Source organism: Anastrepha obliqua, chromosome 1, assembly GCF_027943255.1.
Source record: "Anastrepha obliqua isolate idAnaObli1 chromosome 1, idAnaObli1_1.0, whole genome shotgun sequence".
NCBI classification, from domain to species: Eukaryota; Metazoa; Arthropoda; class Insecta; order Diptera; family Tephritidae; genus Anastrepha; species Anastrepha obliqua.
This window is the reverse complement of record NC_072892.1, coordinates 112358371-112430459: the sequence shown is the minus strand read 5'-3', so window position 1 is coordinate 112430459 and position 72089 is coordinate 112358371. Positions and strand designations below refer to the sequence as shown.

Below are 72089 nucleotides of genomic sequence, written 5' to 3'. Positions count from 1 at the left end.
TTAGAAGCTGGCTATTAACAGATGGATTAACACCGATACAAAACATGCATGTATATGACAATTCGATCTAAGAGTATCGCGACTTAAGTACATAGGATGTTGTCTTAACGAAATATGGATAAATGACAAATTGCTGTCAGATAGAATTATTTCTATCTTTCTTTCTTTCTTTCAAAGTTCTTTCCATTAAAAGTTCAACATGAAATTACGTCTTCGCTACCTTAAATGTTACGTTTGGTCTGTTTTGCTGTATAGTGTGGAGGCATGTAGAGGGTACGAGTATGAATAAATTAGAGGCGTTTGAGATGTGGTGATATCGGTGGATAATGAAAATATCGTGGGCAGATAAAGTTAGTAGGAAAAAAGTCTTAACAAAACTCAGAAAGGATAGAGAGCTGTCACTAACGATAAAGCGCTTCAAAACGACATATTTTGGTCATATTATGCGTGGTTCTAAATATGAGTTGTTAAAGGAAATGGCTTGGCTACGTAACGGAAGAGATTGAACAAGATCAAGGACTATTGGGCAGTTGGTTGAACAGCTCGAAGCAGAGACAATTACCACAATATCACTTATATATCTAATAACACATGGGCTGAAAATCTGGGCGTAACACCTAGAAGGTATTAGTTTTGTTGCATTCACCACTTTTTCAGTTAGTACGAGTCTTAAAAAGACAGCTGTTAAAGTTTCTATACTTTATTTCTATTATGTAGGTATTCCATTCACTAGTTCGTTAGTTATTGGGAAAGAGTGGCGCTACTTTCTTTAGTTTCAAACAATGGGTAGAAAAGAATTTCGTGGCTTAATTCTACACTTCTTAATGGAAAAAATATACCGTTCAAGCAGAAACGTGGTCGTAGAGATAAAGATGATGCACAACGCAGTGGACGTCCAAATGAGGCGTTAACACCAGAAAACATAAAAAAAAATTCACAAAATCGTATGAAGGATCGAAAAGTGCAGTTGCGTGCGGTAGCTGACTTCGTTAAGATATCAAAAGAATTTATTGGTTTTATATTGCATGAGCTTTTGACTGTGAGAAAGCTCTTTTTAAGGGGGAACACCACTGTGAACGCGTGAAAATGAAGTGATTTTCATTCATTTTTTTTATAAGTAGAGATAATTATTTGAGGATCGGACTAACTATATTTTATTTAACATATATTCAACTATACTGACACAAAATTTTATTAAAAAATATTAAAAATTACAATTGTTATCAATATTAGTGCAATGACGTCATAAAAAACTGATGCACCCTGGTAACCACGATACAGCGGTGAAAAATCAGGCGAAGGCAAGAAACCAAACAAATTCTTAATCGATACATCAACGGCTATCGTCTTACGTGGATTAAAAAAATTTTTTTTTTTTGAGAGAATGGTGTAGGTTTGAAAAATGAGTTTGTGTTTATACCTTTTTTTTGTTTTCGAAAGGCTTGAAAAATATTAATTTTTGGAATCTTTGAAATGGCTATGTACGACTGTAGCCAATAAATGTACAAAAATTAAAATTAGTTCATAAGTCTTCGAGAAATCAAAGCCACTGTGTTCAGAAAAGCAGTTTCGAGAAAAACGCGTTTAAACGCCGTTGTAACTCACTACCTGCACTTATTGTATTGGCTATAACTTCGCCAATTTTCAAGATTTTAAGTTAACATTTTTTTACATATTTATGAATATATCTACTTTAAGAAAATACAAAAAAAATAGACTTTTTTTTGAAAAATCACAGTGGTGTTCCCCCTTAAAGTGGGTGCCGCATTTACTCACGGTTGACTGTTCTGTTGTCTTGAACGTGTCACAAGTCAATCAAAACAATGGCAGAACTTCATGAATTGAACTTCGAATTGCTCCCACATCCACCGTATTCGCCAGATTTGGCTCCCATCGATTACTGGCTGCTCACAGACTTAAAAAAATGCTCGCCGGTAAGAAATTAGGTCGGTGATTTCGTTGTTCTTGATGGAAATTAGGCCCGGGACTTTTCAGCCCATGTGTGATTTCATAATTTTTTAATTGTAGAAAAGAATAAAGAATTATATGCTGTATTAAGAATTTGCAAATAATATAGAAGTTATCGCTACGCTCAATGTCGCAAAAGGGGTGAAGACCTGTTTACAAACACCGCAATTGGAAGTCTTACCTCAACTCTCTTGACGTTTCTCCTTTCGACTATTAGTTGCTTCGATTAATGGCAATTGCTCTGGAGTCGCAGTATTTACACTTTTATGATAAAGTACAAAAATTGGACGGATTATGGATCATCTCAAAGGGTAAAGAGTTTTTCTTGGTAGGAATTCGTGCGCAACTCGAAATATAGGGCGAAAAAAGAGTTTGAAAGTGCTTTGAAATGTAATCACTTTTTAATATAGCGGCTTAAGCTTTGGTGAAAAACGGCAGATGAAAAGTGTTACGTTTAGTACAGGGTGGGCCAAATAAGACCTATTAATGTTAAGCACAAATAACTTTTTTATTTCTGGACATATTTATTTTTCTCTTTTTGTAGGTTATAATTGAATTGTTGGAAATTTATTATGGAACGAGGCATAGCAACGGAAAGTACAACGCAACGCGTTAAAATTATCGAGTTTTTCTATTCTTGTCAACGATCGAATTGTTTTAAAGCAGCGTAAATATCGGTGATGTCGAATGAAGCGCATTTCCATTTAAATGATTATGTCAACAAACAAAACTGTAGTTTGTGGGGCTCTAAAAATCCAAGGGCAACATACCAGCATCAGTTGCACCCATTTAAATGTGCTGTTTGGTGCGGTGTTGCGTCCACTAGAGTTATCGGTCTATATTTCTTCGAAAATGAGGATGAAACGCCGGAATTGATTTCAGGAGATTCTTACAGAACATCGATTTAAAACTTTTTGCCCCCAATTGCGAAGCAGTATCCTAATTTGTGGTTTCAACAAGATGGAGCAACTGCGCATACTGCTAGGCAAACTATGGATTTGCTGCGTGAAATTTTTGGCGAAAATCTGATTTCCAAAAATTCAGATTTCCCTTGGCCACCTCGTTCGCCAGATTTGTCTGCGCCCGACTTCTTTTTATGGGGATATTTTAATGACGAAGTGTATCTTAATAAACCAGAGACTATTAGGCAGCTGAAGCCAAATATTCGAGAAGAAATACTGAGCCTTCAACCAGAAAAATTATGTGGTGTAATAGAAAACGCGTTAAAAAGAGCCATTCTTTGTGTCGAGAAAAATGGTGGACATTTGTCTGATGTAATATTTCATACATAATTTCCATAAAATATATTCAATGTATAAAAACAATTAACCAAAATAAATGATTATTGCAAAAGTTATTTGTGTTTAACATTAGTAGGTCTTATTTGGCCCACCCTGTATAAAAAGTATGGAGCAATTCTTAAGTCACCTAATTGACAATATTTTGAAGCAGAATGTAAGAGAAACAAGAAAACTGCAGCTAACTTATGCTTGCTGAAATAACCTCACTCTTCTCTTTGGATAACTTTATTGGAATAGACGTGCTTTTATTTCTCGATTACACTTGTTTTTAACCTGGATATTAAATCCTAAAACATTAGATATGCTGTTCAATATTTGCACATATTTCTTATATGAATTTTTTTTATTGAATTCATAACACTAACATAACACCAAACAGAATTGCACTATAAGACGTCCTCGCATGTCTGATGAACTTTTAAAATGGTTTACTGCTATATGTATATTCCTTCTTATTACTGCCCTGCATTCGCTTTAATTAATTTTTATTATTACATTTACATTGTGTTATAATTTAATTTCCCGTTGAGAAAGTGTTCGAAGGCTTAAAAGTGGCTGTTATTGTACAAATAAGGCACTTTATCATTTTACCGTTACTACTTGCTTGCAACTACCTTGTATGGATACATACATACAAATATATACTACGATACATAAGAACGTATGTGTTCGTAGATGGCTGCTTCATATAAAGGCATGAAGCCTTGCCCTGATCGAACTTATGGAAAAGGTGGTTTGATATTCGCAAATACGTCAGTCAGTCTTTGTTAAATTAATGTTGATGACGATGTAAACAATGTTCACTTCACATGTTTACATCTGTGTATTTAACAAATACAAATTGCTGCAGAACAATTAATATACGGAAATGCACCTAGAGCTGTGGACAGAGAAATAGCGCACTTCCCTATAATAACAAATAATGAATATTATCTTTACTGGATGACCTTGTAAAACAGTTATTTTTGCAAAAATTTATTCTTTTATTTGAGTATTATTAAAAAAAAAAGGAACATTTCAATATCTTCAATTTTATGTATACATTGCTTTGTGAAAATCGTATTCTAGGGATCAAAATGAGAAACTTTGCCGAAGGAACCATACCTCTAAAACGAATTCTGATGTCCCCCAATTTGGGTCGAACGAAAACTCCCACTTTGACCCATTTAGAGTGCTCCAATCGAGTCCAAATGTATGACCGACCCCCACTAACTTTGGACGGCCGATCCACTCATGCCAGTGGCACACCCCCTGGAACTCCTCTGGGGGGTTCCCCATACAATCATTTCAAAATATTACCATTTTTGGCCTTAACATGAGAAAAGAAACTAAAAAGTTCGACCGAAATGGGGAACATCAGAATTCGTTTTAGAGGTATGGTTCCTTCGGCAAAGTTTTTATTTTGATCCCTAGAATATGATTTTCACAGAGCAATGGGCGAGTTTTTTGCCTCCTCACAAAAGACACTAAAAGTTCGACCCAAATTGGGGGACATCAGAATTCGTTTTAGAGGTATGGTTCCTTCGGCAAAGTTTCTTATTTTGATCCCTAAAATATGATTTTCACAGAGCAATGGGCGAGTTTTTTGCCTCCCCACAAAAGACACTAAAAGTTCGACCCAAATTGGGGGACATTAGAATTCGTTTTAGAGGTATGGTTCCTTCACCAAAGTTTCTTATTTTGATCCCTAGAATATGATTTTCATAGAGTAATGGGCGATTTTTTTGCCTCCCCACAAATCGCCCCGGCCTAATATATATAATTGGCGCGTACACCCTTTTTGGGTGTTTGGCCGAATTCCTCCTCCTATTTGTGGTGTGCGTCTTGATTTTGAAGCCGACTCCAAACGGCAGATATTTTTATGAGGGGCTTTTTCTTCAATTATAAGGTACTCGAAAAATCGGAATTTACAACATTTTGAACTGAACATAAAAAAATATTATTTCAAATTGGTTGAAATTGTTTATTTAATTACTTACCTGATTAGTATTTTGTTGAGTATACATTATTTTTTAAAAAGGGAGCGCAGGTGTGGCTTACTGATGGGTCCAAAATGGAAGACGGCAGTGCCGGGGCAGGAGTTTCACTTCAAGAAGTCAAATGCAATGGGCACACGACTTTCATTTTTCAGGCGGAGGTCCACGGCTTATAGCTTAATGCCAGGGAATGTCATCGTAAAGGCAGGCATGGTGTCAATATCAACATTATCTGTCACAGTCAAGTAGCTCAAAAATCGCTAGATAGCTTCGCATTTCAATCAAGGTTGTTTTGGGAATGTTTTAAAATTCTCGAAACTCTAGCATCAAGAAACTTTGTTACCTTGATGGGGGATCCGGGACATGAGGGACACGGAGGGAATGAAATTGCGGTCACTTTAGCGCATTGGTCCTGCGGGTAAACAACAGCTTAGACTTAATCGAGTATTGAGTACTGGAGACCCCAGACGGTCATGCGGCAATCGAAAATACTCATTGATTGAGGAAGTATATAGGTAGAGGCAATCTTTAATCTCAGTAGGAAATAATACAGCACTGAACCACTAACAGGAAATTGTAAACTCAATTACCACATGAAAAAATTGGTGTGATAGAAAATGATTCTTGTCGACTCTGTAAAGTGGTACAAGAAACAACGGAACATGTTCTATGCGACTGCCCAGTAGAGGCACAATGCCGAATAAATTATCCGTTAAGCGGGGTTATAGATCAAACCGTCCTTTTAGAAATTAAGCCTATAGCAGTTTTAGGATTTATTAATAGCCTAGAACTGTTTGAGTAGGCTACATGGCTGCAGAATATATGTATCTTTCTAGGTCGCACTGCACAAATAGCCATTTTATAATAAAACTAGCAAACCCGGCCCCCTTCGCTGGGCACACTAAAATAGATTAGATATGGTTTAGAACAGAAAATATATCGTTTTCATATTATTTATTTCTTTATTCAAGCGCTTTGGCATAAACAATATTTTTTCTTTTTCTATTTGTTTTTGAGTAAATATAAAATATAAATTGAAAATCAGGAAAAAAGAAGATTGTTTTTAAATTTCAAATCAACGCAAATGAATAACTAAGAAACAATCGTCTTTTTTCCTGATCATCCATGAATCTTTCGTTTCAATTTATATGTTTTATTAAGCATTGGAGCTTTTTTAACCATTATCCATTTATATTTTTCAAAAAAAAAAAAAACGAAAAAAATTGTTTTTTCCACGAATACATAATTTCATTCGGATTTCACATTAAATTCTCAAATTTCGTAAGAAATTATTCACTGTTCCAAAATCCACTCCAAAAAAATTCACAAACAATTTTTAGATGTTGCACTTATGTTTTCTCCTTATGGCATCCAAATCAGAAAGAAATATTGACACATTGTAACTCACACTGTCAATTTGACAGTTCAGTTCCGCCCCAAGCGTTAAAAAAGTAAGCGACATTATGGCTGGCTCAAAAGAACGCTGTACCCGTTGCCAGTGCTCCGAATTACAACCAAACTTTACGAAACCCATTTTCAATACTTACTTAACAATGTGCATAAGTTTGGTTCAATTCGGTGCAAAGACACGGCGGGTCCACGTTTTGGCATATATTTCGAGACCCTAGTCATCAATAGGTATGAAAATTACCCCGTATTAAAGCACTTATCAACAGCTTTCATTTGATACCCATATTGTACATACACAACCAAAGGTTACCCGGGTCCACGTTTTGACCTATATCTCCAGACCCTATCTACCAATAGGTATTCAAACTATACGGAAATCATCTTCAATACCTCCTTAACAATGTGTGTAAGTTTGGTTTAATTCGGTTCAAAGACACGGCGGGTCCACGTTTTAGCATATATTTCGAGACCCTAGTCATCAATAGGTATGAAAATTACCCCGTATTAAAGCACTTATCAACAGCTTTCATTTGATATCCATATTGTACAAACACATTCTAGGGTCCACGTTTTGGTCTCTATCTCGAGACCCTAGTCACGGAGCGGATGGAAATACTCTGAAATAAAGCATTCAGCAACAGCTTCCATTTGATACCCATATTGTACATACACATCCGAAGGTTACCCGGGTCCACGTTTTGATCTATATCTCGAGACCCTATCTACCAATAGGTATCCAAACTATACGGAAACCATCTTCAATACCTCCTTAACAATGTGTGTAAGTTTGGTTTAATTCGGTGCAAAGACACGTCGGGTCCACGTTTTGGCATATATTTCCAGACCCTAGTCATTAATAGGTATGAAAATTACCCCGTATTAAAGCACTTATCAACAGCTTTCATTTGATACCCATATTGTACATACACAACCAAAGGTTACCCGGATCCACGTTTTGACCTATATCTCGAGACCCCAGTCACGGAGCGGCATGAAAAATACTCTGTACTAAAGCATTCACCAACAGCTTCCATATTGTACAAACACATTCTAGGGTCCACGTTTTGGTCTCTATCTCGAGACCCTAGTCACGGAGCGGCATGAAAGATACTCTGGACTAAAGCATTCACTAACAGCTTTCATTTGATACCCATATTGTACATACACATCCGAAGGTTACCCGGGTCCACGTTTTGACCTATATCTCGAGCCCTATTTCCAAAATAAAATATGATCCATGTTACTCGTGGATGATGTAGCTTTCGAATGGTGAAAGAATTTTTTAAATCGGTCCAGTAGTTCTTGAGCCTATTCGTTACAAACAAACAAACAAAGTTTTCCTCTTTATAATATTAGTATAGATTTGTCAAAACTGCTTTACGCCTGCCAGGTAAACTTTCTATGAACTTTTGGAATCTCTTCAAAGGAATAGAGTTCCACGCTTCCTGCACTTTTTGTCATAGTTCACTGATATTTAAACTTTTTTTTTTTGCCCAACGTTAGCCTTGATATCATTCCACAGATTTTCAATAGGGTTAAAGTCGAGACTGGTCGAGCTGGTTAATCCAGAATTGTAATTTTTCTTTGTAAAACCAATTTTTCACCACTTTTGTTGTATATTTGTGGTCGTTGTCATCCATAAGTAACCAGTTTAGTGGCATGTACTCCATCGTATTTTCGAGTATATCAAGATGGACTAACTTATTCATAACGCTATTTACTCTCACTATTCACTCCAACTTCATTTCAAGAAAATTATCCCGACACTTTCAAGTTACCCCTACCGTGCTTTACGGTCCTTATAATATACAGCAAGCTAAGCTTAAGTTAGTCAATACTCAAATGTTGCAGAAACCAAATAGCAAATCCTTGAGATAAAGATACTCATGTTCTAGCATGAGGATCCTATGGCAGGTGCTAAAGGTGCAATGAGTCATGCAATGCTTGGTATCAATAACAGGATTATGGGTCATCGCTAAGTACCTTAGCCTAGTATTATCAACCGCGCCTCGTACTTACCTTGCACGTAATAAGTTGCTTTACGCTTGGGCAATGTTGAGAAATATGCCAAACTCATTTCAAAAATTAATGCTCTGCTGACCAAGTTGTGTGTTTATTGAAATATGTTTTTCCAGTTTTGAAGTATCCCCCTATCGCATAATTTTATAAAATAGTGATTAAAATGGATTGCTAGTGTCTAATACTCAAACCACCAAAACCCACACAGTCCATCAAACAATTAAACTTTTGCGCTTATATTTCAGTAGCTGATTAATGAACCGCCTTTAGCGGATAACAATTGACTGCCTTGTAGTTGCGATTTCAGTATGTTCGCCTTTTGTTCTAGACTACCTTGTAGGAGTGATGTAAAGTACATGATTTTGTACCGAATGTAGTCGTGCACAAGCCCACTCGACCACAGCGGTCGCTGTCACAACCTTCAGCTTTGCATTTTGATGCAATAGTGTGGAGAAGGCAAAGGCAGCTACAGCAATGACATCTCAATTCATATGAAAATTAGTGTATTTTCATTTTCTAGTGAAGTCCTAACGCAGGCAAACTTCCCTACAATCAATACTCAGTGGACCGGAAATTCCGTTTGTCATATAGAAAATGGGTTATGGTATGTAGGTTAGATGGCAAGAGTACCACGTGACACTACAAGTAGCACTCGAGTGCCGTTTTGATACTATAATGTAGACCACTACCTGCGAAAAATTTCATAACTTGAAGGAAGATAAACCATCTGCTGTTGTTGATGTAGTGGAGGAGAGAAACGGGATCTAAGCTAGAGAACTGCACAGTACATTTGCAACGAAAGCATTCAACAGGGTCTTTCTATGTTGGATCTCCACTACTTCTGCAATAGGCTTTGTATTAAGTCCAAGCTTCTCCGCATATTCCGATCACCCGATGGCCGGTGACCACAACTATGAGTGTGAAAATTGAAAATGGGTTATACTGAGCTAAAGATTTTTTATGTAATTTTCATTTGAAAAATCTTTATTTTGAGTTGAATATAGATGAGTTTGTCTTCCTCTACAAAATCTCTAACTGACAATCAACTACAGCCAATTCTTCCTCATCGCAAATACTGAGGTAATGTACATTACCTACTTACTCAACAATAGAATTTAAATATGTAGAGCAGCCAAATTAAATAGAGATAGAAAAGTTTCTTCATTCCGATGCGTAGTCTGAGTCTGTTTTTATCTTTCCAAACCCTGCTTTTATAAAGCAGCTCGCCATTGTTCTTGACCTTGCATTGACATTCCATACTCAAACTTAGAATGGCTGCAGTAAGTCTATGGGCATAACATATTTTTTCAGCTTCATTTGTGTTAATACTCGTATGTTCGTCAAAAGCCACTTCCGGCAATGCTGTTTCATGTTGTGCAATAAATTCACGAGCTGAAGTTTCGTTTCTTGTTAATGGGAAAATAGAAAAGTTCAATAATTTACGATTAATCTTTTACATCGGTAGCTTGTGCATAGTACTTACACATTAAAGTAAAAAAAACTGTAATTTCCTGAAAAGCGAATTCTTTGTACTTTCACATGCAAGTGCAAATACAGGGTCTGGCACTCGAAATGTAACCAACTTCAGACGCACGGGCATCAGCTGTCTTTTAGTTGACTAAATGACAGCTCAGAGTATTGTTTACAAGCGCGGAAGCATTTTACCGAGAGTTAACGCGAAACAAGAAAATCAGTAATGGATTTCAAACCTAATAGTGTGATTGCATTATAATTGGGTGGAAAATCACAACCAGCGGTTTTTCGTTAGCTCTAGTACCTTAGTCGCACCATTAGTCGTTACATTGCTACTGGTAGCATCGTGAAGCGTCATGGAGGTGGTCATCAGAAGACTGCAACGTCACGTGAAATGGTTCAAAAAGTGAAGAAGCGACTTGAGCGAATCCCAGACGAAATGCCATTCAAATGGCGAAAGAACTGAAAATATCTGACCGTAGCATCCACCGCATACTGAAAAATGATCTCAAAGTCAAGCCTTACAAGATCCAAATGGTGCGTGCTCTCACACCGAAGTAGCAACAAGTCGGACTTGAGAGAGCGAAGGAGTTGCTCGCTTGGCCGAAAGCGGCCAATTTTCGAACATTGTGTTTTCTGATGAGAAAATTTTTCAAATTGAGCAATTGAGCAAATCGTAAACTTCCAAAACGATAGGGTTTAGTCATCCATTGGCCACAGCACTCGCCACAGGTAATGGCTTAGGCCGCTGTAACCGCATATGGGAGCTCTTCAGTCGTTTTCATCGAGCCTGGCGTCAAGAGAAATGCGAAATATTATCGGGAAAGTATTCTGGAGGTTGATTTGAAGCCATGGGTAGACAAAAATTTCGTTGGCAGACCATGGACGTTTCAAGCTCGAATGAACCAAGAATGGCTAAGAAACAACGTTCTGAACTTCATAACGTCCACACAATGGCGGTCAGATTCATCAAACACGACTCCGATGGATTATTCTCTGTGCGCCATTTTGAAGAGCAAGGTCCGAACTAACATATCCACCAGTCTCGAGGCGGTGAAAAAAGTCATTGTCCGCGAGTGGGCCAAAATACCTGCAAGTCACATTCGGGCAGCTTGCGATTCGTTTCTCGATCATCTCAAGGTCATAGTCAAGGTAAATGGTGGTCACATCGAGCAAAAGTAAATTGATTCTTAATTTGGTAGTATTCCCACATATTTTTTACTTTGAATTGAATAAAAGTAATTTTCCAAACTAAATTTATAGCCTTTTTAATTGGGTACAATTCGAGTGCCTAATCCTGTAGATATAGATGAACTAATGATGAACTTATGGAATGTGTAAAATTACTTTTGCAATGTTAAACTTCGTTGCTTAAAAGAGTTGCGCTAGTCTTCTCAGTGGCATTTTTCTTAATGGAAACCATGCGTGGAACTGAAATGAAGCAAACAATTTATTTGGTTAATTTTGTTCAAGAAGAACATGTTTTCTCGTATGAAGTTTTTCACTAATCTAGCTTTCTCTTCAAATTTCTATGTGTTCTGCACCTTTTTTCTGAGGATAGTAGTATTGCTATCCGTAACCTCAAATCTTCTCTTCAAACTTATGTTGATGGATGGACGACTTCGGCGAAAGTGTAGGATGGTTGGAGAAATTCACAAAACGGCAATGTATCCGCCAAAAATCTTTATGCAAGGAAAGTGATCATCATAATCAACACAGTTCTTCGAGCTCCGATAATTTTAGAATACGGCGGCGTCGTATGCCAATCAGATTTTACACATATGAACTAAACAGTTGCTGTATGCGAAAAAGTGATTCAAAACCAAACTTAGATGATTAGTTTTACGCCCCTTTGTACCTACTCCAAACTTGTATATGAAAGATAAAGTCTAGCAAGTTTCAAAAATCCGACGGTATTTTTTAGCCATTTGAAACTTGCACTTTGTTATACTAAAATTGAATGGGCTGTAGAACTACAAAAATTCAAAACCAAAGAAAAATTCTAAAATTTAAAAAATTATGGTTAAAAAGTTGAACATTGTGATAAGTCATTTTTTTTTAACCATGCCTTATATACCGAAGGGAACCAGCAAAATTCCTAGGATTGCATAAAGTTGCGCCCTTTCAACAGCAAAAATTTAAGGAAATAGAAAATGTTGCAGCCAGCGAATCCACTATTTGAAGGGCTATTCTAGAAGCGTCACATCTGAAGCATAACAAATCCTAAGACACCTTTGAATAAATTTCGCAAAGATCGCCACCTCGATTTAGCAAGGGACTATATGGCATGGAGTTCTATTACAAATAACGATCCCGGCGAGAGGGGAACAAATGGTATTTGGTGACGAAAAGAAGTTCAATCTGATTGGGCCGGATGCATACAAGTACTATTTTCATATAAGAAAGAAGGAAAGATGCTTAAGTCGATACCACAGCCGTGAAGGCGGTGTTATAGTAATGAGGAGGAATATCGTACTATGGTGCGTTCAAATTGAAAATTGTAGGCTACACAATGACGGGAAACGCTATAAGGCTCTGTTGGAATCATCTTTCCCGAGATTCGTGAGACATTTGGACCTATTAATTGGAACTTACAACAGGATAATGCATCTGTACACACTTCAAGTGTGGTCAAAACTTGAATTGCGTTCAAAACTGGTGAAACTTTAGCATAGCCTCCGTAATCCCCGAGATCTGAACATTATTGAAAATCTATGGGAATGGCCTGCTCGTAAGGTTTATGAGAAAGGGCAATAATTTGAAGACAAAACTGGTTTAATTTGAGTCATGGGAATGGTCTGGTGTGAAATTTCTTTAGGCTACCTGAAGAACAAATCTTTTCATAAATTTATGTACGTAATAATTTATAAACAAGGTGTCAGCACAAACTATTAAGCTTTAAATAATAAATGTAAACAAAGAAAATTCTATATTTGTTATTATTTTTTCTTATTTGCTTAGTGCCTCTATTCAAGTAAATCAATAAATTAAGCACAGTATTAGAGCTTCTGAAGTTTTACTTTATTTAGATGTTTTTTATGAGTAGCTTTTTTATGGCAGAAATGTACTCGGAGGCTTACCATTGCCTGCCGAGGGCGACCGCTATTAGAAAAAAACTTTTTTTTATTTTTGTGTTTCACCGAGATTTGAACGTACGTTCTCTCTGGATTCCGAATGGTAGTCACCAACCCATTCGACTACGACGGGAGCCCGAAATACCGTTAGATCGAATATATTTTGATGCATGTTTTATTTTCGAGCCAAGTATAGTCTTAACTTTAATTATCAGAAAACTTTGGATTACTAGATCAAATACAGTTGCTTAAAAATTATGACATTAATCATGAGAACCAGACTGTATGGTTTTTAGCCCTTCGTTCCCCCTGGAATCAAAGGAAATAATAATAATATGGTTTTTAAAGTGAAAATTCTAGGCGAAATCTTCAAGACCATTAAAGCAGCTTTTTTTGCGATTTTGTGTCTTTGATTTTCAAAGTGGCCTGCTTCTTTGTTTGTTTGCTTACATTCTCATGGAAATTTGGACATTAATTACCATTTTTACTAGAACAAAATACCTGTAAATGCAGTTATTGCAGTAAATTGCGTAAGCTGCTTACTGTAAACCAATTTGTAATGGAGAGATCTTCAATTCATACGAACTCGTTTGACACGATACGTATTAGAGCGATACGATAGGAGGAGCTGCTAAGAATGTGAAGGTTAAATTGAAGTGATAAAAATAATGCACATTCGTTTGACAGCGCATACCATACATAAATCGCTTGCGTATTGTGCTCAGTGGATCGGTGTCACTTTCATATCGTCCTATATATCTCGTGTCTTATACAGGAATTCCGTTGTTTTTGCCTATGTTTTTGTTTTCGTAATTTTTGTTTTTTTCATAACGAGTCATATTCAGTTTAGAAGGACCCAATATACTTTATATAAAAGGACACTAGTAAGACCTTTTTGTAAATGAAAATGCATCTGTATCACCCTTTACAAGAAAGTACAAGAGATTCATATGACAGTGTTATACGAGTCGCTTTAACGTGTTGCAAAGGCAAAAAATAAAATTGTGTCCAAAAGGGTAGCCGGTCAGTAGTAGTAGTACTTTCTCAAAAGAAAAAAATGCCTATTTCATAAAACGGTTCTCCGTATACGCAATTTAGCTTAGCAAGCAGTGTTACGATTGCACTTCACCCTTCCAATGTATGTTCCCTTGGGTGTAGAAAGTCCTTCAATTCATACCTTTTTATTCCCGCTTGAATTCTTTTTGCCTTTGAGCTATTTTCGCTATGTGTTTCATACCTCCTTCTGACATTCAATCTAAGCTAATAAATACATCAAATGACAAAGAGTAGAAAAATAAGTTGGGTATCCTTTTTGATACCGTATAAGTAGAGCCTAATTACTTTAGGAGTTACTTCTTGAATAGGAGATTGTTTATTATTTATTTTACTTTTAATTGCGATTTTTTTATTCATTAAGTTTTTTTTCCATTCAACATTTCATTATTCGCGAAATTTTGTAATATTTCCTTAAGTAAGTGACTGAAATCTATCTAAAATTAAACAAATCCATTCTGAGCAAACCCAATCGTATCATTTTTTCCATTTGAGTCATGAAAAGGAAGGCAATTCAAAAGTTTTTTTTAGAACTGTTTGAATCACAATGACAAATCTTTCTACCTCTTGCTTTTCTGATGACTGTCAGGGTACGCTGTCGGTCATTTGCGGCGCAGCGCCTCGTTGCTTTCAATTATGTTCCGCTACAGTCTTGCATACATACACATACCTAGTCATTCGTACAGCGCTTACGAAGGACAGTAATTCAGTACCACACAACGATGAAGCAAAATAAAAGGAAGTGCTTTAATTTGCGAAATTATAAACTGAGTTAAAATTTGCTCTTAAAATTGAAATGGAAAACTTCATTTGGTTCTGCATTAAATGATAGGGCGGTCTACATTTAAGTACCTTATTGTATCATTTTTAAAAATTGTATAAAATGGGATCTACCTATATTTGATTTGGTATGTGGCTATATTGGGAGGGAAAAAACTTTTCTGTTATGATATTTATACATCACCATTTTACATCAAGTGATTGCCATCTCCGCAGTCTTCGAATTCTGGTAATCCGATTTATCAAATTATGTACAATTTTCGGCCCCTTTTCATGAATGGCTCGGACTATGCGATTATAAAGATCGATTTGGGTACAATCGGGTTTTAATTAGGCTACGAGTGGATGGCATATTGGCAGATAATACTATTATTGATACTGATACTGATACAAATATTTTAGAGATGGACTTATATTAAAAAAATGGTTTATTTGCAGGTTTAATATAAAGAGAACTGTAAAAATGGTGAAAAAAATGTAATTTTCAGATTTATTCAAAGTTGAAAATTTTTGTTTGTTGCTTTTTAAATTCAAATAGCTTCTATTTTTTACTTTTTCATGAAACAAGGTGCCGCAAAATTTCATCAAATCATGTTTTTAACTAACTTTTTTACTATCGAAAAAAAAAAAAAAATGATTGACGTTCGACGCCACTTGCAAAAATTATAAATTTTCCGATAGGGTGCGCTAGCTTGTACATACGCCGTAGGTGTTTGAATCCCACTAAGTAACTTTCAGGGATTACTGAGCATATTGAAAAAATGCTCGGCTCAACTATTAATGAAAAAATAAGAAAAAGATTCGAGATGCTTTTTTTTCACAAGTAACAAAAAACAATATTTTTTCGAAAAAATGGAAAACAAAATTTTATTATTTTCTGAAAAACGTGATATATACATATTAATAATATTAGTATAAACTTTATTTTTTTTCCAAACACATTTTTTTCATTACTTTAAATAAACTTTTAAATAGAATTTTTTTTAAGATTTTCGTTTTTTAATATACTTCATTCTAATGAAAATGTATCAGAATGTTAGACACTACCGATACAAAACTTGAATTTTGACGTAAATGTTCAATTGTTCGAATCAATATCTATGGATTCTCCTCTCAAGTTCAACTAACGATCATCTCAACGATTTGCTTTGACTTTTACTTTAGTCAATTGGACGAACCACTGTGCGATGTAAGTACTGTTGAAGCTAATTGTTGATAATGATGGCATAATTACAGGCTTATTATACGGGCAAAACCATCAAAGAACTGCGGATGATGAAAATTGTGCGTATTTGTTCTCCTTTCTGAACGAAAACATTTAAGTAGGGAGCGTTAAAGATTTATGGTTTACTTTGCCAGTATTTTGACTATAAGCTGAAAAGGGAAAGAGAACAGAGAATTTGCAATGTGCACTTGTTGGTCACTTGCAGGTAAGTAGTTAATAGTGACGCAGAAAAAAGCTGATTAAGTTTCAGAGAAGTTAAGGTCATTAATTGTTCCGTTTTGTACGTTGAATAAGATTTGGAAATGGTTTGCTTAACAGTATTTAAAAATACATTTCCATTTGTTGCCACTTGAAATTTAATGGGTGATTGATTAATTTGCGCTAGTTACTTAAAATTTTTGAATCGGCCTTTTCACGCCCAGAAAATCCAGGCAGTGCAAAACGGTTTTCCTTTCATAAAATTGTGTCTCGGGTTATGTCTCTGCCTTCGATTTTGTGGGTAAATAACAGGAAAGTAATAAATTGGAGAGAGAGAGTTCGACCAGCTGTATTTGAGAAAACATTGATTAAGACATTTATTGCCAACAGAAACTTTTAATTAAAAAATTTGGTAGTTTTTTTAATATATTATTTATTGTATTGTATGTAGTTATCATTTATCATTTCGAGAAAGTAGTATTAATGGAACTACGGGACTACTTTTTTTTCAATTTTGCCAACTGGATGAAGAGACTCCAAATCACATATTCTAGGAATGGGAAGCTCACGTAAGACGTAGTATCGCATGTGTAGGCGGTGCGTCTCTAAATCTCAAATTAATCATTTAGGAATCTCCAATTATAGGCTTGCTGGTAAACACAATAAACTACATTAGAGGGCACTTTCGACCAAAATGTTTACACTTTAACTTGGAAAAAAATCCGCTCATCTGGATTAGTACTGTTTTCGGCAAAGTTGGACTGAAAGATACCCTATATCATAATTATTGAGGGGTTATATACAGTTAGAAGGCCAAAAACGCGTATTTTCCATAATTATTCTGAGAAATATTCCAAATTTATTGATCCAACACATTATGTTATCTTTTAACTGTATTTTAAGACTTAATATTAGTAAAAATATTTATTTAGAAAGGAGCTACAGTTGATCTCCGGGAGCTTCTCTCAAAAAAGACTTTTTCCGGTGACCACTATATCTCTGAACTGGATCCTCTGCAATTAAAAAACTAGACAGATTTCGTTAAAGTAATGTTAAATCTAGTAATTAATCAAAGGAATAAGCAAAATACATTTTTTGACAAAATTGCGGTTTCACCAAAAAAACAAAAATCGATTTTCGACCAAAATTTCGGCCTTAAATTGTTTATAAAAAAAAAAATTGACCGGTGAGACAAATCTTCGAGTAATTACTAAATAAATATTTAAGAAGCCCGTTTCAATTAATTACTAAAAAATATTTAAGAAGCTCGTTTTCGAGTAATGTTGCTCACCGACCTTGCAAACACCATTTTGAGAAAAACGCGTTTAAAGTTTGAAAAGCACTTCCAAGCACTCTGAAACGCCTTTTCAAATTTACGTGTAACTTCGGGAATATTCACCGGAACGATATTAAATTTTCTGTGTGTATTCTTAAATATATGTATATTAAGAAAACAAAAATCGGTTTTTTGAAAGTTCTAACTGTGTATAACCCCTTAACGGTTATTCGTGTTCTGCCACCACTGTTGGATAGTGTAAATGGTACATGCACTAACAAAGAATAACTTTTCTATGTACTAGTTTCTAAGGGTATATTATTTACAATAGTTAGTTTTTTATGGCAAAAGCAAAAATAAGGGCTAAAGAAGAAAATTACCTTTTACCTTCCCAAAATCTTAGTATTAAGTGAAGTAAAAGGTTGTATTGATCGCTTTGTGTTTGGGGAAAACTGTTAAGTATTACATCGTTCCAAAATGAGAGTAAAGAAAAATATAACTTATTCCATTGCTTAGGTCTTGAATATTGTTCAAAAAACTGTTTGGAACCAATATTTTATCTATTACTTTGTTGCGGAGCCTTTCTCTTTGGATATTACTCATACGCCATGTATAACCGAAGATTAATCCATTTGCTTGAAATTTTTTTTTAATTATGGCACATTACATACTAATTGCGTACGGTGTTTGAGGACAACTTGAACAAAATTTAATGGAACTTCATGCATTTTTTTTTCATTATTAACTGCAGTAACCTCCTCGCACCTGGTATGGAAACTATTGTATGCCCGCATAAAATGCTCCATATTCATATTGATCATAACGGTATTAATATCAGCCTTCAGCCTTCAGCGAAGAAGCGGGTTTATGAGCGGATTATAATAAAAAAATACAATATCTCTTAAAAAAACACCCGATATATAGATTATTTGCCTGTAATGTATAATTGGAACGTAAATCTTTCGGCAGGTGCTACCTGCTACCAGTCTAATTCCAACCCACTCAACTACAAACAATTTACTTCCTAAGGGTAGCTGGCGCCAGAAAAAACGTTTTCTATTATTTGAAGTTTCTCGCCCTCTGCCACGGGCATCGAAATCGTATCAATCGAATGGTCTCTTCAATCTATATTGTACTGCATGCTGCTTATTTATTAATGTAGCTGCAATCGAAAAGAAGAGCCTTCCATTTAGATTGTTTGCTTAATTGTTTGATGTCAAATACTTTTACTATCGGACTTTGATAAGAAAAGCGCGGCAGAAGAAGTAATTCTTGTCTTACATTGCCTTTTATCCATCCGCTTTGGTTAAAGCTTTATTGAATTTGTAACCAAGTGATGGGTAATACAATGGCATCGTGATGCGCCTCTTGGATATAAAGTCGACAGGTAAGAGGATAACGTAACAAAGGCACGTGCTTGCAGTTTTCCTGCGCTTGCGTAAAAGCACAACCGGCTTTGCGAGCTTTTCGTACAAAACAACTGTTCGTGATATCGTAAATGTAAGCGAGCTGTTAACTTTGTTTCGTATAAAAGGCAAAACATTGTTGATAAATGGACAGTTACGGTTTAAAGGCGCGACATTATTGTGGCATAAGCGGGAAATGTGGAAAGTGAAGAAAAGTGCCAAAAGTGAAGTTGTGTAACAAGTAAAACCAGAAATAATTAAAACGCCTAATTTTGAATCAAAGGCGACTAAATTAACTAACGGTAAAAAAAGAAATTCGCACGTTTGAAGCCCATTTCCAACGCCATGTTCGCTAAAATGTCTCTACGCTTTAGCTTCAACATTTTTGATCTATCCCTATTGTTGGTTCTTTTAATTTCCTCGGTGAATTCGCAAGATGACACAGAATCGCGTTTGGCGGCAACCAACGCAAACAATGACTCTACAGCCGGTACTGACAGTAAATGTGGGGATACTCAACGCATGGTCGACGAGTGTTTTAAGGATTTGCCCCCACATCTAATGGAATTTCTGCAAACCACAAAGATTGCCATAAATGAGCGCGACATCGCATCCAAGTGCACGTAAGTGAAAGTGATAATATTTGTGCAACCAAAGTTGAATGAACACACATACATATCCACATGTGCGTGTGCACATATTTGCTTCGTAATATTTGTTTATTTTTGCGCGGCGCCACTTTTGCACGCATCTGTGGTTTTGCGGAAAATGAAGCGTTTAGCGTTCTACAAAAGTGCCTCCTTGTTGGCTCGTGGGTCATGACTAGGGCTGTCAGATATATCTGTTGGAAAATTGAAAGAAATATGAAGTAGTGTAAAATTCCATAAGAGTTAAGTGAAAACAATTAAAATTGAGGTGAAGTGATTTTAATGCTATGAATGTGAAATAAAAAGGCGTGGTACAAAGGACCCACTATTTTTGCATGATGTTGAAGGTATTTTTAATATATTAACAATGACCTGAAAAAAAAGATTTACACCGATTTGCGTTACAATTTCTTGTGATTCTGAATGTAATTCCACTATGCGTTTTTATAGAAACGTTCGTCTCTATTGCAAAAACACTGGAAGAAGTTGATTTTCTCAAGCTCCTTTTGAAGCCAATTTTTCACCACCCAAATCATTCGTCATAGAGAAGACAGTTGGTACACAAGTGAATAAATAAAAATCTCCTTACCAAGCGCTTGAAGTTTCTGGCGAGTTACTATCGATGTTTGTGATCTAATATTTTCCTCATGTAACAGAATTCTATCGATTCCACAATTCCTGACAGTAGAGTCTAAAGTACGAGTATAGGACTAATGTGAGAGGAGCAAGAAATTGGGAATTTATTCGAGTTCCTACAGCAGAACCTTCCTGATCGTCAATTCTGGCTTTAACAGCATTTACACTGGCGCATAGTGAATTGACCATGTCGCTTTCGGAGACATCGAATTCGACGATTTACCACATTTTATCGACATTTACTTTTCAACTTAATCTCCAGAGCGTGACGCATCTCTGCTATGAAAATTACCGGAATGCAATTACTGAACCTAAAATTACGGGTAAAGTTCGTTAGTGAATATTCATAAAATTGCTTTCAATGTATGGAAGTTAGGTTAGGCTAGGCTGTAGCGTTTGTCCACTATGGGACACACTTATGCCCATAGTCCATCGTGATGCCGAATAGGGAATTTGTCCTTATAAGCTACGGTACACATTTGACCGTTCTGACTTAATTCTGGCGCTTAAGTTGAATTTTAAATTTTGCTGTATTAAGAGTCTTATCGTGGAATTTTATTTTTTTCTTTTTTTTCATTGTTAACTTCCTCTTCAGTCTGTTAAACGAGATGGGATTGAGAGTTATTTCTGTGATTAAAGGGTTTATGTGTGATTAAAGTCTTTTATTATGAGATGTGGCGAGCTTTTTTATTTCTTCAACTATTGTGAGAAATTTGAAATCACGATGTATTTGGACATTTGTGATGTAATATGGCGCGTTTATAATCATTCTTAGGGTTTTTGGCTGAAGTCTTTGGAGTATTTCGATGTTGGAGTTAGCTGCAGTGCCCCAGAGTTGTATGCCAAATGTCCATATAGTTTTAAGATAACTTAGTAGAGTAAGAATTTACTTTTGAGAGAAACATGAAAATTTCAGATAATCAACTAATATGATTCCCGTATCTTTTCCCGAATCCTATTTGCCGACAACTCGTGTCCCGAAAATGCAAGTCCCGACAGTTAAAAAATAATAATAAATAGTAAAACGAATTTTATTAATATATGTAAATCGTCGTAATATATAAAAATGGAGTCCATCAAAAAGCAATATTATGTGTCAATAACGTTGGATTTGAGGAAACAGTGCCAGAATTTTTGTGTTCTTCATATTGTAAAACAATGGACCACAAATGATTTTGGACTTCTATCCATTTTTTGTGGTGCCGCTTTTACAGATCGCCCCCAACTAAGTTCAGTTATCATAAATTCTTTTAAAGTTGAATAGAAGTCTGGATGATGCTTTCCCACAAGTAGACAAAAACGATTGTACCATCCTTCAGGATATCAAATTACAATTTTATAAACAAAACTGAAGGTTTGGTATATTGTTACTATGACAACAATATAAAAATATCTAAATAAAAAAAAAAACATTTGTCGGGAAAAATATCTGTCGGGAAACCGGTTGTTGGGAAGAAGGATTTCGTGAAATAGGATTCGGGAAAAAGTGGTAGCCACCCGTTTCCCGAATCCTACTACCAATATAGATTTCGGAGTTTAATTCTAAGTGCTTTGTGTTTGGTAAAGGTGCATGCCAAGATATTTTGTAACATTATTTTGGGGAATGATTACATTATTGAACTTAAGGGTGAGCAAGTGGTTTGTTTGAGTGTAAAGGTAACGTGAGCAGATTCCATCTCATTAGTTTTTATTTTCCAGTCTTTCACCCATTGAGCTATTTTATCAAGTCCTTTCTGGAGCCTGAAGGAAGCCAGCTCGGGGTGGGAGTCTATAGCAAGTAGGGCAGTGCCGTCTGGAAAAGTTCCGACAATAGTTTCCTCAGCGACTGGTGGATGTAGAGTAAGTATAGGATTGAGCCCATTATACTGCCTTGAGGTACACCAGCTAAACTTTCATAGAGCTCAGGTTTTTCTTCGTTTTGTTTAACAAAGAAGTGTCAGTCTTTGAGGTAGGACTTGATAAAAGTATAATAATGAATAGGTAGAGTGATTCTTATTTTGCAGAGTAAGCCATCATGTCAGACACGGTCGAAGACTTGAGATATGTCGAGAAATGCGGTAGTGCAATACTTCTTCTGCTCGAAAGCTTTGTAATTTCTATTTACGAGTCTGTGAACTTGTTCGATGGCACCGCTTGTTTTTCTAAAGCCGAATTGGTGATTTTGAGATTGATTTGGTCCCAGTTAGTGGGATAGCATTATGTATATACGTGAGAAAAGAGATTCCTTTATCTGGCAGTTGTTAAATAGTTTTCTAGTGATGAGATCGCAGAGGAAGAGGAAGGCCTCCTCTGCGTTGGAAAGATCAGGTGAAGAAGGACTTGGCTTCACTTGGTGTGTCCAATTGGCGCCGGTTAGCACGAGAAAGAAACGACTGGCGCGCTTTGGTAATCTCGGCCAAAATCGCGTAAGCGGTTATCGCGCCAATTAAGAAGAAGGGATGAGATCATATCCAGGAGCTTTCTTTGTTTTGAGACTTTTCATTGATGCTTTTACTTCGTTTTTCGAAGAAAATTTTATGGGCGGGTCTATCTTGAGAATGAGTTCCCTGGTGTCTTTAACTTTTTGGGCAGTGCTTAGCGACTTCATGTGGTATAAAGACTTGGGATAAGTAACTAGGCATTTTATGGCAAATATTTTTGTGGTACATTTTAAGTTGTGGTTTTGACCAAAAATATCCATCTATTGACGAGTTAATGGCTTCAAATATTCAACTGAAATATTACCCATTATTTTTTGCATAAAATCGCTGAACACATCAAATATCTACAATGTAAGCATCACTTGGCTTTTTATGCCTATTTACACTTTGACCCATCCAAAAAAAATTCAGGCCTGAAATGTAAAATTGCGGATACAAGCATATTTTTGCTATTTCCTCTACTAGAATTTATTCTAAAACCTTGTTATTTTGGAAAAAATAGTAATAAAAAACATTTGTTATATGGAGAAAATGCATAAGACTGGCTGCAAAGAAAAAAAATTGTCCAGAATTAACGTGATTTTTGAGCTCTTCAAACTGGCACTGCATTATATGAAAATTCAATGGGCTATAAAACTGCATACTGGAAATCTGTCCAAAGATTCCAATCATGTTTTTTATTTTTCTAATTTTGCAAAAAATTTGAAGGTTTGGCTTTAATAATTTTTTTGTGCGAAAATCAACAAATTTTCATTAAAAAAATATTGAAATTAAATGAGAAATTAATCGGTAAAAATTGTCAATATGTCGCTGGGCTATAGTTATAAAACTTACTGCGTATGTTTGTATATACATAAGTATTCTACTGCGTGATTCTTTTGCGTAATATGAACAAATTTCCATTTTTGTTTGGAAGTCTTACCCTTTATCTGTAAAATAGTTAACCTAGTATTTTTCTAAGCATTAAAGTGCATGGAAACCATCTCTAAAAGTCTAACTGCGTACTCATTTTGACTTAAGGTTTTCTAAGAGTCGGACTTATTCTTTGTGATTGTCAATGGCTTTTATCAGCCTCGCAACATGCGGTCACATACAGCTCAACGGCTGCATCGAAGCTATCTTAGCTATTCCAATCAAATAATTGCGTTTCGCAACAAAGATAATCAATAAGAACAATTGATTAAAAAATTGCGGCATCCGTGAGAGTATTTCCAAGAATGCTTGTTTACAAGGTTTAGCTATCCGAAGCAACAACTGTTAAAGATAATTTGGCTATTACGTCAAAGTACGACAGTTACGCTTTCCCATGGCATGCCCCTAGATTTAAATAGATTTAGGTTTTGCACATAGGTTTAGGTGTTTTTGAATGCTACTGATGATGATTAGGATATTAGTGTCAGCCAGATCAATGGATGTGCACTTAAAACAAAATGGCTTAACGAGGATTAGCAGATAAACTATGGCTTGCAAGGGATAGGTAACTCTCAAGTGAATTGTCTGTGTCAAGAGTGAGATTACGAGCTTTCGGGAAACCATTCCTCAAACACATTGAAGAGATTTCACTATTGAAATAAGGTGTTTTTTTTCTTTTTAGACACAACGAAGTGCCTATACGAAGTAGCACTCTTAAAAGCTGAACCCCCCAAACAGCAGAGGATTTTGCTTTAGAACGGTGCGAGACTTTAATTAATTGTCTCCCAGTTCAGGAACACAACCACTCAACACTAATTTTAAAGAGAAAAATTTAATTTTGCTAGTCATATAAATTGTAATATTACCAAATCTTACGCCATGCTTGCTTTTGTTAGGCGTCACAGCTTCGATTTCCCTGATCCTCTTACGCTGAAGCTTTTGTATACAGCATTCTCAGGTTCCCATCGTTAATATGCACGCTTCGTTTGGGCTCCTATTATAGGTCACATGCTGCTAGAATGGAATGAATCCAGAAAGTATTCTTACATTGCCCGTTGTGTAATTTCATCATCATCATCGGTTCCTGTTTCTCCCATTGGAGCATAGGGCCTCAATACAACAACTTCATCTGATTATATTTTTTGCAAAGAAATTGATTTCGTTCTAAGTTTTTCCTGACGTTTCAACTTCCTTCTGAACAGTTCTCCTCTAAGATATGTTTGGACGGTCAACCTTATGGGCACCTTGTAGGTTCCAATCCAGTGCTTGACGACATATTTATTTTGCGTCCTTACGAAGGGTATGCCCAATCCACATCAACTTTCGCAGTTTTATCGTATAGATCGTCGTTACTTATGGTGATGGGCCACCAGATCTTCAATATCCTACGTAAACATCTGTTCACACAGCTTTGAATTTTGTTTGCAATCCAATTATTTGTGAGCCAAGTTTCCAATCCATACGAGAGTACTGATAGTACATTTGTCTTAAAGGTCCCTAATTTGGTATGTACGCTGAGGATGCTCGAAGACCAGATAGCTCGGAGCAGTTTCGTTCGCTTTATTTATTCTGGCGATAACGTTTAGTTTCGCACTGTCTTAAGCGGCGATGATACTACCCATTGATCACCTTTTAAGAGAAACGGGCGGCTGCGAGAGGATCAAATTCTCTTGGCTTTCGTTTTCTCGTGATTTATTTTTAGCCCTGCATTCAATGAGGTTGAGGACAGATCGTCAATTTTGATCTGCATGTCGGTGTGTTTGACGGAGAGAAGGCATATATCATCTGCGTAGGCGAGGTCTTCGATTAATTTACGCCCTTCGAATCCTATCCCTACCTATGAAGCGCGATGTTTATTGATTAACTTAATATAATTGCAGAACAGGAGAATAATCTTATCTTTCTTTGTCTTTCATTTTTGATTTGATTCGCGGTGCTGCTGACTGTCCTGTGCTTCATCAGAGGATTTTCTTTAATATTCCGGCCAGCCGACCTATCCGTAGTTCGAAGTTCTTCTATGTTGGTGTTTTAAAATCTCTTTATGCTCGAAATACTCCTATTAATAGATCCTTAATAACATCCCTAACTTTGTTGAGATAGATTTTTCGATTTCAAAAGATCGTCTATTGAAATTTTTGAATATTTATTATAAATATTGTAGTTAATTTGTACTCCCTTTCTTAATGCCGATTAACCTTAAATAGTCCACTTAGCCTATAAGAATCTATTATATTCATTGGCTTAATAAATAATTAAATAGAAAAACAAAAACGGGTTCCATCGACAGTAAATATTGTACCAAATAATTTTATATTGTTCCAGTTAAAGTTGGAACTCGACAAAGCCTAGTTGACAGTACCTCTATTCTAGTTTTTTCGCTCCACTAAATGGGACACTAAATGTTTTAGATACCAATATAACATCCACCTCATTGGATATAACTGCTAACTTAGCATTTTTCACCTCTTATGCTCTTTATTTTCTTATTCAACATTTCTTAGACATTTTAGCTATACAACCACATTAAAAATAATCAAAAATAATTAAAAACATGTTTATTTAGTATAAATGCTTCTTACATATCAACATCACAGATAAAAACTCACTTATTTCTTAAAAATTGTTGAGTTGAGTTTGATGGACTTGTTTGTATGGCGACGGGAATTTTCCACGTAGCACAAACAAAGCAACTATACGCCCACACCTTTTTCTTATTATCGACAAATTACATGACTCGTGAAAAATAAATCAAAATACGCTTTCTTAATATTCCGAAAACGCCAGGCTGTCTAGCTTTGTTCCGTTCAATATTGAAAAGCAGCAGAACCACAATACCCGCAGTTACTTTACCAAAGAAAATTCAAGTAAAAAAGCATGTTAAAAGAATAATAGTCGCTTTTAATTCGCCACCTCCTTGCCTTCATAAGGGCGGCTCTGCTTGCTTGGCAAACCATTTTACGTGGAAGCAAAAAACAAAATGAAGTGAGCAGAAGCCACCTTTTATGAATTTCGTTTGTGACTAGGTACTTAGCTCGACTTTTTTAGGTCAGTGCCATGGTGGGATTATACATGTGAAATAATAACAGTAATGGAAGAAATTTGGCACTGCCTTATTGGAACTGTGTGCGTATTCGATTTTCGTGAAGAGGCAAAGGACGGAAATGTAAAAAAATTTCCCTTTCTGACTCTTAAAGAGGCAATTATTTGAGTTTGTTATATCCACGAATGTTGTTAAAAACTACCTTGGGCGATATTCCGTACAATGGAAAATAATTAAGCCATTTAAATTAACTAATTTTTGGCAAATGCAACTATTTTAGTTCACTTCATGGCTGTAGAATAAACATTTTTCAGAGATAGTGACAGTATTTTTTCGCCTTTAAACACTTTAAATATTTCTTCCAATAAATAGAAAATTAAAAATGCTGCTCGCATACTCTAGAAGACTGGGTAAGTAGTACACCACTGGTACATGAAACAAACCTACGTCTCCATTACTTCACGTTTTGCAGCAAATTGTACAGCTTCACTTAGGCAACTCAAATTTTTTATTCACAGGTATATGACATTTCACAGGTTTCATCTATTTTTCTACAAAAATTCACAGAAAGGTAGATGCCTCCAAAGAAGCAACTCATGAATCATACAAATAATAACTCGCAGTTTCTGTAGGAAGGAAGTTGAAACCGTCAATCATGTGTTAGCATCGTGCACAGCACTGATGCATAAGCGGGTCAAACACTTGGGTGCACAAATTTTATAAGAGGGGGATTTAAAGGTTAACAAAATATGGTAGGACAAATATAAAAAGTAGTTGTGAAAGTTGGAGAAATACTCTGAATTCATGAAGGGGGCACTCTAGATCCTTCAGGTCGCAGTGCTAACTCTCATCAAAATAACTAAAATAATAAAGGCACTTTTATTACTATTAGGCTGCTGCGTCCAAAGGAGAAATACTGTACAAAGCTTACTGGACTACTTTATATTTTAAAGACTTTTCAACATTTTTGTACATTCGCAAAGAATGCCTTCTAAAATTTCAGTGTCATTTCCTAGAATAAATAAATGATGGGCTAATTTTTTTTAAGTGATATCTTAGGCTACAAGTGGCCTGTAAAGTAATTAGTGAAAAGTCTTAAGTTTACTCAGCTGAGCGAAAGTAGCTTATCAGAAATTTCTCTGTCTGGTGTTAGAAGCTTTTTGCTTGTCGCTGACCGATAGAATTTCGCCAGTGTTCAACCAATTACTTCTTCTCCCATTTTCTAAAAAAATCGTTTGTGTAGCCTTTTGTAAGTCCACAGAAGGACGCTGGATAATCAGCAATTTCATTTCCCTCATACCCCTCATGTTCAGGAACCCAACCTAATAATACTGTGTTGAAGTTCAGTAACGAGTTAAGAAGGCTTAGGCAGGCATTTTGAGGTGATTATTGCTGATAGAAAGGCAATCAAAGCCGCCTGATTATCTGAACGTAGCTTATGTAACTTAAATGTGAGTTCCCTTTATTTTCCTACGCAGACATTTCCTCACACACATCTCGATGGCTTAAGAAGATTTGTTGGTTAAAAACGCAATGAATAATAAGGGCTTAAAGGCATGTCAAATACATACAAGGCAGCTGAATTTCAGAAAATGAATGGAGAAAGCTGCCTTATTACTTCACCATTATTATTTCGCCGGGGGCCAGTGCAGGGTACGTATAACAAGCAGTAGCAGCTATTTTGCTTTAGTAATGTGTTTTGTTTATGCTTTTAGCGCCTAGAACAAGACAATCTATAAACAAAAATTGGCAATGTTGAGACCAAATAAGTACGAAAAAGTCAAATCAGCTCCTCTACGCTACAACCTGTTGAATGTGTCTTAGGTTGGCGCTTCTAACTATAAATGAGAATAATGCACGACTTTTTTTATGAATAGTCCATAAAAACAATATGACTTTTTAATATTTGTTATTTTTCAAATAATATAATTTTGTTTGCACTCAGTTTCTCTAAAACTTTCCAAAGAAAATACAAACCGCAAAAAAAATAAAATTTTATTGAGGAAGATTATCTTTTTCAGCCAATCGCTTTCGAATTTTTGTTTAGCCAGTAGTTGGGTTAGGGTAGACCATTCGTTAACGTATCGGGATTAAGAGTTATAAAGCTAAATCATACCAAAAATAATTTTTGTCCGATTCCTGATATTTATACAGCGGTGATTTTAAAATTCCTCTGGGAAATATCGACCGAGCACTCAACATATTAGCAGTTTAGCTTGTCAGTCTAGCTAGAAGTCAGTCTAAGGAGCACCCATTCTTACAGCTTCTATTAAAATCTTTCAAAGTTCAGCCAAAGCCGCTATTGTTAGGGAAGTATCCTCTCTACTGAGAGTAAGCAGATATTTCATGCGTTGGGCACTTATTGTCGGAAAAGTTAGGCGAGCCATTTGAGAGGTAGGTCAAATATACTATCTATACTCTGCAATCCTAGGAAACTTTTCATTGATTAGCACCGAGTAGGCGTGCGGCCTCGGTAGTCTAGCGTAACTGCACTAGCCTGGGCTCGAAACAACAAAAAAAAAAATCTCATTCCTCAAGCCCAAAAACTTATCCTTTTCATCATTTACATCCTAACTCCCGCACAATAGTCAGCGCATTATTTGCATTGTGGCTGCTAAAACCAGCAAAAACAAAGAAAAACACACAGTTACAATTGCATCAAGTGGCGCCAGCAAGAGGAAGCGGGCAGGCGTGGTAATAGCGTAGACACACCACTTTAGCGAAGTCCTCAACCATCTGTGCGACCCTTCTGCCAGAAAAATGTTACACACAGATGACGCTCCACGCAGTAAGAAGGCGTTGTTCCTAAGCAACGACGGGGAGGGGGCATTCCCACTACTTAGGACTGGTAGCGGCAGGCTAATCACCTACCTTGTCAGAAATCAAATAGATTAACGAAACCAACGCAAGACAAGTCTTGTCGAGGCTCTAAGCTCTCGAGAGGAGTGAACAAAGAAAAAAAGGCTTGTAGCAGAATACCTGGTATATTTCTGATGCCACCAACAGGTACAGTGTTTAGTGATTGAGTGTAGAATGCTGCAGTAGTTATTAGGTAAGTTAGGTAGTGCTGGCTGATCTGTAAAAAGGTCTCTCTTAGACCACTAGGGTCCATTATGTTACCAGTGCTATATGTTTGGAGTCGAATTATTATTTTATGTAATTCTTTATGCACGTCTTTGCTAGGTTTAGCAAGTCGTTCAGCCTTCTGTCAGCAATATCCTTGAATGATGGAACCCATGCTGCTCCTGGGCACATTTGTTGACAAAGAGCAGGACAGTGGGATAGTAGGTACTCTAAATTACCCCTAGTATTCGCTTCGTTTCAAGTGTTACACGCATCGCTCTGGACTGGTGATATGGAGTGAGACAGTGGGACGTCAGTACTCCAACTAATATTTTGCAGTAGTTTCTAAAGAGGGATGAAATAAAGGTTGTAGTTTTCGAATGCCAAATCCTTAGCACAATTTTGGCAGTTTAAACGAGGTTGAGTGTTGTCATATCGGCTGCATTTACAAAGCTAGATCTTCATTTAGTTTCGTTTTCAGAACGGGTGTGATGGGTATATTTTTGCCGTGCTCATGTCGGCAAGCAAATACCTGCCATAGGGAGGTCATCGGCTCTTTCATTTCCATCTATTCCTTTGTGTCTTGGTATCCAGTAAATAGTAACCTGCCCGTTTCTGTAAAGTTCATCCATTTTGGGTTTGCATTAATGAACACATTTCGAGTTAGTCCAAGGAGTCATAATTATGACACTTTCATAGCCGCTTGGCTATCGATGAAAATCTTTACCGAGTACTAAAAGGGATTAATTCCAGAGCCAATTCAGTTGCTTTTGGTGCCGCATAGATTTTAGCTTGAAATATATTACATTCTATATATTCGAATTGCGGAGATCAAATTGCGGGGAAAAGACAGCCGCTCCCACTTTTTCCGCCATTTTTGGCCCATCTGTAAAGAAATTGTATGAATGGTAAGTAGATTCTAGACACTTCATGTATCCATTTTGCTCCATAATGGCGCTAGGATCATTGCCAAATTTAACTTGTGCAATCACGTAATCTGACCGTTTGTTTAAATCCAGAGGGTTGCTGTGACCAGAAAGCCTCTGTGAGAATTGTCCTGACATCATCAGTCTGAGAGCACATCTTTTGGCTGAGTATTTTACTACTAGTTTTATTGGATGCCAGTTGAGAACTCTTTCTATCGCCCCTGTTGGAGTTGTGCTGATATCTGTGGTTACACATATCCCTGTAATTCTTTGCACGCTTTCCAATCTTTTGACGCACCAAGTCATTCTATCGAACGCCGCCCTACATACTTGTCATTGATGAGTCGAACGCAGGATAGAAGAATTGCAATACTGGATGTCAATTCTCGTTCTCATATATGTACACTTCTCACTCTGTCTTTTCACAAACCATTATTTTGCGATTCTTGTTTGTGTCATGATAAAAGTGTTCCGTTTCTACTGTAGCCATGAAACTTTTGCTAGTGCGATATTCAAATTTCAAATGACATTTGTCTTGAATCTAGAGTAAATTAAAGAAAATTTGTCGCAAATAATTATTTTGCTTCGTGATGAAGAAAGGTAAGATAACGATTTTTAGTAAATGTAGTTCTATTTTGAAAATAATTTATTATTTATACGAATTGGTTGATAGTGCCGAGACGCTCACTTCGCAATGGACAAAACCCATCAACGATGAGGTATAATTAGAGGACTTTGAGGAACCTCTAGTGCATGTTAGTTCCCCTACAAGTATTTCAAGTCATGATATTTTGAACATTGAAAAAAAAACAACTTTTGCAAATAGTGGAAGCGGCAATTAACATTCAGTTTTAAAATTTATTTATATTCATTTATTTTTTGCATTCGTTTTTAACAACAACGTTTGTACATAAATTATATTTGTTTAAAACTATTGTTTAAAGGTACAAAAATATTTAAATTTTTTAAAAGTTTAAAAATTATTTTCGCTTCAAATAAAAAAACTTTAAAGAAGCTCCTTCTCTTTGGTAAGAAACATTGACCATAGATATTAATTATACTATTTTACAATATTTACCACTCTTTTCGTGTACAATGGTTTTTTCGTTAATGGTTTAAGTTAATACATTAGTTGACACCCCCTTAATGAACTGCAAACAACATGCGCACGTACCATATCATATGATACCGTTATTCCCTCATTGCTCTCAATTTACTTAGTTTACGTAACTTAAGAGTCCAAAATCAATAGTTGGCTAAGTTTCCGAAGGTGGTATTAATCATTCCCAATCCCATTTCGCATGTTGTTCTTAAGTTTGCTAAGTTACGTCTAAGTCTAGAAGAATTACACTATTACTGTAATGGACGTGAAAGCAGGGCCCCAAATTTATATTTGTGTTTTGAAGTTCTGGAATTTCTTTTACTTCATTACCATCACTGGTTAAATATCTAATAACTTTAGTATACAAATTTAAATTTTTATCGGCTCCGTTAGGTTTTTGTAGCGAATTGCCATTTCCATTCGAATTACGATAACCTTTATTTGCTTTAATAATAATGATATTCCATACATGTAATTCATACAGTAAGTCAAGATAACACAAATCCTGAATATTGCTTTTTTCCTTGTATGGTAATTGCTTTTCGTAAGCCATTTATAGGCTTAAATTCATTTCCCATTAATTAGATAAAATCTCTAATTAAATTAGACATAATTTCAGGTTTATATTTTCCGCATTATTGGGCGCTATGGAAACCTTGTGAATGCTTAAAAATAATTAGCACGCAGCAGGAATTATTTCTCATAGTAATATAAAGTTGACTTCTCTAAATAACCAAAAAACAAACTGCGTATGTAAAAGAAAGAAATGTAATTATATTTTTTTTTTTGCAAGCTGAAACGGCAGGAAGGAAATTTTGTCAAAACAAAAAAGAAAAATAAAATCCTCTTTGTGAAACTCTCTCATGATTACACTCTTCGTCAAAAATCAACTTTTTCTGTTAACCAGGAAATATTTCATTCATTTTTGTGTAGTAATGCGCAGTATTTCAAGGCCATTAAAGCTTTAAGGGTTGATACTTTTAAACGACTATTTTAAAAGCTTGTTCTCATTATAAGTTAATAGTATGAATATCAAATGGAAGATGATATGTCCAGTTTGTCAAGCCAGATTCTGGCAAACATCCTAATAAAATAAAATAAAATAATATGAAATTTCTGCCTTTCCTTACTTTTCGCTATTTACTTTCGGCCATTGACTTTATTTCTACAGCTATACTTTCCGTTCTTCTTATTTCTACTTACCTACCTATTTGCTTACCTATACTCTCTCTAACTCTCAACCAATTGTTCTTTTTTTTCTGCTATTCCTTTAATCTTAGTTTCAAGCAGTAATATGATTTAATAATAATATTTATTTAATTTCACGCTTCCCTGAATAAAGTTTTTAAAAAATTAATAATATCATCCCAAACCAGTGAAGATTTGTCACAGTTATTATATTAAGCAAATTGTGCGCACTTTTCTATGCCTGATTAAATATAGATTTTGTATAGCATCCACAAATTCATAATAAAGAATGTAAGCGATCACAGTAAAATAATTCACTAATTTTAATATAAATTAACTTTTAACTCTCCTTTAGTGAACTCTAAAGTTAACTATTCCTTTCTACATTTAACAAACATGTAAAATATTGTAGATAATATTATGGTAATTGTCTCTGCTTACATAGACAAGACATTTGGTTACTTCCAATTCATCGTTTGCCTTTGATTTTACAATGTAAAGGGTGTTTTTTTTAGAGGTTAGGTTTTCAAGTTGGCACTACTTGATTTATGCTCAGTTTGGTTTGCCATTTCATAATGAATAGACTTACACCTGAACAACGTTTGCAAATCGTGCAAATTTATTACGAAAGTAATGGTTCGGTTCGCGCGACGCATCGAAGAAAATTTTGTTCAGCGATGAAGCTCACTTTTGGTTGAATGGATATGTGAATAAGCAAAATTGTCGCATTTGGAGTGACCATAATCCACAAGCCATTGCTGAGACGCCGTTACATCCTCAAAAAGTCACTGTTTGGTGTGCTCTATGGGCAGAGGGAATCATTGGTCCATATTTCTTTAAAAATGAAGCCGGCCATAATGTTACAGTCAATGGAGAGCGCTATAGAGCAATGATTAATGACTTTTTCGTGCCTGAATTGGACGATGTTGATGTGGACGACCTTTGGTTGCAACAAGACGGCGCTACATGCCATACAGCCAACGCAACAATCGATTTATTGAAGGAAACTTTTGGTGAGCGCATTATCTTGCGCTGTGGACCTGTGGCGTGGCCTCCAAGATCGTGCGTTATAACACCGCTGGACTATTTCTTGTGGGGCTATGTGAAGTCGCTTGTCTACGCAGATAAGCCCGAGACGATTGACGTCTTGGAAGAGAATATTCGGCGCGTTATTGCTGACATACGGCCCCAATTGCTGAAAAAAGTGGTCGAAAATTGGGCCTCTCGGCTGGAATTTATTCGAGCCAGCCGCGGCGGCCAATTGCCCGAAATCATTTTTAAAACATAATGGCAAACCCTTATCTTTATAATAAAGCTAAATTCTTGGCCATAACATTAAATTATATACGTTTTATTTCATCTTGAAAACCTAACCTCTAAAAAAAACACCCTTTACAATCAGTTGCAACAACTCGTATTTAGAACCACGCGTAATATGACCCAAATATGGTTAATTCCTCTGCAAACTTTCGTGACTCCTAACTGAGAAGTTTGTCAAGTTATAGAGAATATAGCTAATTCATTATCCACATAGCTGATGCAAAATGCGCCACTTTAGTCAATTGAAAGTAGGTCAAAACAGAGAAAGTACTGTGAATAATTATCCTCCACCCGAGCGAAGTGGGTGGCCGATGATCCTTACAGTAGTCATATCTATATTAATTAGCCCCATGGGTTCTACCCTATGATCATCCAACCAGAAATCGTAGCTCATTTCTCTTCAGTTTGATAAGAACTTTGTTACTAACATTTTCTGCCCACGATATTTTCATTATCCGCTAATATCACCACATCTCAAATGCCTCTAATTTATTCATACTCGTAACCTTAAGTGTTCATGCCTCCACAATGTACAACAAAATAAAGCAAATGCAATATTTAAGGTACCGAAGACGTAATTTCATGTTCACGGTTTTATTGGAAAGGACTTTCTTGTAATTGAAAGCTTCTTTTGCTGCTTCAACAGCATCCGACAGCATATTTGTCTGTCATTTATGCATGTTTCGCTAAGCCTTTGGATCGGATTGTCACTGTCCACGGGGTATACTTTTTTCTATAGAAGGGCTTTTTTACTAAATAACAATCAAAACAAAAAAAAAAAAAAATTTGTCTGATGGAAATCTTTATTTTGACCTGTATGCACCCCATTACTTGCCAGTTTGTATATTGCGGCTGTTTAGTTCGGAAGTATCAAATGATTTATGTACAACGCCATTTACAAAAATTATAAATCCTTCATTAGGGTGATTAATTATATGCCACCTTGTCCATTATGTTGTGAAGATACATTCTTCAATAGCTAGAAATTTGACAAAATGAAAATATCAAATAGTATTCAGTGAGAGAAAAAAAATAATAATAAAAAAAAAATAAAAAAAAAAATAAATATAAAAAAAAGTGAGAGAATAAATGCGGGCTCAGTGGCTTTTTAGGTAAGCTAACCTGTCGCACTTAGAGCGACACTAATACACAAATGAATTTTAACCCTTTGCACTCGAGCACTAGGCCGGTTTCAAATGTGAACTCGAGCACCGTTGCTGCAGCGCCCGAGTGATTTGAAGTCTTAAATCGATAGACGATTTTAGCCAAAAATGCTCTTGATTTCAGCAATATGGTGCTATAGCGTGTTCTACTTAACATCGAGTGCTATATATAAAGATGTCGCGTTTTTGAAATAAAAGTATTAGAAATCCTGAAAATAGCGTTAGATATTTTTTTAGGAAAATTATTAGCTGAATACTGACTGAATTGGAGAGTGTTCGTATCTGTTGAAAAAAAGTCAAAGTTTTAAATTGACCGTTTGCTCATAGCACGATTCAAGTTCAAGTTCTCTCTTTCTTTGGGCTCTTCGATCTACGCTGCGTATACGCAATCTACTACTTGTTGCAGTTGTAATAAAAGTTTGTGATTATTAAAAAAATAAAAGAACTGTTCGCAAGATTTTGATTAATTTAAAAATGAAAAGTAAGAAAAATCGTTTTACTTTAAAAATTTCTGATGTACGTGCACATTTTTACAGGACTAAATAAATTATTTTTAAGGGGCTCGCCCTCTTTTACTTCAAAAATGTAAGACGATGGAAAGTCGGTGAGCTCAGATTCGTATTCAGACCTCCTGAATCTCTGTGCTGTGCTATAGGAGGACTCGTGAGACTTAAGGAGGAACTCGCGGTATAAGGTCTCAAGTGCTTGAGAAGTTTTGATCTTCATTACATGCTACTTGTATGAAAAAATTTCACCAGATAATTTTTCTTTAATAATGTTAAGAAACTCGCTTACGATTAAATATTTTTCTAATGGATGCGCGTTTTGTGCTAGTTTATAAATAATTTTAGACATTTTAAAAGGCACTCTTTAGTATTTTTAGCAGTGCTTAATAAAAGACAGCACAATCATTTTACGACCAAAACAGAGTCGGAGTAGGTGGCAAATAAAAAAAAAAACTATTGGTTACACGTTTATATGCTTGTACGTTTATATGTTTGTACATCTAGTAGATCATTCGCCGAAATGTTGACAAAATCAGAGAAATGTGGGAGTCATAGCTGCATGTCTGCACTTATTCTATTGCTTAGCAAGTGGAGATTAGCCACAAGCAAAATTTTATTTTAGTCCAATTACCCTAACGATGTTAATTTTTTCATAAAATTCCATGGAAAAAAGAGAAAGTTCACAACTTTTTACTTTCACTTAATAAATAGCCAAAAAATTGAATAATTTGTTTTGAATTTTTTAAGAACTCCATTTGCCGAATAAAAGGAATTCAGAGGCAACGACTGTAGTAGTGTTTTTGCTTTATCGCAAGTCTCTGGTGTATTATTTATGTATTTATGTAAATATCGTTGTATGCAAGTAAATGTGTAAGCGTTCTGTAAATTGTGTAATGAAATTTTAATATTTAAGCGGCGGATTTCTTACGACTGAACGCGCAAATAAAAAGTTCTTACATTCAACTGTGTTTTTTTCCGCATTTAGTAGTCAATGAACTGTACAGCTAAAATGTTTGTTTATAGAAGTACATGCATAAGCGTACCTATATGTGCTGCAGAAAATTGTGGTAAAATTTAAAGGTTCGGTTAAGTTAAAGAGTGATTCTCTATAATGAATGGTGCCATTGCTGGGGAGACAAAAAAAGTCGGCTGACATGGCAAGGTAAAGCTCACCGCTGACTGCAGTCAAGCAATGGTGTGCGTAAAGATCAAACTAATGATTTACTTCTATTAAAACCATGTTTTTTATTTTAGTACAAAATAAGTTGTAAATTTAAAATTTAAATATATTGTTTTTTGCCCTATTTGGTATTGCCTGTGCTCGAAACCCCGTGTACGAAACACCAAATGCCCCTCGGCAGGCAAAGGCAAACCTTCGAGTGCATTTTTGATGAAACAGGTCCTCATAAAAAACCACCTGCTATTAGGAGGCGTCATAAAACTATATAGAGGTTACTTCACTTGTGGAGGAGGAACTCGACTTGCACTTCACAATTAAGAGGAGGAACTCGACCATACTCCTAACGAGCATATACTCGCCGATTACATAGAACATATATAAATGTATATGCATATACAGGGCATCTATCGTTACGGATTTGAACTAGGTATTATTTGAAGAATGGTAACACTTAGCTGTCATCTGATTTGACAGAAAATTAGTTTTATTCTTCCGCTGAACGAAAATGGTTGTGTATACGCTCAAAGAACGCTGGGAAATATTGCGACATTGCTTTGGAAATCATGGTAATGTTGCAGAATGTGTACGAAAATTACGTACGGCAATTGGATGAAGAAAAACACCAAACGAAGCGTAAGTGCGTTACTTTGCGAAAAAAGTAAGAGAAACTGGGTTGCTTATTGACAAACCAACGCGTGACCGACCAAAAACCGTGCGTACACCCGAAAATATTGCTGCTGTGGCCGAGAGTGTTCGTGAATCACCAGGAACATCAGTTCACCGTCTTTCTTAACAAATGGACATTTCGGAGACATCATTGAGATGAATTTTGCGTAAAGACCTTGGTATGATGCCGTACAAAGTCCAAATTGGTCCAGTTGTGTTCCATCATTAACCGGAAGGATTCTACTTCAAAATAAAAAAAACAGTTTGGAAAAATATTGAGTAGTTTCTTTTTTATAGCTTTTTTAATTTCGTAAAGTTATATGGCGGACCCTTTATATAAAAGGCCCATAATTATGGGTACGGGTTGCCCACACATCACTTATGGGTTCGATATTTTTCGTACTTACTTGACATTACATATTCTTTGTCTTTTAAATGCTAGCGAGTAAGAAAATAAAATAGCGATGCATGAAACGACAATTGAAAACGAATTTGGAAGTCCGTCAGGCTTAATAATAGATAAAGTCAAAACGGGACTCGGAGCAACATCCGATATGTCAAAGACCTGCCTAGCAGTGTATACAAAATTTTGAATTATGAAGATGAGGAGATAGAGTTTTTCGATTTACCAATTCGGTCATAATTATATTGTGGATATTAAATAGCCATACTTATAAAAATTCAGGGCAAGCGGATTTTCAGTGGAAGCTCTGGAGACTGCCCACAAAGAAGTGACACACAGGAGAGCACTTACATCATTCGCGAAAAGCTAGGCAGGAGTATTCTATTAAATATTTAGTATCTTATTTAATAATATAGTATCATAACATTCTACAGGTAGTTTTCATAGAAGTGAAATTTGAAATAAAAATTAATTTCATAATGAACACGAATTAAAGAAGTATTCACGAGATTGTGCAGAAGTGTGAACTTTAACAGATTACGCAGAAAGATCATCATAACTTGATTGGTTATGTGCTATTATATTAGCTCTGTCTATTAATATTTTTTTATTTAAAAAAAAATATAAACATGACTCACTAGAATGCTTCGGGAAGATAAACTTTTAGTTTTCATCTCAACCGTCATTTTAGCGAAAATATGAAGGCTAAAAAAAAAAAAAATTAACAAAACAAATCTGCTTTTCCGATGCAGCGTACTCTCATCCACTAAGGAGCACATTTTTAACAAAGTTCTCCTATTTTTCTATTTTTGCCTGCTTTTAATATTAGACAAAATAACATTTAATGAGCGTTAAAAGTAAATGGCGTAAAGGTGCTGACCGATGAAAATACGCTCTTAATAGTTACTCTTTGGTGATGTACGAATGTAAGGAATTTCAAATATGCAATAGTTCTATTTATTATTTAACATAATATAGCTGGCGAAAAATCAGTTTAATCTAAAAAGATGACCTTTCGGTAAAAATGCTCATCTTAACCTAACCATTCTTCACTCTGTAGGGCCAACTTTGTTCAAGCGAAAAGCTATCCGTTTTGCAAATGACTGAATAAACACTAAACTTCTCATACATCAACGATGCCATTTAAGCTGCAAAAGATGAATTGCTGAAATGCCAAATACTCAAAATAAAATCGTAAAAATTTTATAACCGCGACATATGAGAAGCAATAAACACGAATAATAAAGTTTTATGAGTTTGAGTTGCACATATAAAAAAAAAAATTTCGTAGAAAGAAATTTCACTTACAATTTATTGGCTTCCTATTTAATTTTATTAATTATTTTATTAAAATATTGTTCAGTATGCTACAAAAGATATAGGAGTCCAAGTATGAAATTTTGTGCAAATTAAAAGAAAAATTCTATACATTTAAGAAAGACTCTGAAGTGGGCGCAATAAATAAATAAATAAAAATTTCAGATCGCAGTGCTTTCTCATCTCATAATAACAAAAATAATAGAAAATTTTCTAGTACGCAGTTCTATTATTATTATTCGATTATTATAGTTTTTCTCCATTATAAATGAAGGACAGCTTGTGTATATTCAGTTACATTTTTCTATATTTATAATCTTATTCTCCTTAATGCCCAACAGTCTGATTCCACTCTTCAGTCGCTACTAATAAATCTCGCTTGAACAATTATTATTTTTATTTTTAGACTACTGCGCACTGTGATCAAAAGGGTTCTATTGTGCAAAGCCTGCTGAGATACCTTATTTTTAAGGCTTTTTAAAAATTTTAGTTCTCTCGGGTGTTTATTTTTTTATAAGTTGTATGAATGCATGGAAATTCCACAAAGATGGTTTAGTCTTTTCCTGCCTAGTGTAGAAAATTCACAAAGAATGTGTTCTTAATTTTCAGTATTTATTTTACAGGATCGACAGATGATGGTCCCAGAGAAATCAATGTTGTTCAAGTGATATTTTAGGTAGGTAGGTAGGTAGGTAGGGTGGTTGTCGCAAGACACACTTAGACCTTCGGCAGGTCCATTGTGATTCCACTGGAGCTTATCCTTACTCTACGTGTTCCTTTTCAAACCATCCGGTTGCTTTAATAAACGAGCAGAGCTTCGTTAGTTTTAGATGGGCTATGTCCGCTACATCGGTTAGAAATGCTGTATCGAGAGTGCGCAGCCTTCTCATAGCTAGGCTTTCACACTCACATAAAAGGTGTCTGACTGTTTCCTCTTCTTCTGTATTAAGACAGCTTCTACAGAAATCGAAGTAAGGGAGTCCTAACCTTCTAGCGTGGCTGCCTATTAAGCAATGACCAGTTAAAACACCTATCATTTTTCTTATAGATTCTCTGTTGAATCGTAGCAAGATCTTCGATCGACCGCTGTTCCAGTTCGGCCATGTCTGTCTGCTTAGTTCGCATGTTGTGAGGTTTTGCCAGATTGTATTTACCTTTTTGATGGTTTCCCTGTCTATAAGTAATTTACAAGTGGCTATGGGCATGGGTATCAGCGCCTTATCCGGTTCGAGACCGAGCGTTGTACCGGTTCTTGCAAGTTCATCCGCCTTACAATTTCCTGCAATGTTTCTGTGGCCTGGTACCCAGATAAGGTGCACCTTGTAGCACTTAGATACGTCATCTAGTAGTTTAACACATTCTAGAACTGTTTTTGACGAGTGTGTTTTTGATTCCAGCGCTTTTATTGCTGCTTGACTGTCCGAGTAAATGAAGACTTCATTTGCGGATAATACTCTCGTTTTTATCTCTTTAAGTCCCTCTTTTATGGCAGTGACTTCCGCCTAAAAAGCACTGCATGATCAGGCAAGCGAAATGATTGGCATACTCCGAGTTTGTCGGAGTAGACCCCTCCGCCTACTTGGTTGTCTAGTTTTGAGCCATCTGTGTAGATGTTTAAGTCATTTATCTTGACAATGAGCCCGTTATCCCATTCCTCTTTGGAGGGAAATACTGTGACAAAGGATTTATCGAAATTGATGTCCTTGGTCCTACAGAAATGCGTTGTGCTGGGAATGCAGGGGAATTGTTCTAAAATTGAGGAGTGCCCTCTTTGGTACGTTCTGAGTAGGCCGATTTCTCTTAGTCTGAGAGTTGCTTTGGCAGCTGTTTGCTTACCGTATTGCTTTATTGGTAAAATGTTAAGAATAATATTTAGTGCATCTGTGGGTGTGGTTCTGAGGGCCCCGCAGATGCAAAGACTGGCCATTCTTTGTACGTGTGCCATCGTTCTTTTGACGTACAATTTATCTAAAGCTGGCCACCATACTAATATGCCGTATGTTAGGATTGGTCTGACAATTGCCGTGTAAAGCCAGTATACGATAGATGGGGAGAGACCCCAACTTAGTCCTATTAGCTGTTTACAAGAGTATAGTGCTATTGTCGCCCTTTTTACTCTATCTTCGACATTTGCCTTCCATGTTAGCTTTCGGTCTAGTATTAGACCTAGGTAGCGGGCCTCATTACAGTGCCGTTCCACCTAGAGTCGGAGGAGTTATATTTGGAATTTTGTGTTTCCTGGTAAATAGGATGAGTTCAGTTTTATTGGGGTTGACGCTTAGTCCATTTGCTTTTGACCAGTTTTCAACCATGTTTAGTAAATCCTGCATGACTTCTATGAGTGTATTGGGGAATTTCCCCCTTACTACCAATGCAACATCGTCCGCATAGGCTACAACGTGTTGTCCTCTCTCCTCTAGGCTCTTTAGCAATGAGTTTAGTGCCAGCACCCATAGGAGAGGGGACAGCACACCGCCTTGAGGTTTATTTTAGGTTACAGTGGCCTGTAAAGTAACCAGTTAAAAGTCTTAAGTCTACTATGCTGAGCGAAAGTAGCTTATCTGAAAGAAATTCCTCTATACACCGTTAGGAATTTTTTCGCTTGTGGCTAACCGTTAGAATTTTGCTAGTGTTCAAAGGATTTCTTTTCCTATTACTTTCTGAGAAATTCGTTAATTTTTTCGTTTTTTAGGTTCCCTAACGTATTAAGAAAGTTCAGATAATCATTTACCATTTGTTTATTTATTTATTTATTTATTTATTCATTAATGTCTAACAAAATTCAGAACAGACATTTAAGAGATTAATTCAAAACTACAGTAAAAGTATTTTAGAATATTTAATATTAAAAAGTGTATTACAATTAAATTAGCAACAGAAATTGTGAAGTTTAGAAAATGATTTTAAGAAATAGATGATTCATAGGGCACCAGGAAAATAAATTATCCAGCCCAGACTATAGAATGGCTGAATCACTAGAAAATCTTACTTCAGCATAAACTTTTGGTTCATCAGCACAGAGAAAAAAATTAGTGTAGAAAAAACACGAACGGATATTATTAATTAACAAACAATTAATAAAGGTCCCAAAATATTACCCTGAGGTACACCAGAAGTGGCAATAAACTGTTTCACAGAATCCCCATCGATAACTACTGTGCTGCAGCTCTTTATTAAATAGGATCGAATCCAATCAAGGAAAGTCGAACGAAAGCTAAGAAATGGCAATTTAGTTAGAGAAGTCCGTGTATATCGCATCTATTTGGCATCCATTATGGAAGCCTGCGTGACAATATTCAGAAAAAACTGAAAAGTTAGGTAATGTAGATCTTGCAGCTCCAAAACCATGCTGTGTAGGACTGATTAGAAGTTTTACGCTAAAATATAACTTGTCTTTGGCAACACGGTCAAAGAGTGCGTAAGGTGATTATAGTTGATAGAAGGACTTTCAAAGTCGCCTGACCATTTGAAAGTATGGAAATGTGGGTGCCTCTCATTTTCCTACGGAGACATCCTCACATATAGTATCTCGATGGCCCATTGATTGAATTGATTGATTGATGGAAGTCAGGTTTGAAAGTAATGGAGTTATTTCTCTGAGAATGAGTTCGGGAGATAATGTATCCACCCTATAAAGAAGAGGATTATATCGAAAGTCTTTTTAGATCCTTAAATGCTGTTTTATATTCGCACTTTTTAAACCGGAGATGCCTTTTAAAATGAAAGTGCTTAAACGATTTCCTTTTTCAACTTAAATGGGGATCAATGGTATGTATAAGAGCTCACCTAATGCGTCAGCTGGGCATGCTATCTTTGCTCCTGTTATACTGACACGGGCGAGGCGGTACAATTGGTTGCTTAACTGTAGGCCTCCATAGCGTAAGTGACTATTGGTTTTAGTATAACAAATTCTAAGTTTAAAGTGGCTCAAGAATTGTGCGACATTTTTTTTGCTAGTGGTCTCGCGCATTTTCCCTTAATGGAAAAAATTATCAAAAGTTTGAAGTCAGTTGAAAATACACTGATTGAGTAAATTGCAAATCTTCAAAAACATTTAAACAGGTTCTATGAGTGCGCAGGTACTTGGCCCATTAAATTAAATGAAATAAAATGCGTTAATATTGACTTCACGTATAATAAAATAGATGTCTTCCACTACATATATAAAAATGGAGTGTGAGTCCCATATCATAACACGACTAAATACCTGAGTATGACTATTGGCACCAAACTTAGATAAAGTGCTAACATAAAGAAGAAAAGAGAAGAGCTTAATGTTAAATTCAGAAACGTGTATTGGCTTATGGGTAATTGATCCGCTATATCAACTTACAACAAAATACTTCTCTAAAAAAAATTTAAATTTTGATGATCACTTTTTTAAATTTTTTTTCAAAATTTCCTCACAAAGTTGGAAATTTGGTTATATGGTTATTATAGGAGGGTGAACTATATTTTTTATTGCTATATTGACATAGGTGCAGCAAAATTAATCTTCTAATTTTGTTTTTGAGTAATTTTTTTCTTAGTCTTTATTTTTTGCTTTACGCGCTTCATTGCTTGTCTGTTTGTATACTACAGCTGTTTAGGTCCCAAATTTCAAATATGATTAACATACGACACCATTAGCAAAATTATAAATCGTTCGATAGGATGATTAATTTGGCGCCACCTTGTATAAGAATTATTGAATAATTAACGTACTTGTACATTTTTGAGTTCGTGCATATGTCTATGTGTGCATACTTTCGAGTAAATGTGTGTTAATATTTTGCGAATTTAATATTTTGTATTTTCAGCGTTTTTAATAGAGGCATGAAATGCTTCGACGAATACACCGTTCGTTGTCTAAATAATAAAACGCTGGATCTGTTTAAGAATAACGTGGAGGGAGCTCGAAGATTTTTCATGCGTTTCTGCAGTGATCGTGAATTTCAGAAGGGTAAGTTGTAAGAACTTTCAACTTCTAAGTTAGTCGTTAGGCTGTGTGTACGTATTAGTTGTTTTTATTGGAAAAAATTATTCACAAGGTTCTGCTTTTCTGCACCGAGTTGGTTCAATAGAGGAGGCCTGGCAACATTTATTCAGCGCTGCCAATAAAAACATTTTTCTAAAGCGGTCGCCCCTCGCCAGGCAATCTCCGAGTGTATTTCTGCCATGAAAAAGCTCATCATAAAAAAATATCTGCCGTTCAGAGTCGGCTCGAAATTGTAGGTCCATCCATTTGTCCACCACAAATAGGAGTAGGAGCTCGGACGAACACCCACAAAGGGTGTACGCGCCAATTATATATACATATAATATTATACATATATTTTATTCATTCATTGCACAAAATAAAGGGAATATGCCTTTGAAAGAGGCGATCGCGTGAAGTATCGAAAGGATTTGTATGCGATTTTTGTATTATTTAATCTGTTTTCGTAGAACAGTGGCCTCTAGTAGGACCGATACTGAAATAAGGTTGGATAGGCTCGAAGCCCGCATTAGCAAATTTGCATACATAGAAATGCTAGAATCTAATCAAAAATAGTTTTTAGTTACTTTTAGGTAGTTTTTACTTTTTTTACTTACGTGTTTTGCGTTAGAACTCTCTACATGATCTTCTCTCTTACAATAGTTGTATATGCTTTTGTAGGGTATTTTTTTAGCTGCATGAACACTATCGGCAAGGTTTGGCAAGCCATCATAAATCTTTCAGCGTTAGAGCAACGCTTCGCATTGTGAAAATTTACTTTGATAAAAAAGAAATAATAAAATAAAGAAATCTGTTCGCGAAGTTCATAGAGCGTTGGCGACATCGTCAGTTCTTATTTCTTTTGAAATGAGGAAAGAGCTGCCGTTACGGTGAATGGTGTGCGCTATGAAGCCATGACTGAATGTTTGTTTATAAAAATTAATCAGCTAAACGTCGTTGATATTTAGTACAACAAGATGGCGCAACTTCCCATACAGCGCGCTTAACAATCGATTTCTAGCAATATTTAAACTCGTAGCCACGGCGGACATACTTGTTTGCTGTTTATCATATTCAAAAAATAAATGCCATGCAATTATCTAACGGATTATAACAAAAATATCATTCCATAAGTATTTCTGTTTTGCTTTATTATTGTAAGTTCTCAAGCCCTTAAAAAATACCCTATAGCTAAACAATCTTCCCATCTTACTAGTCGTAGCAAAATGCAGTGAATAACAACAGTCCTACAATTTTGCTAAAATTTTACGCAACCCACATAAACGATAGTACAAGTGATCATGAAAGACAATGTCTCTAGGATCAACTTTGCCGAAGACAGTAGTAGTCTGAAGGGCCTCGAGAGAGTTAAATTTTTTAAATTTTTGGCTAAATGTGCGAAGGTTTTATCAAAAATATTATGTATAAAACGAATTCAAATATAATTTCTGGCCTCAAATTTCTAAAATACAATTTAAAGAGGAATGTTTTTGGTAGTACATTTTAACCCTCTACCTGCTGCCTAAAATGTAATGTTTGACTCTTTAGATGATAAAAGAGTTTAAGCTTAAATGGTCTGCATACAAATGTTTCCAAATTGGAAACAAAGGAATAGAAGTGTTTTGATATTTGCAAAACAAAAAAATTGAGACGTGCATGATTTTATTTAAGAGTACGAATACACCTTTCTAATTATGTCTTAGAATTTTAAATCGATATGGGTTTGGCTGAGTTAGTGAAGTTTTTATCAAACCTATAATCCGAAAATTGTCAAAAATAGCACACAAACTTGTGCAGTTCCTCTTTAACAACTACCAAGGGGATGCCGCTGCCCGGGTAGGAAGTCTCTGAGGCTGATTCAGTCCCCTTCCTGGCAAGCTCATCAGCACTTTCATTGCCCTCTATGTTCCTATGTCCTGGAACCCAGATCAGAGAAATGTTACTTGCACACCCAAGATAATTGATCTCTTCTTTATAGGAGTTTACTAATTTCGTTCTGCCTCATGGCGTCGTTAGAGCCTTAATCGTGGCTTGACTATCGGAGAAAATGTTAATATCTCCCTCGCTCCCGCGTTCTCAACATTTTGCATGCCTGCAAGATCGCAAAGACTTCTGCTTGAAAAACATTAGCAGTGTTTGGCAGTATAAAGGAGATAGATAAATTGGCTGATTTAGAGAAAACCCCCGCTCCGACTCCCGATTCCATCTTGGAACCGTCAGTGAAGACAGAGGTGCAAGCTCCGGTGCAGATTTTCCCCTCGATTCAATCCTGCCTATTTGGAAAGACTGCTCTAGCACGACCCTCAAACTCTAGTTTGCAGATAGAGATATCTGTTCGAAGGAAGTTTGGAGAAATGCGGTGTTAACTGCCCGAAAATGCTACCATGTCCCTTGAGAGATCGTCGCCAGAGGCCAATCTCCTTTAACCTGATTGCACTTTGAGCTGCGATGGAAATGACGGAAAAGTCGATGGGAAGTAAGTGCAAAAAGGCATTCAGCACATCACTAGGGCAAGTTTTACATGCTCCAGTGATGCCAATGCATACAGAACTTTGCACCCTCCCCAGTTTGCGCTAACTTTTCAACAGGTAGTTAGTAGGACTTTGATATAAAAGCCATCATACAAACTGAATTTAACTGTTGAGTGATAACAAACATGATTCTGCAAGTAAATGCCAATAAGAGTAAGAAATGCCCGCAAGCTCTATCCAAAACTATTCAAATAATGTGCGCCGCGGGCTACTTTCATCACACCCACATATTGCCATGCGCTGTGAAGTGCAAAGTTTCTCGTCCTTAATAATCTAAAATTATCCGTAATTTGCGTAAATTTGCATAAATTCAACCAGTTTTCAGCACTTTCATCAAAGGCTGTCCGGCGTGTTTAGTACTGCCGGTGGTTGGCAGAAACTTGTTGTAAACCCTAAGTTTTAGCCAACGCGTAATGAATGCGCCTTTCTGTTAACGTATTAGGATCAGAATATAAAGCTGGTTTTAGTGCTTTAGTGCATAAATAAACTTTTTTTATTATTTTATTTTTTTAAGCATTATCTCTTATTTATCGTTGTGTGTTGAAATTTTAGCGCCAAATTTTCTTATGCCAGATAAATTACATAAATCAGTGTCTAACAACTGATTGGTTTGGAAGTAGCATAATTTTTTCCATCAAGCTCGTGATGCTATTTGCAAAAGTGCTGCTTGATTTATATAGAATTAATTACTTAAAAATTTCACTTTGTGGCACTTGTCATGCTTGATTAAATAAGCTGACACCGCTTTTCTCCAGATAAATGTATTTTACCAATTATTGACAATCTTGTAAGAAGAGCAGTGGCATACATAGGCTCTGTATAAATCTCGACCATGTAATTGGTAGCCAATGTTAATGCAGCCGTTACATCCATACAAAAGCACAGCCATAGAGGCGCACATGAGTGAGGAGCGAAGTAAATTTTTTAATTATTTTGACAATTTTTGTTTTTCCTTTCAATATTGAGGAAACTTTCATCCGCTGAATTGTTTTTGTATTCACGTTTCCTTGCGACTGATTCGTTGATTTTCCTATCTTAAACTTCTCCTTGCTATTACACGCGCATTTTTGTGCATAAGGATATCTTGATTTTGTTCACATAACGAAGTTGAGATAGATATAGACATATAGGGTGTTTTTTAAGAGCATGAGAACTTAAAATGTTAATGCAAAACAGCAATATTGTTGGAAAGATTTTTTTGTATTATAATCTGGAAGAAATTTTCATGGTGTATTTTTTTTTAATATCATATCTGGCACATCTATCTATCTCCTTCAAGCTGCCGAATACTGCTAGTGATTTTCAAGCAGAAGTCTTTGCGATCTTGCAGGCATGCAAAATGCTTAGGGAACGCGGGAGCGAGGGAGATATTAACATTTTCTCGGATAGTCAAGCCGCAATCAAGGCTCTGATAACGCCATGGTGCAGAACGAAAGGCAGGTAACATTTCTCTGATCTGGGTTCCAGGACATAGGAACATAGAGGGAAATGAAAGTGCTGATGAGCTTGCCAGGAAGGGGACTGAATTGGTCTCAGAGACCTCCTACCCGGTCATCGGCATACCTCTGACAGTTGTTAAAAGGCAACTGCACAAATTATTTCTCAGAAAAGCGCAGAAAAGAGTTCCATTTCTTCATGTACTATTTCGAAAACCCTTTGGCCCCAATACGATATACGAAGGACTCAGAAAGTCCTTTGGACTCCTCGCCATTCAATTTCCAAAGTCGTAGCTGAGCTTACCGATCGGCACACACGCAGCAAAGCTACGGTTTCCATTTAACCCCCTTTTGCAGAAGCTGTGGAGACCTTTCAGAGAAAGAGTCTGTTGGGGTTTTCTCTGTAAATGTCCGGGCTTAGCAGCTAAGCGATTAAAGTCACTGAGTGCTCCTTTCTTCAACAACCTGGGCGCTGCGCCAACCTAAGTCCCATCAAACTTTTCTTTTATGTCAACAGCTTTAGCTGGATGTAGATATCTTTATCTTGGAGGTTTCATAATGGTGTCAAAACGACGCTTTAGTGCTACTTGAGGGGTGTCCGATGACATTTCAACCATTTCACCTACCAACTTACATATCCGGCATATGCCCGCCATGGCTATTGTTTACATGTCCCATTCGATCAGTCCATTATGGCAAGTTACGCTACCTTGCTGGAACCAAATGTCGTCGATGTTTAATTGATTAATTCAGTCAGCATGGCTCGATAGCGCTCGAAATTTACCGCAACTACAGCTTATTCCTCATTTCTAATGCCGCTAGTATTCTATGAACTTAGCGTCTAGATTTTTTTTTTTAAGTTATTTTCTACAACTTGGAAGAGTTGTTTTGGCGTCAAACGATTCATGTTGACTTACAACACCTTACTGAACAGAAATGTCAACACAGTTTGTCATTCTCAGCAGTCAGACCATAGTTACCGATATTGATAGTTCTCATGAAGCAAAAGCGGGGTATTGAAACAAGGCGAAATCAGTCAATAACTACACTCACCTCCCATAATAGTATAACGGGAGTTTTTAAGAGAGAATAAGTGATAACATTCTTATAAATAAAGAAAAATTACTCAAATTTTATAGAAGTGATACACCCAAGAAAGAAATGCTACAAAAGTAAAATGTATGAAAAATAGGCGGCGCCACATCCTTTTTTGGGTAAATGCGTGTATCTCGATAAGCACTTGTTAAATTTTAATAAAATGTATACAAAATTCAAAATTGCTGCAAAAATTTTGGTTTGCGTAGGTTCTGAAAAAAGTTTAGAGTGCAATACTTAGAGAGATTTAATAATATAATTCATTATTTTTTAGAACATTTTTTCTCAAATTCGTGATGTGCATCTCGATGTTGTTCCGCAAAATGGAGGAAACTGAAGTTTTAAGCCGCCTCTTAACAGCAGACGTGTTTTTTTGCGAAACTTTCTCAAGGCAGAAATGCATTCGGAGATTTGTCATTGACTGCCGGTATTAGAAAATATATTTTCTATTACTTTGGGGCTTCGTGCCCAATGTGGGTTTCGAACTCGGACACTGCCGAATGGTAGTCATACACCAACGCATTTGGGCGGAGCAGCCGTATAGTATACACAAATATATACATTATTAAATTTTACTTTTGAATAACTTTTTTTCTATATTAAAAAATATGATTTTGATAGCTGTCTAGTTCTCAAGTGTGAAATATTATATAACTGGCGTTCGACACCATTTGCGAAAATTATAAGTCCTCCGATAGGGTGATTAATACTTCTTATTTCTCAACTTTCGAAAGGTAGTTCCGTCAACTCATCTTTCGTGTTTTTTTTGGCGAGTATATTTCCCACGCTACTGATTGGGACTGACCAAGAGTCTTAGGTACCGGCACTCCCCAAGTACCACTAAAGCGCCGTTTTGATACTTTAAAGAGACTTCCAACGGAATTTAGGTAGGAGCACTGCCCGAGGCTGTCAAAGAAAGGAACAGACGGTGACCTTAATCGCCAGGCTGCCAAACCCGGACATTTACAAAGAAAATGTTTCCTTCCCTGAGAGGTCTACACAGCTTCTGCAATTGGGATTAAATGGTAAACCCAGATTTTCTGCGTGAGTGCTGATCGTCCCATTTTCTAGTCAGAAAGTTGATAGTTTGGAAGTTGAATGGCGTGAAATCTCTAGGACCAACTGCGTCCTGCGTCTATTGTACTGGGGCCATAGGTTTTCGAAATACCACTCGAATAAATGGAGCTCCATCTGATCTGTGCTTTCCCAAGAAACAAGTTGTGCAATTCCCCTTTAACAACAGTCTATGTTTCTATGTCCTGGAACCCAGATCAGAGAAATGCTATCTGTACACCCAAGAAATTTGATCTCCTTCTTACAGAAGTTTACCAATTTGAACCTGCACCATGTCATCGTCAGAGCCTTGATCGTAGCTAGACTATAGGAAAAAATGTCGGTATCTCCATCGCTCCTGCGTTTCCTGAGCATTCTACGCAAAGACTTCTGCCGGAAAAACACTAGCACTATTCGGCTATGTTAAGAGAATAGATAAATTGATTGATTTAGAGAAAAGCCCTTCTCTGACTTCCAATTCCATCTTGGAGCCGTCAGTGAAGACAGAGGTAACAGCCTCGGTACAGATTTTCCCATACTTCCGATCCTGTCTACTTGGGAACATTACCCTGGCACAACCCTCGAACTCCAGTTTGCGGATAGAGAGATTTGTCCGAAGCTCGGAGAAATACGGTGTAAACTGCCCAAAAATGCTACTATGTTCCGTGAGGGATTGCCTCCAGAGACCAACATTCTGTAAACTGATTGCTTTTCGAGCAATTTTCAGCAATTACGTGAAAGTCGATGGAAAGTAAGTGCAAAGCGACATTCCAGGCAGCACTGGGACAAGTTGTACGTGACCCGGTGATGCCAAAGATTTACCATATGATGCACCATAGATATATCGTAGAAATTTTGGCGATGAAAATCTTCTGAAAATGTTGGCGTTTTAATTCATGCTCGCAAAATCCTCTATATAACGAAGTGTAGTGCATTGAGTGCAAAGAAAAAAAAAACACAAATTATACTTGTAACGAATTTTTGTTTTAGTAATTTTGAATTTTTCATTGTATTGAGATTTAGATATTCTATAAGCATAACGAAGCTAAAAATATAATAAAGCATTTGTTCAGCCCTTCCAAAATCGTTTATCGAGGTTCCACTGTAAATAATATATAATTTGAGTGTATATTCTTTGCTAGATACTTGGCCGACTTCCTCTTACAATTTTTATGCCGACTCCGAACGGAATACGATTTTAAAGCTTTAGAGGTCTTATGCGAACTATGGAGCTTCCTAAAGAAAATTTACTATCTAGGACTGTAACCAAATACTGTACTTAAGAAGATTTCTGTATTTTGAGTCTTTTAAGTGAGGAGAGAACGAATTAAGCATTATTCTTAAGTGTAGAAAACAATACCAGTTTTGCTTGGATTAGTATTGTGGAGAGACTAAACACTTTTTTTCTTCCTTTACTCATTCTCATTTTATCTTTAACTACCTGTTTTTTACTATTATTACTTTTACAATTTTAATGTCAGTTGAATGTGTGAAATGTTATTCTGCGAAAATTTATATAAGTTGAAGAACTTCTAAAAGACTATAGTCTTGCTTCGCACTACATACATGAATAAGTAAGTGAATAAATTATGTACATGCAACACTTAAAAAAGAAAAAGAAGAAGATAGTGTCAGAAATTCAGAGCTTCCTACCAACAGCTGAGATAAATGAGCTGCCTAAGCTGTTCACGGTGAGACAAGACAAAAGTAACCATCAGACAACAAAGCTAGGTAGTTTTTTGCGCCACCTTTAATTCCGCACGTGACATATTGATTACTTTCTGCCTGTATCCTAATGACCCTCCACGTAAGCCATGAACAAATCTAATTGACAAGCTCGCATCTACAACATGCCTGAGATCAAAGATGCACACGCTACCGAAGGTGACCCACAAGGGAGATGCATAGATTTACATATGTATGTGAACATTTGCGGACAAAATAATAGAACCGCCATTCACATATCGTATTGCATTCATTACATGGAGAAAATGCGTAACACCGTCAGAAAAAAAAGTTACCATAAATTAGATAGAATTTTCAAACTTGAACTTTTTAGGCTAAAATGCGTACCTAGTTTTTATGTTTTTAATTCGGATTAAAAAGTTTGAATTTTTGATGAAAATTTGTCGAATTTTGGTGCGTACATATTATTTCATCCATAAGTGCAGATACACACATATACAGCCATACTAATACATATATATGGTATTCACAAAAAGTTAGTCAACTTTAATGTGCGATTGTGCGAGGTGAACATAGTTAACTAAAAGTGAACATACGCTGTTCATTACATACTTGATGTGGAAATGTTGTTTATATTTCTCTAGTTTATTCTGGTTTTAGTGGCAACATTAAAGTTTTATATTTCGATTTTATTATACACATTTGCAGATTATTTACAGCACAAGGACTGCTTCAGTTATATACAAGATGACTGGATGCGTTGTACACGCAATTTCCAGGAAATACTGACCGAAGAGCTGCATGGCGAGCAAACAAATGTCACTAAAAAGTTCATGGAGTTTTGCTGGTAAGTAACAAAATAAAATTTTGTTAAAGCCAGAGGGGTATTTATTTGCGAATGGTCATATCATGGTAAATGATAAAGTTCTTTCATGCTCATGTCGAAAAAAAAATACAAATGTGGCATATTCGTATGTAGAAAAGCATTCTATGAATGGTTAACTATGACCCGAAAGCAATTGTTTTACAGGATGGTTCCTTTAATATGCATACATACATACATAATTGGCGCGCACACCCTTTTTGGGGTTTTGGCCGAGCTCCTCCTCCTGTTTGTGGCGTGCGTCTTGATGTTGTTCCACAAATGGAGGGACCTACAGTTTTAAGCCGACTCCGAACGGCAAATATTTTTATGAGGAGCTTTTCCATGGCAGAAAAACACTCGGAGGTTTGCCATTGCCTGCCGAGGGGCGACCGCTATTAGAAAAATGTTTTTCTTAATTTTGGTGCTTCACCGAGATTCGAACCTACGTTCTCTCTGTGAATTCCCAATGGTACTCACACACCAAACCATTCGGCTACGGCGGGCCACCTTTAATATAGGTGGATATAATTTGAGCGTGCAAAACTATTTTTCACCGACTGTAAATTTTTGTAGATTTATCGGTTCCTTATTCGCTATCGATAATTTTTCATTACCGATAAGTTTTGCGTTATCGATTTTTAATCGGTTGAATTGTGGCACGAAAGCAATTGTTTTATTTAGTATGGGTGATTTATTTAGTATGGGGAGATACAATTAGGCCGCATCAAATGATTTTCCGTCGATTTTTCATTTTTGTGGAATTAGCGGTTTATTTTCGATGTTTTTTCATTATTGATATTTCTTTCATCATCGAATGGAAATATTTTTTTACATTAATTGGCGGCTACTAAGGCTTAAGGTTACGTATTATACCAGTGAATGGGCGGGATATGTGACATAATCAGTTGACACACTGTTGGTAAAAAGATTTGTCATTTTTTTACTTTTCGTGTAACTTTATGTTGGAATACATTGTTTTTTTTTTAATATTATATAATCTGGTAGATAATTTCGACTACTTTTCTAATAAATCTGAATAACAAATCAAAATGAGACCAATAAATAAAAATCTGACGCAAACGATTATCATTTGCTTTCAATTCTTGCACGAGCGGCATGAAATAACGTTCTCTTATAGTAGCTTCTGCAGTGAACTGGAAGATCGGAAGAGTTCAGCGAAGTTGTGCAAGGTCCTTCAAAAGGACCGGATGGCTATCCTAGACTCACTGCTCGAACCTGTTGGTACTTATACTGACTCAAAGTCATTTCCCTGGCTGCAGAAGTGTTGTTGGCCAAAGTTCCATCAGTCAATCTGATCATGCCAGTATAACTACCAGCAGACGTGATTGGTTTATTGCATATAGGGATTTACCTCATCATGCTCAAGAGTGGCGGAGAGCAACTAATGAAGGTTCTGAATAGAATCTTTACGGCATGTCTTGCGCACGCTTATGTTCCACAATCGTGGCGTCTGGTTAAAGTTGTCTTTGTCTCAAAGCCAGGCAAAGACAACTATGCTTTACCAAAGAATGTTAGACTTATAAGCCTGATATCGTTTACGAGGTTCAATAAGTACTCGTGTTTGATGATAGAGAGCATTCCTGAGGGGAGTTGCTGTTAGCATCTTGTGCTGCCATCAAACGACGGCAAAACTAATTTCAGACTTATTGATAGGTTAGTTTGGATTTGGCAGCTATTCGAGTAAGACGTATTTCGCGATTTTCGCTAAGGTGGAAAAATGGCAGTATCGTTCGGTAATTCGCCTTTTATTTTTGGATGGGGAAAAATGCAAGGAGATAAAAGCAAAGTTAGACGCTGTCTATGACCACAGTTAGATATTGGTTCAACGAATTTAAACGTGAGCGAATATCCGTTTTTGATGGGGCTACCAAGGAAATCATTCAAAAAGTCCACGACATGATTCTCGCTGATCGATGAAAGAAAGTGCGCGATGTAACAGAGGTCATAATAGGTGTGTCGATCGGAACGGAAATTAATATTTTACATGATAAGTTGGCGATGAACATATTGTCGGTTCGTTGGGTACCGCGATTGCTCACAGTGGGCAACAAGCGGATGCGACTTCGAAGCAGTGTTTGGATCAATTTAAGCGAGATCCGAAGGAACTTTTGCATCGAGTTGTCACCGTTGATGAAACCTGGATTCAGCATTACTCACCAGAAACTAAGCAACAATCAAAACCATGCATTTCTATTGGTGAGTCCGCTCCAAAGAAGGCGAAAATAGCCTCACCGTAAAGGTTATGGCGATGATTTTTTGGGATGCGAACGGCGTCATCCTCATGGATTTTTTAGAAAAAGGAAGAGCGATCACTGTGCAATACTACAGTGAGTTATTGGCCCGCTTTCTCGAAAAATTTAAAAAAACGCAGCCGCACATGGCGAAAAAGAAGGTGTTGTTTCACCGCGATGACGCACCAGTACATTCATCCGGAGTTGCCGCCGTCAAACTGCATGAATTGCGTTATGAATTGCTGCCGAACCCCACGTATTCACCGGATCTGGCTACCTGTTCCCTGCGGGGAAAAAATTTAGTTCAAACGAGGAAGTTATCGCCGAGACAGAGACGTATTTTGGTCTATTTTGACAAATCCTATTTTTTTGAGGGGTTAAAAAATGGCCGGAGCGTTGAGAGAAGTGTATCTTTCTAAAAGGGGACTATGTTGAAAAATAATTTTTTTTTTGTAAAAATGGTGTCTTCATTTCTAATACGGGTAGTTATTGAACCCGCTCTCGTGTGCTTAAAAGTCTGGAACGTATGGTCGAGAAATACATTAGGGCAGGGATTCTAAGTTGCAACCCTCTCAATGTCAGACAACACGCTTACCAAAGAGGAACATCTTGTGAATCGGTTCTTTATGAGTGCGCCAGCATAATCGAAAGGATTCGAATTAAAATAGTACACTCTTGGTGTATTTCTGTACATTTAAAGAGCTTTTGATAATGCTACCTTTGATTCTATGTGCTCTTCTATCAGAGGGTATGGAGTAGAAGAAGTCATTGTCAGATGGATGCACTCTATACTATCCAAGAGACTGCTTATCTCAGATGCAGAAAACGATGAAGGAGTCTAGTTTGAGGTTAAGAAGGGCTGCCCACAAGGCGGTGTATTCTCTCCTCTACTTTGGTGCTTTGTTGTGGACTCTCTTCTGCATAATCTGCAAGAAAATGGACACATCCAAGCCTATGCGGCAGACTCTAGATCTTCAAATCTGGAAGGAAGCGATGAAGGTGGCGTATAGGCTCAAGTTAAACGGAGTTTGGGGAAACGAGGAAGACACTGGCCACTGTCAGGCATGCCACCAGTTGCCGAAGCTGTGCACATTGTTGATGCCAGCGGACAATCGGGTGCCTTACGTTAGCTTCGATAGTAAGTGTGACGTTTTTATTCCACATAGAGATCAATGGTTAAGTCCAGAGAACCTATTAACGGGATTTTAGTACACTTTTTACACTGACGGTCAAATCAGTGATGGCAGCGGATCTGGATGATACTTAGACGAAGAAACTAAGATACTCCTACGCTACAGGACAGATGACTACGGTATTCTTAATAGAAGTCTATGCCATCTTGAATGTACAATACTAGCTAATTGAGAAAAAGGGGCGGGGTAGTACTATTGGAATTTGTAGTGACAGTCAAGCTGTACTAAGAGTCCTTGCTAACCACGCCGAAATTAGTTAGTGAATGTAAGACACAACTGAACAGTGTTCCAAAATACAACAAAGTTTGTCATATTTGGGTGCCTGGACACTGTGGTATTGCTCTGACTGGTAATTATTCTAACTGGTATAGTGCCGATATAAACTCTGAGAATTGAGATTACGGCATTGTCATCTTCAACTTAAGAGTTGCCGGTAGTGAAAATATGTAGGAGATGCACTACTTCGGCTGCGAGAAAAACCTGGTAGAAAGGTAAACAAAAGGTTGTTCAAACAAGGTGTTTCGATTGCAGTATACATACTTATATGTATATGGTTGTGTATGCATCTGTGCATGTATGAGCACAGTACATGTTTTCGATTTTACAGTTCCAATAAATGAAAATTACCCTGCCATTGTATTTCATGTTTAATTAAAAGTTGCAGCTTGCCTCCATAATCTTTCATCTACATACGTTTTTTGTCTCTTTCAGCGCTCGACATGCCTATGAAAATTGTATCTACAATAGTGCCCGCTACAAATGCTACAAGAATTCGGCTAAATTTGCACGCGACACAGCTAAAACGTTATCGGATGAGAAGCACTTCACCAACTGTCGTCAATATGAGAATGCGCTCTGTAGTGTGGGCCACGCGACGTCCCTGTATGGCAGTGGTACTGAAGCTATTCTCTGCTGGACACAATTGCTTTTGGCGTGGTTACCCGCTGTGATGTTTACAAGTGCGAACACAGGGCGACGACAAGCATAAATAACACAGTGTAACAAATTTGAACTTTTTTTGTATCACACACCAGAAAATCGATATGTATTTGTAATTAGGGGTGAATTGTAGTAAATTTGCGCGTTTTTTTAACTCTCATCAGGACAGCGGAATTTTTAAATGAAAAAAAAAGAAAAAAAACTTTTGAGATTTGAGAAATTATTATGAGTCTATAATAAGCGACGATTTCACCGCGAAATAAGAAGATTAGGGTTCTCTTGATAACTTCTGGTTTGCTTCTGGAAAGATAGACCAATCATCAACTCAGCTAGGTTAGTGTGCAAACGTGCAAAGTTGGGAGACGCAGGAGCTCGAGGAAACTTCTAAGACCAACAAAGCTGCAACTCTCAAATTTTGTGGCAATTCTTACTGGACAGTGCCCGTTAGGTATCCGTGCGGTGATATTTAGGAACAATATTGGTAAAAAAAACCAGGGAAATGAGCCTAAAATCTTACTAGTTCCAAATTGGCCATACTAAACTCTTTCAGTTGTAGTTTTATATCTCCGTCAGTTTTTTTCTGATTTGCTTAAAATTTTGACACAGTATTAAGGAATCATTAGACTTAAGAAAAAACAAATAATATAAATAATAAAATAATGGTTTTTAGAAAAAAATTAGTGAAATGATCCCAAAATCTTGCAAGTGCCAAATTGCCCTTACTAAATTATTTGCATTCATTACTTTTCTTATCGAGACAAAGAAAATGTAGCTTGCCCATTCTCAGCACATCAGATAGAACATTGATAGTGAATCATCGATGAGTGTGGCTATGGTGACCACATATCATCCACATCGATTGTGTCTCCTAAATAGTTCTATCAGCGCTCGATGCTCATTCCTTTTCGGTGTGAGAACGAATTTTGTTGCCAACACTTCGAGATTCATAATAATTTTTGAAGTCCTAAATCCTAACTGCAATCGTGAAATCGTAAAAAACAAATTCAGAAAACTAAAAATGCAGACCTACTTTGTTACAACTGAGCTCATATATTGGATACAAATCGATTTTCTCGTATGTGAAAAGCGCTGTTGTTGCACAGTGTAATTAATGCTGAGCTAATACTTAGCTTTTAGTACCTAAATTTGTGTGTGTTGCTTTGAAAATATGTGTGCCGTCCTTTTGTGTGTCGGCTTTTCATGTGAAACTGCTGTTACTGGGGCAGCATTAAGAGCGTATGTACATACATACACACATGTGCGTAGTTAGGCGCATAAGGTTGCACGTCTAAACAAACCCGATACGTCTAATACTTTGCAATATATGTATGTTGGATTTTCATGGACGATGTTAGCAAGAGTGTACGGCTTGTTAGAAAAAAATAAGTGAGACCGAATTTCATGGAGCCACAGTTGAGCTCTTTTGGTTTAACAACTTCGTTAGAGAGCACATTTTCCATTATGTATGAGCTTGTTTGTTCTTAAGTGATTGTTAGATGTGCTGCTGCTATGCCTAAGCATAAGCAAACTCTTTGTCAACATTTACATTTCCATATCTCTATCCCTGCACACGAGCTATGGTGCCACCACAAGTGCCAAGGCCTCCTGTTTTCAATTTCTTTTCTTGTTTTTGTTTTAGAGTGAAATGGACGTGTTGAAGGAAATAAACTGAATTTATAAAACATATTTGCTGTTATTACTATTGATATTTTTATAATAGTCTTTGTAAATATTTACACCTTCTTACCAACAACAATCGGGCTGTCGCAAAAATTGCTGGTAAATATAAGAAAGATAATAAAATTATTGAACGCAACGACATCTCTTCAATTAAATGTTATAAAGACAAAAACAAAAAACAAAAAGCAAACAGTTTAAAAAAAAAAAAAATAATAAAAAGTATACCAAGACATAACTGTATGTATGTATAACTAACACAAAGTCAACCAATCTGTTTATCGAACGAAATTTAATTTATTTGTAGATGTGTAATTTGTAGAATAAAAATCAAATCTTACTCAAACTAACTTTATACTGTTTTGAATGAAATAATGGAGTGATGCAATGAAAATTGCTTGTAAGTATTGTAAATAATATATGTATATATGTATAAATTATGCTTTCAGGTACGGCAACATTAGTGTGAATACAAATAAAGTCTGACACTGCCATCACACAATTTTCGATTTTTAACACAAGTCTACGAATAATTATTTATTTTTTTAACCCAAGAACCAAATTGATAAAAGAAGGTATACATTACTTAATTACACTATTACTTCTTAGGTGGTGTTATAACCGTATGTAGGTTTTGGCTGAATCCTAAATTGCGCGCCAGCTGCTTCTGTCCTGGGCTCGCTGGTGCCAGTCAGAATACCCCGCCGCGGTCAGGTCCAACAGCACTTAGTCCTTCCGATGAAGATGTGATCTTCCCTTTCTTGACTTCTTTTTTCAAGAAGCACGATATTTACAGTATACCACGATAAGAAGACTTCAGGCTCTGCGCGACTGCAACTTGTTCGGATTATTAAATTCTTTTTTGGGCAAAACTTGCAATAGGTAATCTTACTTAATTGAGAACTTTTAAATTCAATGATGCCCTCCGTTTTATTAGATTGGCTTCAGCTTTGGAGAAATGATTTATTAATGATATGCCACCAACATGTTAACATGCGCATGGCACAAAATTAACCATCCAATTTTGTTTTTGAATAACTTTTTTACTAAATATATTAAAAAAAATGATTTTTAGTGGTGGAAGTCCTGAAGTGTAACCAATTAAAAATGCCATATGTGTACATTTAGTTGGGACAATTATTTTTGATCAATTTAAAGTAAAAAATGTGTGAAAATAATACAAAATTAAGAATCAATTTACTTTTGCTCGATATGACTACCATTTGCCTTGACTATGACTTTGAGATGGTCCAGAAAGGAATCTCATGCTGCCCGAATGTGACTTGTAGGTATTTTCGCTCACTCGCGCACAATGGTTTTTTTCAGTGCCTCGAAACTGGTGAAGCTTTTAGTTCGGACCTTGCTCTCCAAACGGCTCAAAGAGAATAATCCATCGGCTTCGCATCTGGTGAATTTGAAAGCTAATGTGTGGACCTTATGAAGTTCGGAACCTTGTTTTTCAGCCATTCTTGGTTCACTCGAGTTTTGTGCTGGTCTGCCACCGAAATGCTTGTTTGCCCACGGCTTCAAAGCAACGTACAGAATCCTTTTTCGATAGTAATTCGCATTTCCCTTTGACGCCAGGATCGATGAAAACGATTGGAGAGCGCCCATCTACGCTTACAGTTGTGGTTACAGGGTGCTGCCTCCTGATAGCCCATCGATGACTAAAATTCTGGTATGAACAGTCGGTCAAATAAACTCTATCGTTTTGGGAATTTACGAATTAGTCAGTTAGAAAATTTTCTCATCAGAAAACAGAATGTTAGGAAATTGACCGCTTTCGGCCAAGCGAAGCAACTCCTTCGCTGACTTGTTGTTGCTTTGGTGTGAGATCATGCGCCTTTTGGATCTAGTTAGACTTGACTTTGAGATCATTTTTCAGTATGCGGCAGATGCTAGGGTCAGATATTTTCATTTCTTTCGCCATTTGATTGGGATTTCTTCGGGGATTGCACTCAAGTCACTTCTTCACTTTTTGAACCATTTTACGTGACGTTGCAGTCTTTTGATGAAGTTTCGTGATGCTACCAGTATCATTGTAATAAGTAATGGTGCGATAAACAAAAACTTGTAAACGCTTGTAAACAATACTCTGAGCTGTCACTTAGCCAACTAATAAACAGCTGATGTCCGTGCATGAGCTGCGCGAGCGGTCTGAAGTTGGTTACACTTCGAGTGCCCGACCCTGTATTTTGACCAATGGATGGCTTGTCTCTTTGAGCTTATTTAGTTCACAAGTCCCAACTTTGATTGACGTACGACGCCAATTGCGAAAATTATTATTCTTCTGCTAGGCTGATTAATTTTGCACCACCGTGCAATATAAAATATGGAGATATATTATTCATTGTAGTTCGCGGAATATATTCAGAAAATGCAAAAATACAAGTTTATTCCTCAAAAATGTTATTATTGTCGTCCTGCTATAAGAAATGTTACAAGTTAAGTTCGCTATAGATACGAAATTATAGTACTTGTTTTATTGAAGCTAGTTTTATTTAATCATATAAATATTAAAAACAAAAAATTGTTAGTTTTAATTTTCATTCCAAATGGTCACCATTTGCGTTTGCACAAGCTTTTAAACGATTAGGCAATTTAGCTTTGCAGCACGTACGGTTTCCATGGATATTGACGTCGCTGCTCGAAACTAATATTGTTTGAGACTCTCCAAATTTCTGCGAGGCCCTCGACAGGCCATGTTCTCCAATTCTTACCACAAACTGTAGTCCAATGGATCCAGATCTGGATTTATAGACGGCCAATCTTCTGCGGCTATGAACTCAAGAATATTGTTTTTAGTCACTGCTGGGTGGTTTTTGGCCTTATGGACTGGAGAGAGTACTGTTCAACTGCTTCATCACGCTTTCTAAGACATCCCCTTGGTACTCTTTTGCCCCGGTAAGTAAGCATTTTCGAAATATGAAGTTTGCACTTGCACTTTTCCCACACTTTTGTAACGCAAAGTTCCTCAGCTTCCCTGTTCTTTGTTAACAAGGGAAATTTGCCACGAAACTGAGTATAACTTAATAGTAGACAATCCATCCAAAAAAAAAAAGAAAAAAACGGATTGTAAAATTTGTCACAGAATTAATGGCTAGACTAAGTAAATACCGACAACAGCACGCGCTTACATTGAAACATCCCTGCAGGGAAAAATCAAATTAGTGTGGAAGTCTTCTAGTTCAGAGACTGGTATTTAATAGAGGAAGTCATACTAGTTCGTAAAGGATTAGAATCATACCAGTAGAAAATTATCAGTTTGTCCGTAAATTAGTTGATATATTTTTTTAATAAGAAAGTTTAAGGCTTGTCTATGAAAGCACCAGTGCAACGCTTGAAGGATTATTTATAAGTAGGTACTGATGACTACATTTATTTGAAAAAAATAACTCCATCCAAATCACTCAAATAAAGACATCAGTTAATTTATATTTGCTTATAATTTATTCACTCTTTATGCAGCCTTGCAACATTATGGCATTCGACAAAGTTTATTATTCCTTTTTTCCACTTCTGATTTTATTTCTTTAATTGCGTTTTTTAAGCATTTGCTTTAATTTAGATTTGAATTTTAATTAATTACTGTACCAGAAATAAATTTCATTCAAATTAATTGGAAAAAAAATTAATATGTAATAGTGTATTTTAAATTGTTGGAATCGAGGAGCATGGATGTGTTTTTTTTTATTTTCACTGATCTAAAACTGGTCATTTTATAAATATATAGGAAAATAATTTTTTCTGGCTAGCATAAACTAGTATTTCAACTGGTACTTTGCTGTGCTGTAAGACATCGCCGATTAAAAATCCCACTTGCTAACATATAAAACAGGTAGATCTCGAACTGCTTGAGCTGGATAGTAAACTGTTAGCATTATAGTTCATAACTGGTATTTTTCCCTGCAGGGATTGTTCAGCTTCCATTGTAATGGTAGATTCATTTTCTATACGCCACAATGGATGTTCAATCTGGGACATGCCTTTTTTCACGATTTATCCCACAAAACACACGAATATTAGATGAGTCAAGCGCATGTAAGTAAATTGATGAATGACCACCTCTGTGCAGTATTTGTGGTTTTACAACTGTGTCCATAAGTATGACTAGCATCGACGCGTGATGCGTAGGGGACTAGAGGGTCTTTCAAGTGCGAGCTTCGTTTTTATTTAGCATATAACACAATCAAAAGAGTTCAAAGTAAACTGAGTACATATTTTTAATGGAAATTAATTAACTCTCCCTCGTCTAGAAGTACAATTTTTTAATGATAAATTATATTTTCCAAATGAAACATCCCCACCATCCATGCTTATGCATAGATAGATGTTCATTCTTTTGTTGTAATTTTGGTTGGCGTTTAGGCCTAATTGTGGCTCTATAAAGACAATGTCACGCCGAATGTTGTCTCTCAAATATTCAGTTGCTTTTTGGTAGTTAACCTAAATTTTATATTCAAAATGGTTACACAGAAATAATTCAAAGGCTACCGGGCGATCTTGGTGAGGAATAAAGAAAAATGCTTCTCCTTAGAAATTTCAAATATTGACTATTACGCTTACTATGTAGCATACCACTTCACCCTATTGGAACCACTTATCGCCAGTATTCATAACATTAACAGCAGGCAAAAAAAAGAGGAAAAATCTTGTTAATAAAGGGTCATCAGATTGGAGGTACTTTTTCCAATAGGGTTTTTTGAACAGATCGCGCCTGACTATTATCAAACTACATATATAATTTTTTCCAGTATTCATTGACATTTGATCATGGAAGCACTTATGCCTCAACAATGTTTACAAATCATACAATTGCATGACGAAAATCGCCGAACTGCAAAAAAGTTTCATGGCGCACTCAGACCAACTTGACCAACTTATGGTGTTCAGCGCTTAGGCCCATTTTTGGTTTAATGGTTACGTCGATAAGCAAAATTGCCATATTTGGGCTGAAGAGCAAACCGAAGACTTTCAAGAACAGCCATTAGATCCATTGAAAACAATCGCTTGATGCAGCTTATGAGCTAGAGGAATCATCGGTCCACATTTCTTCAAAGACGAGGGTGGCGCCAACGTAACAGTTAATGGCGAACTCTATCGCGCCATGATAAACGACTTTTTGATACCGTGATTCTGGAAATTGAAGCACGTGATCTCCGCAACATGTGGTTGCAACAAGACGGTGCTACTTGCCATACAGCCTATAAAGCTATGGGTGTACTGCGTCGTCGTTTCGGTGAGCAATTTATTTCTACTTAATATTTGTCAAAAGAGATGTTATCGAACTGTGACAGCTGCCAAGAGAACATGCAGCTGAAAAAGAAACTTACGCTTGAAAGGCCCTGCATGAGCGAAAGTGACCTCAATGTTTGCCAAGAGTTCACCAAATTGGCAATTAAAATTTGTATTTGCGTTAACTGTAATGAAACCAGTACAGAACAAAGCGGTCAATCTACATAAATATTTCATATAAAATAATTTGAATATTTCTATGGAAAGAATTGCTTTTCAGAATTAAATTGAAAATTGCTGTGATGAGAACTAAAATAAACCTGTGATTCAAGGAAAAGCTGAAGTTACTTGTAACTTTCAAAATCTTTATTTTTCCATTTAAATTTATTTATTTATTATTAAATGTTCACTTTCAAAGTGTTCTTTCTTTTACATGTAGTACACATTTATGTCACCGGCGCACAGAGTGACGTGTGTGGTCAAAAATACTGTAAATGAAAGTGGTAAGTCTAGTAATACAATAATTGAAGATCGTTCATGAATACTCTAATTAAAAAAATTAAAAAAATTCTCTTCTAAAATAGATTTTTTTTTTCAAACATAACTTGTTTTGTAGGCTTTTTGTAGAAGGCATGACCCAGCAATCGTAGCCACTGAATCTGTTTGTAATATTAATCAATTATATATGCTCCGTTATTTATTATAACTTGTTGCCATTTTTTAGGTAACCTGTGAGTTCCTGTTTTGTGGAGTTAAAATGGTCTCAGCAACTACCTTAGAAACACTTTCAAAAGACTTGAATTTTTCTTCCGTTAGGTAATTTTGCAAAGATCTTAATAGGTCAGAGACCACAACGGACGAATTACATTTGTCTAAGTGAGCCATTTAACCTAATAGGTCAGAGATCTGAATCAGATGCAACGTAAGGTGATTGCGGTGGGTGACTAAGGACTTCCCATCCTAACGCATTCAGTTTTTGTTGTGCCACCATCGAGCATTATCCTGGTGGAACACTATTCCATTTCTGGACGATAGTGGTGGCATTTTTTCATTGATAGCCGCATTCAATTTATCCAGCTCATTGCAGTACAGATCCGCGTTGATGGTTTTTCCCTTTTTCAGCAATTCGTAGTACAATGGACCTTTTCTGTCCCACCACAAACAAAGCAGTACTTTTCTTTGATGGATAATTGGTTTTGAAACTATAGTTGATAATGTTCCTGGCTTGCAGTAAGATTTTCTCCCTTCATATTCTCGTAAAGAACCCACTTTTCATCTTCCGTAATCAGCTTGTCCAAAAACGGCTTCACATTGTGTCTAATCAGATGTGATGAACATATTTTTACACGATCAGACAAATTATTTTTCGTTAATTCATGTGGAACCCAAACACTTTGCTTTAACACACACCCAAGAGATTTAATGTGATCTCCAACAGTTGTATGGTGAGTGCCAAACTCTTCTGCAGTTTCTCGACTTGTTAATCCTGGAGTATTTTCCAACATGGATCGCAAAACACCATTGTCCATCTTGATAGTCATTGAGATCGATCACTTTCTTGGAGACAAACATCTTCGGAAAGAAATTGCTAAACCAACTTTGATAAGTACGAACATTTACAATATATTTTCCTAGTACCGCACATACATTTTTGCATGCAACTGATGTTTTGCTACCTGTTTGGAAGTCATACAAAACGCAGTGTCGTAAATGCACTTTATCTACTGACATGTTTTTTATATTAAATATCACTAGTAAATGATGAGCAGTAAAAACGGACTCCTTTTATATTATATAACAGGCAAAAAAAATCCCAATGGCTCACAAGCCAAGAAAAACTACAAAGCTCAGGCCTATATAAAATACGGCAGAACTTTCCCTCCAACCCAATACTTAGCATTCAATAGCTTTTCACCACATTCAGTTACGGATTTCCATTTAAATTGATAAGAAGTGCAAAAAGAGCTAAATTGAAATAAGAACTTTGATAACATAAATATTTAAAAAGCGCCTGCATATCCAATATGAATAATATTGCCATTTGTTGTATTATAAATCAAACCTTGTCTTAACCTTCATTTCCTAATAATTTTTTCTGTGGCACTGATAATCGAATATAGGACGTTTATATCAACGTCACGGTTTAGGACGCTCTAGGGTAAGGCTTTCTCAAGTGAGCCACAAAATTACCAAAGTGAATATTTTGCGATGAAATTCAGCCAGGACTGAGTTCTATCATCCAGAAGCACACTCAGAATGGTTGGGGAATGCTGCTAAAATGTAAAAAAAAAATATTTTCAAGACATATAATATTATAATTTTTCCCTAATTTGAGAGTAGTTGTCCGCCGTAAAGACAGCTGCACTAACCCAAGTGCCATATCTGGTAACTTTTAGGCTTTTAAAGGCAGTGAATTGCGCGTTTGATAAAAAAGTGAGTCACAGCTGCTGTTATTGATCACCAATTATTACTTGTCAGAGCGGATCAATCACAGAAAAGAACGAAAAAAATCAGTTAACAGTTATGTGCTAAGCGAAAATTTAAAGCATTTTGCATAAAAGAGTGTATGTACACATAGGGGTGTTCCATATGTTCGTGAACTTGTGAGTTTCAGGTTTTGTAGCTACTTGGCAATTTCGTTTGATTTGCTAAACGGTTTTGCAAATTTTAATTTTATTTGAACGCTTTTTACCCCGGAATCTATGGAAAATAGAAAAAAATTTGTTATGACAAGAATTACAGGGAATGAAATAAAGTTTAATAATAAACATAATTTTTAAAAATGGTTAAATGTAATCGAAGAAAATGTATTAAGTAATATTTTTTGTTGCATTTTTACCCAAAGGAAACCACCAAAAGTGTGTTAAAACATATTTCATTAAAGTTGGAAGTGCCCTTAACATATGCTTTAAGTATAAAATATGTGTTTTTTGCTTTCTCATTCATTCTTGAATTTTCGGCTATACGGCTCTATCAACATAACTTGCGTGTCCGCAGGCCTTTAAAACTTTTTTAAAAATGCATGAATTAAAATAAAGCAAATGTTTTTTTCAATACTTTTTATTAACGATTTCTGAATCCCCCAGGAGTTATGACATGTTTGTTGCGCTTTATTTTTTGAACCAGGCGTTCGTCGTAGCGGAACGGGTTGGTGCATGACTACCTAGGGCACGAACATTAAATGATTGAATAAAAAGGTTTTGCTAATAGAAAGAAAAAAGTTTTTCGCCGAGTGTATTTCTGCCATACAAAAGCACCTCATAAAAAGTAGACCATTTACCATTCAGAGCCGTCTTAAAGGTTCAAAAAGACGTAATCATATTAATGAAAGCTATTACAAAATCTCAATAAAGGTGAATAAGCTATCATGAAAAGTAGAAACGTTTTTACATTTGATTATTATTTTCGTAAGGAATAAAACCTTTTTTTATATATAATCATTCATTTGATAAATTCAATAGATTTAAGAAGAATTTTGCACTATAAGCGGAAATCGCTCTCCATAAGATCTGCTGCCGTTGTGCCTTTTAAACATCTTTGAGAAGAATTCAGCCGAAGTAAACTGGGTGCAATTCTTTTACACGTCTTGCTAAATTGATTTCGTTTTACTCTGTTCATTATGGGTCACCATTGTTGGTATTATGCGTGCACTTAATTCGTTGTGCACTTATGACTTGATGCTTTTATTGACAGAACGCAAGTGGTGGTTACATTCGAAAACAAGTTTAAAATTAATGTGCTTTCTTATTAATACTTATGTTCGACAATTCGAACATGAACATATGCATTGCTAGGGTTGCTTTTATAAAGTAGCATTTCAACAGCCCTCCTCAATGCAGATGTTCTTACAAAATTATTTGTACATTACTTAAGGCTTAACAATTCCAAAAATTCATTGTGTTTCTTTTTTGACAAATTTTTCGTTAATATATCTGCTATCATTTCATTAGTTGATACATATTCTAATTTAATGTCGCCTCTCTCAACAATATTTCTCACGAAGTGATATCTAATGTCAATGTGTTTCGTCCTTGCATGGTGCACAGGGTTCTTTGCAAGGTGTTGAGCACTGAGGTTGTCTCCAAATAACACAGTTGGTGTGTTCGCATCGCCACAACCAATTTCGATGATAATACGTCGCAGGTGTAACACCTCCTTTGCTGCAGATGACATAGATAAATATTCCGCCTCGGTACTACTTAAGGCGACGCAGTCCTGTTTTTCCGACTTCCAGGATATCGGACCACCAGCCAGAAGGAACACGTAGCCGGTATAAGACCTGCGGTCAACTCTATCGCCACCCCAATCCGCGTCAGCATACCCTTTCAATGGTTGCTTGCATGCACGATAATGTAACTTCATATCGGTCGTAGCTGCTAAATACCGTAACACATGGATAATACCTGCCATATGTTCACTATGCGGATCTTTATTACGCTGCGCCAATTTCGATACTGAGTGAAAGATGTCTGGTCTCGTAGATAACGCTAGCCACATCAGCGCCCCAATTGTAGACTGATAAGACGTTCCGTCAACCCTCTTACAGTTTTCGCTGTCACACGCGACCTGAAAACCTGCGTCCAGTGGTGTCGATGCCGGTCTGCATGAATCGATACGATGTTGTCGCAACAAATCTTTGATGTACTGTGATTGTCCAACCGATATATCACCCAGTTCTCCATCTCGCTCAATCTGCATGCCCAAAAACATTTGTACCGAACCTTTGTCAACGCACTCAAACTTTTCGCATATGTTACTTTTGACTTTCATTATAACTTCTTTTGACTGGCACGCTAGAAGGAGATCATCTACATATACAAGTATTAGGCAAAGATTACCTTCTACATCTTTCTTATAAAGACATCGCTCGCTCTCGCACTGAATGAAACCCAAATCACGCAACGTCGCATCCAGCTTGGAATTCCATTCTCTACCACTTTGCTTTAGACCGTAAATCGCTTTATTTAACCGCAAAACCTTTTGCTGATTATTACCGCTGCAATACCCTTTTGGCTGCTTCATATAAACGACATCGTTAAGCTCACTATTGAGATACGCTGTGCACACATCCATCTGATGTATATACATTTTCAGCTCTACCGCTAACGCTAATAATAATCGTACCGTTTCGAAACGACACACCGGAGAAAAAGTGTCTTCATAATTTACGCCAAACTTCTGCGAACAGCCTTTCGCCACCAAACGCGCCTTATAACGATCAATGTTGCCGTGTTTGTCTCTTTTGATGCTATACACCCATTTGCAGCCGATTACCGATTGCCCCTTAGGCACATCTACCAATGACCAAGTCTGATTTGAAGTGAGAGCCTGGTGCTCCCTGTCCATCGCCTTTTTCCAGATATCCGCTTGCTTACCAGCCATTGCTGCTTCATATGTTTCTGGTACTTCTATTTCATTCGTGTCCATAGCATTCAATACGTTAAATTTCTTCTTGGGACGACCTGGCATACCTGTCTGAACCAGCATCGGCCTTCCTGGTCCACGCTTCACCTGCTGCTCATCAGAACTTAGAAATTCGTCATTTTCGCTGCTGATTTCTCTAACACCATCATCGCTGTCATTCGCGTCACTCTCACAGCTGCTGTCTTTTTCATTAACTACTTTCCTTGTGTCACCAGATTTGTTGTTGTTGTTATTGGCTTCTATCTGAACTTGCCGCTTGCACTCAAAATCAAACATTATTCCGTTACTACCAGATCTTTCAACGCAACTTGCCTCATCGAACAACACATCCCGCTTTTCGACTACTTGCCGCAACTCTGCATCATATAGCCTATATGCCTTTGACACCAAAGAATATCCAACCATTACATACTGCTTGCCTTTTTGTTGGAATTTCTTATGATGCGTTTTGTCCAACGCCACCGCCACCGAACCAAATACTTTTAAGTGCTGCACTGATGGTTTCCTGCCATACCACGCCTCATAAGGCGTTTCATTACTGAGCGCTCTGGTCGGCGCACGATTGCGCAAATACGCTGCCGTCGCTACCGCTTCTGCCCACAACGAATCGGGCATACCCGAATGCACCAGCAAACTTCTGGACATTTCAACCAACGTGCGGTTGGCCCTTTCCGCTACCCCGTTTTGCTGCGGAGTGTAGGGAACTGACAATTGACGTATAATGCCTCGACTCTCGAAAAAATCATTTAACTGTTTATTTATATATTCACCGCCGTTGTCGCTTCTTACCGCCTTAATACGATTACCTGTTTGTCGCTCAACCATAGTACAGAATGCGGCAAATTTGTTGAACACCTCAGCTTTTGATTTTATAAAATAGACAAATATTCTTCTTGACATATCGTCTATGAATGTCAGAAAATATTTTGATCCACCTAGCGATGGTGTATCAAAAGGCCCACATACATCCGTATGCACCAAATCTAGCAAATTCTTTGATCTATGCTCATTCGTATTTGGAAACGGTTGTGTATGAATTTTGCATAACATACATGTCCTACATACTGGCTTTTCGGAGAAACTTATTTTTTCCATCCCATGAACTAAAGATTTGTGTGCAAGTTCGTTCAAGCTGGTATAATTCAAGTGCCCATACCTATTATGCCATATGATTGCTTGCTTTTGCATGACACCAAAACAACTGCTGCGCTTACCTTCAAACATGAACAAGTTGTTGCTTTGTTTAAGTCGTAAGATATCATTACCGTTCTTTGTCACCGTTGCATATTTTTTGCTGAAGTTTACTGCGCAACCCATTTCGACGGCACGGCCAACTGATATAAAATTGCCTCTCATACAAGGAACGTACAAAACATCTTTCAATGTTAAATCACACATGCCAGTTTGTATTTTAACATCGCCTTTACCCTCGGCACGAATGCTGTTGTCACCTGCCAATGCGATCGATTCTGTATGATTCACGAAGTTCGAAAACAACGTACGGTCACAACACATATGCGCAGTCGCACCACTGTCTAAGCACCATTTCTTTCCGCTACCGAACGTGTCGAAGTCTGTTGCACCTAAAGCAGTGAACGAACATTGTTGTTGACGCTTCTTCGCTGAATCTTCTTTCGTTGAATTCACGAACTTGTTTGATTTCGGACAATTGCTTTTTATGTGGCCCTTCTGCCCACAACCATAGCAAGTAACATTTTTGAAATTAACGTTTCTCTTTTCTCTGCCGCTACCCTGCGTCGACTTCGCTGCAAATGCTTGCTGCATACTGATTTCGTTTGAATTTGAATTCGTCGAACTACGCATTTTGCTAGAATTTTCTCGAACCATAAATGCTTGCACGGTACTTTCGGTGTTTTCCACACTACTAGAATTACGACGTTCTCCTTCTTCTATTAACTTTATCTTTATAGCACTAAGCTTGGGTAATTCGTCACGAGATTCTAATGCTACAACCAAATTCTCGAAGGATTTTGGCAAGCTTGCAAGAAGCATTATTACGAAAAATTCTTCTTGGAGACCAACTCCTATTTCTTCTAGCTTTTCAGCCACTGATGTAAATTTACACACATATTCTTGA

At 36.6% G+C, this 72089-nt stretch overlaps 1 protein-coding gene across 1 annotated transcript; it reads left to right on the top strand.

Moving 5' to 3' along the window:
- Positions 1-19335: 19335 nt before the first annotated feature.
- LOC129250256 (uncharacterized) lies at positions 19336-59521 on the top strand. The gene is made up of 4 exons (XM_054889895.1): positions 19336-19782; positions 44448-44590; positions 53115-53253; positions 57428-59521. The coding sequence occupies exons 1-4, from the start codon at positions 19505-19507 to the stop codon at positions 57702-57704; spliced, it is 837 nt and encodes a 278-aa protein (XP_054745870.1). The 5' UTR covers positions 19336-19504; the 3' UTR covers positions 57705-59521.
- The last annotated feature ends 12568 nt before the right edge of the window (positions 59522-72089 follow it).

What these genes read in the sequence shown, in the direction of transcription:
- LOC129250256 (XM_054889895.1), top strand. Translation starts at nt 19,505, where the DNA reads ATGTTCGCTAAAATGTCTCTACGCTTTAGCTTCAACATTTTTGATCTA. An exon ending in GACATCGCATCCAAGTGCAC is followed by an intron (nt 19,783 to 44,447) that starts GTAAGTGAAAGT and finishes TTGTATTTTCAG; the next exon opens with CGTTTTTAATAGAGGCATGA. An exon ending in TGATCGTGAATTTCAGAAGG is followed by an intron (nt 44,591 to 53,114) that starts GTAAGTTGTAAG and finishes ACACATTTGCAG; the next exon opens with ATTATTTACAGCACAAGGAC.